This window comes from Rhinolophus hipposideros, assembly GCF_964194185.1.
Source record: "Rhinolophus hipposideros genome assembly, chromosome: 26".
NCBI lineage: Eukaryota > Metazoa > Chordata > Mammalia > Chiroptera > Rhinolophidae > Rhinolophus > Rhinolophus hipposideros.
In genome coordinates this window covers 62,778-124,915 of record NC_138072.1, presented here as the reverse complement: position 1 = coordinate 124,915, position 62,138 = coordinate 62,778, and the positions used below count along the sequence as shown (strand labels likewise).

Below are 62,138 nucleotides of genomic sequence, written 5' to 3'. Positions count from 1 at the left end.
ATCACACACACACGCTCCACATCACACACATATGCTCCACATCACACATACACGCTCCACATCACACACACATGCTCCACATCACACACACAGTCCACATCACACACACGTGCTCCACATCACACACACACCCTACATCACACACACATGCTCCACATCACACACACATAGACACACACGCTCCACGTCACACACACACTCTACCCCCTCACAGACATACCGCACACACCCTACATCACACACATGCACCCTACATCACACACACATGCTCCACGTCACACACACAGCTCCACGTCACACACACATAGACACACACGTGTGCATGTGCATCGTCTGGAGTGTCACTGGCGTTTCTCCCACAGCCTCCCTCTCCTTTTCCACACCCTCATCAAAGCTCACAGTCCAAGCTTCTATGCCTTTGCCTCTGTGACATTGCCTCTTTAGGTGGCTCAGGGCTGAGGTGACAGTGCGTCTGTCCAGGCCCTGGGCCTCATCTCTCCCACACAGGCCAGGGGCCAGGCAGAGGGCTTCACCACTTACAGCTGCAAATGGGGAGATGGCACTCAGCTTCGTGCTTGGTACCTAGTCAGCTATTATTATTAGAGTGACGGTCACCATCCCTGAAAGCATCGGTTCTCAGGAGGACGTTCTACCCAGCCTTGAGGGTGGGCACAGGCTCCATAGCTTTTCAATAGTGACCCCCCCATCCCTGCCACCCCAAGCCAGCATCTAGAGTCCTTGAGGAGGTCTCAGTACCTCCCCTGCCCCACTCATTGTCAGCCAAGCCCCTGGCATCTCACGATTTCAGCTCTGTCTGCTAAGAGTTATAAATAATCCCTGGCATCTGTTCTGCGAACCCCCAGTATGAAACCAAGTGCAGATGCTTCCTGGATCCCTGTCTCCATCGTTCCCCATCTACTGCTTCTGGCAGGACCTTCTTTTCTCTGCTGTAGATTTAAAGCTCTTCTGTTTTATGCCACCTCCCCAGTTCCAAGCCCGTGTGTGTGAGTCTCCATCTTGCTGCAAATCCCTGGGAGGAAGCAATCTTGGAAGGAAGTGCCCATTTACAGAAAATGCACAGAAGCAGTGCGCTCCCTCAACCTGGGCCACAGGCCCAGCAGCTGCAAGGCAAATGGAATGTACGCAGAACACCTGGGAGGACCGTGGGGCAGGTGCCCCCCACAGAAAGGGGCTCAGAAGCCGTGGATTGCTGAGTCCCCAGAGCCAAGGAAGCACTCAGCCTTGTTGGGGGAATGGGCTGCGAACGCTTAGGACCTGTCTTCACTCTCACTCCCACTGCCCCAAAATACATATTCCTTGTAAGTACACCTGAAGATGATAATTAGCTAATATGAGTGGCTGAGTGTGGTACTCACGTATCCCCCTTCCATGTGTCAAAGCCTTTACCCCTACTGTGATGGTTTTTGGAGAAGGACCTTCAGGAGGTGATGAGGGTTAGATGAGGTCATGAAGGTGGGGCCCTCATGGTGGGAATCTGTGCCCTTGTGAGAAGAGACCCAGAGAGCTGGCTCTGCGTGCATGGACCAAGGAAGGGCAATGTGCACTGAGCAAGAAGCAAGAGCGTCCCCACCGGGAGGTGACCGTGCCGGGAACTTGGTCTTGGACATGCAGCCTCCAGACTGAGAGAATAAATGTCTGGGGTTTAGGCCCCCAACCCCCCAGTGGTGTTTTATCATGGCAGCCCGTTTTATCACTATACTGTGCTGTATAATCAGGCGGCTGGGACCTTCCTTCTTCTCAGCAACAGCACTGCAGCAGGGCTCCCTGGAGGCGATGTCAGCGAGTGGTCTGCTCCTTAGTGTAACCGAGTATGGACACAGCCATGCATTTTCCATCATGTCAGAAGTCCTATGTATGCGATACACGCAGTTAAATGTTGTATCACATTTTACTAAATAGAAAGTACTATTTGTAAATTATAGGATAAAAATAACATTGCAACGAACACTCATATTCCTGCATTTCACTAATTTGCGTTCTGGGGGGTGGAGTGCTCTTTATACTGGTGTCGTTAGCTGGGCTTCTCGACTGGTGGACTATTAGCAGTGATCTGTCCTTCAGTCTTGAGACACTTGCAGCCGTTAACTCTCCAAATAGTGCTTCTGCCCCTTCTTTCTCTCCTGTCTGCTAGGATGCCAATGTAATCTTCCTATCATCCTTCCCACCTTTTTGTCTCTGAACTGCATTCTGGACAATTTCTTCAGGTCTGTCTTCTATTACAGTGATTCTCACTGCAGCTTTCTGTAATCTGCTGTTAAAACTGTCCATTTCATTTCTGAAATATTATTTAAATTGGGAAAATATAACACAATTCAGTAAAGTGCAAAAATATAAAAGTACACCTGAATATTTAATTATCAAATGAACACCAAGTAATCACCCTAGAAATAGAATATCACCCATGGTCCAGAACCCCCTTGAGAGTTCTTCCTGACCCCCAACCCCTCTTCCGCTAGTGGGAACCACTACCTTGACGATAATGTAGTCACTCTTTGCTTCTCTTTATAGTTTTACCAGCTATGTCCATTTTTGTTTGTTTTCTTTTTATATAACAATCTATACATACTTTGGGTCTTGCTTCTTTCATTCAACATAATGTTTAAAAATTAACCCAGGTTTGTCCCTGTGGTTCATTTACTCTCATTGCTGTAGGCAGTCTGTTGCATGAATATATTATAATTTCTCATTCTGTTTTTAATGTATAGTTGGGTTAGTTCTTTCCGTCTTTTGTAGACCACTCTTCAATAACAGGGCTGTGGACATTGCTGCGTGTGTATATTCGAGCACACATGTATGCATTTCTCTTGGCTGTATACCACGAATGGAATTGTTGGGCCACAGATTATATACAGCTTCAATTTTACCAGATAATTTCACAGTATGTTCCAAAATGTTTGTTACACTGAATTTTTTATTTCAATTGCTTTACTTAGTTCATTTTTAGAAATTTTATTTGGTCTTCAAATTTGCTTGATAGTATATATTCCCTTGCTCTTTACTCATATTTAAAATTTCTTATTTTTTGAAGTTTATACTTATTATACATGTTTTTCAGGTTGATTCTGCATCTCAGGCTCCTCAGCCTTTGCAATATTGACATCTCAGGCCAGGCAGCTCTTTGTTGTGGGGGCCTGTCCCAGGCACTGAAGGATGTTTGGCATCACCCCGGGCCTCTACCCACGAATACCAGTAGCACACACCTCCCCTCACAGTTGTGACAACCAAAACTGTCCCCTGGAGGGCAAAATGGCCCTTGGTTGTGAACCACTATGCTCTCTAAGGTCTGTTGTCAGACCTTACTTATGGTGTCTTGTTTCCTTGTGTTTTATGAAAAAAAATTTTTTTATTGTGAGATCATGTTTCCTAGAAGTATATCTGGGAATTATCTGATTCTAGGTCAAAAGTGTTTTCCTCCAGGACTGTTTTTCATTTGCTACTGCCATGCATCTGAGGGCATTGTCGGTTTAGGATCATACACACAGAATAAATTCTTGGCTTTAAATAATTTAAACCATCAAGACTGAATGTGAGCAGCCAGTCTGCACAGTGCTAGCTGTGAGTTATTAATTCTCCAGAGAGATGTTCTTCTACCTTCTGTCTGGTGCCAGGTCCAAGACAGGTAGGCAGGGCATGATTTATTTTGAATTAACCCTTATGATGAATTGTAGCTTTTGGGTCCCAGGTTTATGGGTTTATGCTATACGTGTGGTTTCCTGTTAGATGCCTCCCTTTGATAAGCCCCCAGGCCTTGCAAGGTTTGTGAAGATTTAAGCTCAATGTGAATGCCGACATGTGAGTGAGGTTAGCTGTCTGGGCTCCTGCTTTTCAAGGTTTTAGGCTTTCAAATCTACCTTTTATTCCTATCCAGTCTATTGATGCATTTAAACAAAGATTTCATGATTTTGTCCAGAATTTTTAGTTGTCTTTAGTGAGCGGATCAATCAGTAAACTATTCTGCTAAACCTTAGAAACGGAAATCCGTAACTTTTAAAAATCAGTAACAATGCTGAAACTAGCTGAACAAATTTATGAACTTTTAATGGCAACAGAAAAGCAGTAGAAATTGGATTAGCGTCATTTATAGAAAAGTGCACTCCAATAGGCCTATGCTGGATGTGGGTCAATTTCAGAGTATCCATGGGGCCCCAGGGCAGGACAGTGTTAACAAACGGAGCTGGCTGGACACAGGCCAGCACAGGCTCCTGGTGGGCATCAGTGGCAATGGCTCCTAGCATTGGCCAGCGTTGGCCTCCCAGTGTTTCATGAGAAACAGGACACAGACACACCAGCACTCTCTCTCTTTTTTTTTAATTAAATTTATTGGGGTGACAATTGTTAGTAAATATACATAGATTTCAGGTGTACAATTCTGTATTACATCGTCTATAAATCCCATTGTGTGTTCACCACCCAGAGTCAGTTCTCCTTCCATCACCATATATTTGATCCCCCTTACCCTCATCTCCCACCCCCCACCCCCTTACCCTCTGGTAACCACTAAACTATTGTCTGTGTCTATGAGTTTTTCTTTCTCATTTGTTTGTCTTGTTCTTTTGTTGTTTTTGGTTTATATATCACATATCAGTGAAATCATAGGGTTCTCTGCTTTTTCTGTCTGACTTATTTCACTTAGCATTATATTCTCAAGATCGATCCATGTTGTCACAAATGTTCCTATATCATCTTTCCTTAATGTCGAATAGTATTACATTGTGTATATATACCACAACTTCTTTATCCATTCATCTATCGAAGGACATTTTGGTAGTTTCCATGTCTTGGCCACTGTAAACAAAGCTGCAATGAACATTGGAGTACACGTGTCTCTATAGAGCAATGCTTTCAGATTTTTTGACACCAGCACTCTCTTAACGCTCTTGGAAAGTTGCATTTTCTCAGTGAGCATAATTCACTTTCCCCATAATCTGTTCCCTGGGAATGAAGCCCCTGACAGGGCTGCTGCTCAGTGACTCAGATCCTTCCTGCATTTACAGCGCTGGCAGCACTGATGTCCGTCTACCGGGCTGGAGCCCAGGCTCCCACTTAAACGCCTGTCTTCTCCACACTGTGTCTCCATCGTGGTGTGACATTAATACCAGAAAGTACCCCACAGGCATGACGTGAGGCTCACGAGACACCCCTGGACCAGTGCCTGCCCACGAGCTCGCAGTGGATGTCAGCTCCAAAAAGAAGAGTACAGAAACCAGAAGCAAGACTTACACTCATCAAAATCAGAATTTGTCCTAGAACGTGGCTGATTTTGTTGTGCTCAGAGCGGGTTCCAGCATCCGGCTACTCAGTCGCGTGTGTCGTGTGTCCAGCCTGAGCCTGACACGAGCGTGCTGCCCACCCACTACACCCACCGTGTGTCACGTTCCAGGTGAGAGTGTTCGTGGTTCTTGTCACAAGGGTCAGACGCGAGGCCTGAGATGGTCCTTCAGAGCCTTTCCCATAGTGGGGAACACTTCAGCAGATCTTCCCGACGCGTGTCCACATCGTCACGTCCGACAACATGGCATAGACAACGTCTCCCGGCTCCACTTCGTCTTCTCCGCAAATTTCAGTAAACTGACAGTAGTTGAAGCCCAAGAACAAAGGAAATCCACAACTTCGATGACTTCCTCCGTGGTACCAGGCAAAGAGCACAGGCCCCACTCTCCAGACAGATGATGGCTGCCAACCCCCTTTGATGGGAATGAACTGCCAGGCCCCTGGCATCTCTCTTTCTCTCCGCGGGAGCCCAGATACCGCGGTGAGCTCAGGGTTTGCATGCTGACAGCCACACTTTCTTCTAAGCACCCTCTTCTTGGGAGGTTCGGGTCTAGTTTTGTCAAAAGTCTCTGGCTGGCCACCTTTCAGGGCCAGGCGGGCCACACGTTCCTCCCTGGTCTCATGGAGAGAGGCGACCTGATAGGTGTGAATCTTGTTTTAAGTACCTTCACATTTTCCTCGTTTGCTTTGTTTCAGTTATCATTGATCAGGTACTTACTACATGCCAGGAAATATTCCAGGTGCTTTCTGTGTGGATTTCTTGAATTAATCCCTCTGTCCCTACCCCATTAATCGTTCAGTGTGGGGTGTTGCTCTTTCTCATCAGAACCCGAACAAGGACCTCTACGTCGTGCTTCTTCTCTTCACTTGGCCCTGCTCCCACCCACTGTCCTCACTGCCTTCAGGGTTGTCTCTAAAGCATAGACTGGAGTGTGCGACTGCCCCATCAAGCTTCTTTTTGCCCTCGGATAAATTCAGGGCCCCATCTCTTGCCTCTGTCCCTCCTGAACCCTATACTGAATGGTAGTGTGTGTGTTTAGGCCCCAGGGCCTTTGCACATGCGCCTTCTGCCAAGGCTACCCACTTTTCCTCTGCCTGACATCTCCGCCCATCCTTTGAAAGCCAGCTCAAATGTCCCTCGCTTGTGAAGTCGTCTGGGACTCCACATCCTCTGCCTTCAAAGGACGAGACGTCCCCCTTGATTGGCTATTGCCTGCTCTCATGTCTAAGCCTTTACCTCTTCTTGCCCACTGGACCCTGAGTCCCTGGAAATCCTGACATGGGTGTCCCTGACTTCTTGGTGGGCTTAACAAATAGCAGAGGGAAGAGGGACAGAGAGAGGTGCACATCTGTGTACAGTGAATCTTTTCATCCCGGGCGGCGTGGGAGGAGAGCCTGAGGTAACACTATGGCTGATGTGGCCCTGAAGCCGGCCCAGGCCTCAAAGCACAGCTTTCCCTCCAGTCTCTTCTCATCGCTCCCTCTCTTTTGCTTTTATTCATTTTCCTTTTCTGCCCTTTTCTTGGTTGTTTGACTTGCACAATCATAGCACAAAACAGTGTAATAACAGCACAACAGTGGAGGTGCCCACAATTCTGCAACTGCAACAAAGCTGATCGTTCTCATCTGTTTGTCTTCCCGTCCCATCTTGCGTGGCACATCGCTGCGCATGGTTGTCATCATAATGTAGTGTTAGTTTTGTAGTCTACTCTTTACCTTAATATCAGAAGCGTTTCATGCTCCCACAGTGTTCCTAATTACCATTTTAATGGCTGCATAATATTCCATTGAATGGACATGCCAAGTCTTACTTAACTGTTTCCTTCCCGCTGGACAGTCCAGTGTCCCGTGTTGGAGATAGAGCAACGTGGGAGTACACGTGCAACACGTGTCTGCTTTTCTTTCTTACTCTGTCCTCTTCATTTCTCTTTCATCTCTACCTTCTTCACTCTCTTTTCCATCTCTTTCTACCTGCTTGGCCACAGCTCTCTTTCTGAGAGCACTAATTTGTCCCTAAGTGGATATAAAAATCATCTTATTGGGACTCAGGATTTTGAAAAAACAATTACTAAAAATTTTAGTAAAATGCTCCTGAGGACACTTGTGTACGTGATAAGTCTCCTGTTCACGGGGTAGGAACATAGAGCAGGCAGGACCAGGTTGGAAGAGGCTTATGCCTCACAGGGATGCAGCGTCTGTAATGGGAGAAAACGAGAGGCAGCCGGCACGTCTGTCAGCAGGGTGGTGGCTGAGGGAAGCACGACGTGTTGGTGCCAGGAATGCTGTGGAGATTTGGGGAGACGGCTGTAGACCCATTCGTACTGATTTACACAGATGAGACTTTTTTTAATGAATCTAATTGCAGGATAGTTGTAGGTTACAATTTATGTGAAAAATAACAGCAAAACCTAGACACTCATGATAGTACCATGTATTTTCTATGTAAATTTTGTGCAAATATGTAGGAAAACAGGTGATAATGGTCACCTCTGTGTTTAGGGGAAAGGGCCTAGATTTGGGCGACTGGTCAGAGGGTTTGGGGCAGCACTGCAATGGTTTCAATCTGATTTTGAAGAAAGTGTGCTCGTTTATTGCTTGTGTAAAGAAAATTAATTGAGAAGGTGTCGTCGCTCTTGTATTTGTGTTGGATACATGAAATGCAGTGAGAGAATGCCATTCATGTGCGAATGCCCTTGTGGGAAGAGTGGGCTTTTGCTTTTCTCAAGCTGGAATGCACGTTTTGCCAGCCGTGCTGCTGGCCTGGACGGGAAGGTCAGGCTGCTCTGCCAAGAGCCCAACCCAGTCCCTCCACCAGGCCTCCCACCCCCGTCCTGGCAGGTGGAGGTTGGGGGTGCTGGAGTTTAGTCTGTGGCACTGAGTGCTGGATGGAGGACAACAGATGGGGCCACACAGCACCACTGCTCAGAGCGAGGGGAACAGGTGGAGGCTCTGGGGCCAGAGTGTGAATGCTGGCAATTCATAAGTGGTGTCGGCAGGCGGAGTGCCCACTCAGAGCCCGTGACAGCTGGGCAGCACGTGGGTGGGGAGGCAGCAGGGGCATGGGGGTGGGGTGGGCGGGTTCAGCCGTGGGGGAGGAGACACGAGAGGGCAGAAGACAAGGAAGGGAAAGAGGGGAGCTCCTCCTGCCCCCCCCCCCCCGCACCCCAAGGCTGGGCAGGCGTGCGGTCAGAGGCCGCAGCTGACCTGGCAGGCTTAGGAAGTTGCAGGGTGAGGGGTCATAATGAGAGAGATGTACCCCAGCTGCCCCTTCACCCCCCCCCACCAGCTGTCCTGTGTGTAACCCTGAACCCAAGGCATTTAGGCCATTCCAGCAGCTGTGCCAGGCCTTTAGCTGGGTCAGAGCCCAGGCAGGGGAGAGTAGCAGCTGCCACCCCTCCCCTTGCAGGCAGGGGTAGAAGCACAAGGAGGTGACAGGACTGGAAATGTCGGAAGCACATGACAGACATTCCACACTTTCTGTCCAGAACCCCTATCTGCCCACTGTCCCCTCACCCCATGCTCTGGACTTGCGGTGACAGAGTGCGAAAGGGCAAAGAGCTGTGAAAACAGTGACATTCGTCACACTGACGGGGCCAGTGCTGCCGGTTTCACGGCACATCACAGAGCCCCCCAACAGCCCACTAGGAAAGCCCCCTTTACTGTGAGGAAGCTGAGGCTTCATCAGACGCCAGAGACGGGACAGAAGGGAGACTTGATGAGGAATTTGTTTGACACTAGAGAGCAAATTCATAACCTGCGAGGAGGACTCAACTAACAGAACGCCAGCTGAGGGCCAGTGGACCAGTTTCCAGGAGAAACAGGAGCGTTAGGGTAGAGAGCAGCCGGAGAGACCGGTGGAGTGTCAAGGAAGCTGGAAATCCTTTGCTCTGGGGATTTCTCCCAACGGGAGCCAGCCGTCCCTCTGGGCTGGTTAGGACGAGTGGGCACAAAGCCCCTTGGGGCCCAGGCCACCACAGCCTCGCCCTGTGTCTGCCCTGCTGGCCGCCGTGGTCCTCAGCGCCGAGGGGGGGGGGGGGGGGGCCGAGCGCCTGGGGGCGGGCCGAGCGCCTGGGGGCGGGCCGAGCGCCTGGGGGCGGGGCCGAGCGCCTGGGGGCGGGACGAGCACCTGGGGGCGGGACGAGCACCTGGGGGCGGGGGCCGAGCGCCTGGGGGCGGGCCGAGCACCTGGGGGCGGGCCGAGCACCTGGGGGCGGGGCCGAGCACCTGGGGGCGGGACGAGCACCTGGGGGCGGGACGAGCACCTGGGGGCGGGGCCGAGCACCTCGGGGCGGGACGAGCACCTGCCGTTGGCCCCGCCCCGGCCGTCGGGCCCGCCGTCACCCCCGTCCGCCAGCAGGGGGCCCCCGAGCCCCGGGGCCGAGCCGCTCGGGTCCCAGGGCCGCGGACGCCGCCTCTGCGCGGGAAGACGACGAGGGCCTCCCGGCGATGGCGATGGCGCGCGAGCCCGCGAGCTCCGGCGCGCTGTGCCGGGCGGTGCCGGGCCGCGGGGCCGCACGTGGTCCCGCGCTCCGCAGGCCTGGCTGCGGCGCAGACTTCCAGCCCTGCGGACTCCGCGCCGGGCCTGGGCCGCGGTGGGAAGGGACGCCCAGTGCTTCCCTGCGACGGCCCCTCTGCGTCCCTCGCCTCCTGACCAGCCAGCTGCGCAGGTGGCCCTCAGCTCCGCCCGTCCCTCGTCCCTCGGGTCTGGCACTTGGGGCGTGCGGTGGGCCGTCCAGCGGCCGGGAGCCAGGCGTCGCCGCCTCTGCGCCCGAAGCGCGGGAAATGTGTGCAGACCTCCGCACACCCCGTGCCGTCTGGTGACCGGGCCTTGGGTCCCGACCAGGGCAGCAGCGCCAGGGGACACCGGAGCTGAGAGAGGGGGCTGCAGCCAGAACTGGGGCCAGGCCTGTGTTTTCCACAGGTTTCCTGCCTGTCCCATCCCAGGAACGTTGAGCAGGTCCGATTCCTTCATGTGACGGAGGGATTCCTGACTGGCATCACACCGTCACTGTCAACATGTCAACACCGCTGTGCTGGGCTCTCTGACGGGCTCTCAGGGTCCCCGCGGGCCACAGGGCTCACCCCGCCCATCAGTGTGCTGCCTGCTCCTCCCCAAAGGCGTCTGGCTTCAGTCTAAGCCCTCGCCCCAGGACACAGCCCACGAAGCACCAGATTAAAAGTCCCGAGTGCGAAGGTGATGGCTGCTTTCCCAATCCCATCTGTCTTGTTCCCCGGGCTGGACTGCAGACTCAGAGAGGGCGCCTTGTGACATATTGCAAAGAACCCTGGACGGGAGTCGGCGGCCTGAGCTCAGGTTCCAGTTCTAGCTTTTCGTGGCTCCAGGCCCTGCTCTGAGCCTTGGTGTTTGAATCTGTTAAAGGAGGTCATAGTAGCTTCCCACCCCTGCAGCATGAGGACACAGGAGATACATGTGAGAAAGGGACAGACATGTGGTTCTACCTTTCCTTCTGTCTCTACCCACCGAAGACAAATGAAAATATATGTTCCCACAAAACTCGTGCATGAATGTTCACAGCCGCATTATTCATAAAAGTGGGAGCAAACCAACGTCCATTATAAATGTGCAAACACAAATGGAATATCACTCAGTCACAAAAGCGGTGGCAAAACAGGTGAACCTTAAAAACGTTCTGCTAAGTGAAAGAAGCTCGATACAAAGACCACGTGTTATGTGGTTCCATTTATATGAGCTGTCCAGAATAGACAAATCCAGAGAGAAAGGAGATTAGCAATTGCCAGGGTCTGCGTGGGTGTGGGGAGGGGTTGGGAAGTGAGTGTTAGCAGGTGCAAGGTTTTTTTGGGGGGTGATGAAAACGTTCTAAAATTAAATAATGGTGATAGTTGCATAATTCTGTAAATATACTAAAAGCCATGTACACTTTAAATGGGTGATCTTTATGATATGTAAATCATATCTCAGTGAAGCTGTTAAAAAACTTGTAACTGGGTGTCGTGGATTTAATGTGGCATTTCTGTTTCTGTCCTTCCTGCCTCCTTCCCCCAGTCCTCATGCTCTCCTCCTCTCTCTCAGAATGTACAGAAGGAAGTGGGTATATTTCTTTCTCTTGAGGGGCAAGGCACTGCTTGACGGGTGAGAAGGAATACGGGCGGCATTAGGAGTCACACATTCTCCCTGCCTCGATTTCCCCTTCTGCCCCCTGAAGGTCCTTGCCCTGCACCCTCGGAGGTGGTGTTGGGGTGACCAGGATGGTGTACTGGCCGGGCCGGGGAGGGCTGTGCCGGGGGTGGGGCTGAGCTCTAATGGCTCCATGATGTGGTGGGGCCGACCCCAGGTCTTCCAGGCAGTGGCAGGGTGGTAGGCGGATGGCTGCAATCAGGGCCAAAGAAGCCAAGAACTGCATGGCTGGCACCTATGGGCTGGAGTCAGGGGTGGGGGCCCAGCCATGGGCCGCCAGATGAAGAGTTGCTGGTGCCGGGACAGGGCTGACTCTAAATGATGAGCAGCATGGTGGGGCAAACTGCCAGCCATGCGCCAGGTGGGGTGGGGGTGGGGCCGGAGGGCTCGGAGATGGCAGGGAACTGTGCTCCCAGGTCTGCCAGCATCCAGAGCTCTGTGCCCAGCGAGCTGTCATTAACCACTTAGGACCTTGATGAGCGGGGTCTGCTCTCAGCCTCTCTTCCTTCTGATTCATCTCTTCCTTGTACTGCTCTCCTCCCTCAGGTTCTGAGCATGCTCAGATCGCACGGTCTAAAACCAACCTCTTTTTGACCCCTGTCTCCTGCAGCTGACAGTCCATCTTCTGTTCTCTTCCCTGCCAAGCTCTTCAAAGCCTGTCTGCACCCATGGCCCCACCTCTCCCTCCCTGCTCCGGCGTGAACCTGGGAGGTGGTGCGTCTGCCCCATGCCCCCCCTTCAGGTCACCAAATCCTACCACTGCCCCTCAGCTCGCTTGCGGCTGCTTTCCAGCCCTGAACCCCTCAGCACCCTGCTGCTCAGATGCCCACTTCCCTTGGGTGGGCACAGCCCTGCTTCTTGCCAACTTCACTTCCGCGTCCTCTTCCTGAGTGATCTCATCTCACCCAGAGTTTTGATGCCAACTCGATTGAAATGACTGCTGGAGCTCTGACTATCCCTTGGCCATTTCCACAAGCCTGCTAGACCCTGAGCCTGGATGTCCCCAAGGGCAGATCCCACCCACTCAGGCCGTTTAGGAGTGAAGTTCTTAACCTTCCCCCAAGTGCCCTTCGTATGTGCCTCACAGCCAGCGGCATTTCTCCAGGAGCCTGAGCCTGAAATCCAAGAGCTACCTTCACCTCTCCGTTCTCCGTGGCTGCTCTGCTGGGCTGGCCAAGCAGCTCGCGTGACAGACGTCTTTCCTGTCCATCTTCTCTGTTCCCATTGTTCCTCTTCGGGTTGCCTTTGAGTCTCCTTTAGCCAAGATGGCTGTTGCCTCTGACGTGTCTCCTGCTTCATGTGCCCTGTCCCTCCTCCAGGCCACTCTGCACAGGTCAGAGGGTCTTTCTGGAGCATCTTAGAGATCCTTCTGACTCCCGCTCAACACTCTCAGAAGTTTCCCATCACCAACGGAGCAGACCATGATATTTGTCTACTGACTTCCAACCTGGAAAGCACTTTCAAATAAATAATTACGGGATTTGATTAGGGGAACTGAGGTTGAGAGACTTGGTGAGTTGTCAGGTGCCCCCCGTGCCGAGGAGTGGAGCTGGGATGGGGCTGAGGCCTCGTGGCTTTAATCGGGTCACCGCCCACTCGTCTCATCAGCCTCCTCGGGAGGCCTCCAGCAGCGCTGCCCTAGCTGTCACCCCGCTGCCCAGCCCACCATCTGGCCCAGGCTGTTGTTCTTTTGTCGGTGTGCCCACAGAGCCCTCCTCAGGACTCCAGCCCTTACCCGCAGACGGCCTCCTGCCCCGCCCGTCAGTGCAGCGCAGGCTCTGCTTGTCTACAGCACCTGGAGCTCCAGTGCATTCTGAGCAGACTCCACACCAGCCCTGCCCTCCAGCCCCCACACTCTGAGCGCTCGGAGGGCACGTTAGGACAGTGCCATCTCATAGTAGGTCCTTAATAAGACCAATCGAACAAGTCGAACAAGTACACAAAAGGGGGGCTGCTGGAGAGTCTCCTCCTCCAGGAATCCCTTTCAGATCAATTGGACCCTCTTCTAATCACCCCCAACCCCGCAGACACACCTGCTCCAGTAAAACACAGCACCCCTGGGTGGGTCTCAGCTCTGCCACCCAGCTTCCTATTATTGCTCTTGGCCTCTGTTTCCTCACCTAATTAGGGAGTAGGGACACCTGCTTTGCTCCCTCCCATGTGTGTGAGATGTAAAGTATGTTGAACATGGAACTGTATCTGTGAGGGGCCTTTCTTATTGTAGGACGGTGTGCACGTGCTGGTCGTCTCTGGGTGTGTCAGTAGCCCACTCACCGTCGGAGGGGAGGGTGTAAAGCCAGGACCCCCACTTCCACAAGGTCTGAGTTTAAAGGGCTGGTGCTTAAGGGCGTCCTGAGCACAGCTCACCTCCGGACGTCAGGACATTCTCCCTGCCCCCCCCCCCCGCCCCCGCGCCAGGCCCTTGCCCCCAACTGTTGGGTGGGTGCTAACAAGAGTTTCCTCTCAGTTTCCTTATCTGTGCAGTGGACAGATTGGCTGAGTAGGGTAGGGGCGGTTCTCTGAGTCCCCAAGATCTGGGCTCCTTCCCAGCCATGGGGTCCCCAGGGTGCTGCGATCCTTCTTGCAGGGGCATCAGTGCTCCCCTTGGCCCCCTGCAGTTCAGCTACAGGAAGCATTCCTCAGTGGGATAGGAGGGCTATCCTGACCCTCACAGGAGGGGCTGTGGGTCGGGGTCCCCGCCTGATTGGGAGCTCTTTCTGGAGACGGTGGCCAGTGCTCAGCTTACTGTCTGAATCAAAAAGGGTTCAATGCCTATTTGTTGGATAGAGTGAATGAATGAATGAATGAACAAACGGTGAGGTTAAGAAAGAAATGAAAGCGGCATCCTCACTTCAGGATTTAGGCGCCTTTCTGCCATCTGGAGACTTGGTCTAACTGGCCCACCCCATCACCCCAACACACAGATACAGGGGAGCACTCAGCCTGTGGTCGCCCCTCCCCATAGACCCAGACAGGAGTCTGTCATGTGAGAGAAGGGACAGAGACAGGCAGAGACCCAGATTTCACGTCTGAAGAGGGAGGGGGCCTCGAGGAAGTCACTGCAGGGCCGGCTTGGCTTGGGGGCTTCTGGGGGAGAGGCCAGCAGCTTCCTGGCCATCAGGAACCTTTTGCTTTCAATCTCTGCCATGGCCAGTCTTGCTCCTCTTCCTGCACATGCTGCCCAGAACAAGGCTGAGAAGCAACACAGGGGCCCGATGGGAGGAGAACCCTAAGCCCCAGCCAAGCTGTGATATCCCCCCTGCTGGAGTCCCAGGGCTGCACATGGAGAGCAGGCCCCTTCCAGTCTGGAGAAGGGGGGAAGGAGGAGGTGCCAGGCTGTCCCTCAGGGGTGCTTCCACCTTAGCCCTCCCTCTTCCCCACTCCCCCCTGCCCACAGCCCAGAGACTAGTGAGGGGCCAGTGCAGAAAGCAGCACAGGGGCTTTGGACAAAAGAAGCAGGATCGAGAAGTAAGGGGAGGATGGGTAAGACCAGACCCTGGTGTTTAGACTCACGCTGACTTTGTCTTGCCCCCGGAGCCACATGCCAAATGGAAGCTTTTCACTGGGTACTTTTAAGGTCACCCGGACCTTTTACCTGTGGGCCTGGGTGCCAGCTCCACCGTGATTGACTGGTTGCACCGAGCAGATTCCAGACCTGGGCCCTCGCCCCCCTTTCTAGCTACTATTCCACCTGCCTGGTGTGGCCTGCTTGTCCTGTTAGTAAGATGTCATGTGCACACTCCATGGGTCAGCCCTCATCACCACACCACACCACACCAGGCGGTGCTCCAAGTATGGGCAGTTCTCTGAGTCCAGGGGGGTCCTGGAGTGGGGTGGGCACCTAGCCAGGGTGTCCTGGACACATGTGGAAGCCAGAGAGTTTTTGGCTCAGTGTAAATTCCAGAATTTTGGTTCCACCTGTTCTGCCTACATCTCCCCACATTGTCCTCTCTCCACGATAGATGTCTGACCCCCGCTCACTTCCCCCACCGCCAATGTTCCTCTTCTCAGCCCTGGAACTTGTTTCAGGTGGGGGACTTGGAAGGTTTCTAGGTAGAAAGGACTTGCTGGCTGTCAGAGCACGACAGGACCATAGATGTAAATCCTCTGTTGACTGATGGGTAAATTGAGGCAAAGTTGACTTGCTTGGGGCCACACAGCCAGGGAGTGGCAGAGCAGAGCCTAGAAGCCAGCGGCCAGCTCTTCTGACTTAGTATCACATAGTCTTGCTGCCCCTCTGTGCTAAGCACTGACCCCCACCCCTCCCTCAGGAAGACTGAGATCTTGGGTGGACCCTGCCTGGGCCAGTTTGGAATCTCCCAGGAGGCCTAGTGTGGGAACACACAGGGGGCAGTGAGGGAGGGGGAAGAGAAGGAAAGAGGGTTTGGGTTATTTTACCCAGAACTGAGGAACAAACCACTTACCTACAGGTATTATGCAAATATATCCATCCCTAGTCACTTGGCGGTGGGAGGGCATGCGGGGGTCAAGTGCCCTCCAAGAGCTGCAGATGTGGCTGAAGGTTGCATGACCCAGTGCCCCCAAACCCCCTGCCCCAGTCTAGGCCTACCTTGGTCTTTTCAGGGTTTCCTGACAGTGAAAATCAAGAGAAAGTCTTGGTCACAGAACGTCTTGGGGCCAAGGAAAGGGCTGAGAGGTGGGGCGGATGCCACAGCCTGTGGGGCCAGGGGAGTGAGTGGGAGTGAGGGGAGGGCGGGGGCAGGGGAAGGGCTGGCCCTGCCTGGTTTCTCCAACCAGACTATAGGGATCATTGCAGTTTTGCTGTGTGAGGCACAGGTTCCTTGCTCTCCTGAAGGCAGGAACAGAAGTTATCTGTCCCCACACTGGGCTTCCTCCTCCCCCAGGAAGGTTCACCCCCCCTCACTCCCTCCTGCCAGCGGCTCAGGCCCCAGCGTCACCCCTGACCCCTGTGATCAGTGCAGAACCCCGCAGAAGCTGTGTGCTCACCCTCCCCTGGGCATCTGACATCCAGCAGTGTCCCCGGGGCCCAGCGTGGCTGGGAGGCTTGGGGTGCCCAGCCGGTCTCTGCCCTCCCAGGGCCCTTTCCCAGTATGCACGAACAAGGATCTCCTGGGGTGGGGTGTCTGCAAGGCACCTGTTTTGAGTGAGGGTCTGCGCCTGGTCGGTACCAGCAGGCCACCTAAGCTGGAACTAGCAGGAGGCAGCGTGAGGGGTGGGCCCGGTGGGGACAGCGCAGCACAGAGGCCTGCACACCGGCTGCGCCCCCGGCTGGTCCTTCGTCCGTAAGCGCCGTCCCGCGCGGGGATTGCATTGGATGCCTGCGCGGAGACGGAGCGGCGGCGGCCGAGGCGCAGAGCGCGGACTCTGCGGCGCCCATGTCGGGAGCAAGGCCGCGTCTGGGCCTGGGCGCCGCGCTCTGCGAAGCAGAAACTGCTGCCGGGCTGAAGGCGGCTGTGAAGGACGCGGGAGGGAGGAAAGCGGCTCGGGAGGGCCCGCCCGCGGGGACGCGGGGCCTGTGCGGGGCGCGGGGCGGCTTTCCCGGGACAGCAGCGCTGCGGGGGCCGGGAGGAGGGCGGTCTGGAGCCCCGGGGGCGGCGGTGGACGCGGGAGGCCGCAGCCGCACGGCCGACCCCACGGAAGCTCCCATTTCCCAGCTTTTCTCACCCAGAATCGCTCCCTTTGTTCAGCGGAGCGGGGAGGGCCCGCGGTGCCGCCCCCGCCCTCCGGGTGCCGAGCCCCGTGTCTGCACCCCGGCCGCGCGGCCCCGGTTCTCCCGCCGGCCCCGACCTGGCGGCTGCTGGGGCGTCGGGCCGGGAGGGCGCTCGGTGGCAGCGCTCGGGTGGCTGGGGCTCCGCGGGTAGGTCTGTGCGCGCGTCCGCCCCCGGGACCCCGGCGGGGAAGGCGGGGAGCACGGCCCGGTCGGGTCGGCACGGGCGCAGCGGCGGAGCTGGAGCGGGGCCGGGGCCCTGGGGAAGCGGGTGCCCCGCGGGGCGGGCGGTGCGGGCCGGCGCGGGCGGGGGCGCGGCCTCTTTAACGGCCCCGGGGGCCGAGCCTCCGCCGCACCATGTGACGGCTGCAAGGCCGGCTGCCGGCTGCGGCCACGCGGACTGCGAGCTGCCGCGCTGCGCGGAGCTGCGGGCGGCACCGGGGGCCCGTGGGGTGCGCGCGCGCGCTGGGGGCGGCCTCACACCTGATAAAAGGAGCCGGCGGGGGAGTGAGCACTTCTATTTTAGGTTGCCGACTGGGACCTCTGCGGACGGTAAGGGGAGGGGACGCGGGCTGGGCGGGGAGGGGACGCGGGCTGGGCGGGGACGGGGACACGGGCTGGGCGGGGACGGGGCCAGCTCCCCTCGCCGGCCGGAGCCGGCAGGGCAGCGGGCGTGCCAAGCGGGGTGCGCCCGAGGGCCGGAGTCCGGGGCTGCCGGGCGGGCCCCCCACCCAGGCTTCTGTGCCCACAGGTGCCCGCCGGCCGATGCGCCCGCGCGCGACATGCCGCCGTCCATCTCGGCCTTCCAGGCCGCCTACATCAGCATCGAGCTGCTCATCGCGCTGGTCTCGGTGCCCGGGAACGTGCTGGTGATCTGGGCGGTGAAGGTGAACCAGGCGCTTCGGGATGCCACCTTCTGCTTCATCGTGTCGCTGGCCGTGGCGGATGTGGCAGTGGGCGCCCTGGTCATCCCACTCGCCATCCTCATCAACGTGGGGCCTCAGACCTACTTCCACACCTGCCTCATGGTCGCCTGCCCCGTCCTCATCCTCACCCAGAGCTCCATCCTGGCCCTGCTGGCCATCGCGGTGGACCGCTACCTCCGCGTCAAGACCCCACTCCGGTGAGTGCAGAGCCGCTGAGCCCGCGCTGTGGCTTGAGGGCCATCTAGAGAGGACAGCAGGTAGGATAAGCCCTAGGTGCACCAGACACCCTCGGCCGGCCTGCCGCTGTGCCGCAGCCCTGCTTCTGCCCTCCTGCCCCTGCTCTGCAGAGCTACGGGGAGCTGTGCTTGGAGCAGCCAGGGGTCCTGGCAGTGCCCAGGAGCCCAGAGCTGAAGTGCTGCTGGGACACAGCCAGCAGCCGGCCTTGGGGCAGGGGTCGGGGGGATTGCAGCGGCCACCAAGAAGGTCACGGGTGCTGGGTGGGGGGGAGCTGATCCCCACCAGTCTCAGGGAAGGCGGGGCAGCACATTGCTAGGGCCCATGAGGCTGTGCTGAGGGTGTCCCGCCAGGGGCGGGGTGCTGCTCTCTGACCAGACTGGGCAGCTTTCCTGCATCTCGTCCCTCTCATTGTCCCGTCTCTGCGCCAGCGGCTCCCTCCCACCCCACTCACCAGAGCTATCCTGTGGAACTTAAGCAGCCTCATTGCCTCTGCACAGCTCCCACTTCTGGGATCTCTGCTGTAAGCAGCAGGAGGGAGAAATGCGGCACCTTCTCTTAACATCCCCATTCTGTAGCAAAACCCTCACGTGTCTTTGCCAGTCACCCCTGGGGGACCCATGCAGTGTCAGGCAGCACCACGATGGGTGGCCTGGTGGGGGCCGTCCTCACAGGGCTGTTTAGTCCACACTGGGGCTTCTCGCCCAGGACTTCCAGGCCACAAGCTCGTCACCAGGCAGTGCCTGGGCCACCAGGAGCCAGTGCTTGGGCACAGGGCCAGGGCCAGCCCCTCTGGGAAGATCTTATGAGGCGTTGTGTCCCCTCTTTCAGTGTTGTCGCCGGGGCGTTCTGGCCATCTCTGGCACCTGCCACCCAGGAGTAGCTTCCATATCTGGGATGCAGTACCTCTGGCCTCACTTGGCAACTTGCCCAGGCAGGCCTAGACACCCACATTTCTCCCATTTGCATTATATTTGTGCAACTTTTGGAGGCATTTTTTCAATGCACCATTTTTTCCATGACCCTGTAAGGAAAGTGTAGTGGGAGCTGTGAGGGGAAAAGTAAGACCCAGAGGGTCTCCTGATGATCCCACTGCCTGCCTTCCTGACCCCCCAACCCCCCACCTCACCGAGTCTCTGCTCTGTCTTCCTCCCTCACAGAGTCCTGGTTTCCCAGGGGATGTGGGGTGCAGACGGTTGTTCAGGGGAGAGACGAGGCAGGGAAGGCAGTCCATTAGTGGCGGGAGCTGAGCCCGACCACGTACATGTTGCCACATTAGGAAACTCACAGATGTGCGGATGTAGAAAGGCTACTCAAGAAATTCTGTCTGCTGAGTGGGTGCCAGCGTGAGCCAAAGGCCTGGTCCTGATGTGACAGAGGTTATGGGCTGTGGAATGCGCCCTGCATGCCCTGTGACAATGGCGGTGGCCGAGCTGGCAGGAAGCGCAGGCCCATCCCCAGGAGGCAGCTTCTGGGCCTGGCTCTGTGCAACCTCGGAGAAGGTGTTCTACCTCTCTGAGCCATTTCCACCCTCGTCTGCTAAATGGAGTGCTGGATCCAAGGTCTCCGTTGTTCCTTTCAGCAGCATCTGTGGCCCTTCCTTGTTTCCCCCTTGCCAGTTCTTTGTGGAGGCCCTGGGTAGGTTGTACTGTGCTTTCAGCTCCCAGTGATGCGAGCGGGGCACAGTGCTGCTTTTCATATGTGCTGTCTCATTGGTTGCCCATGGACTCTCGTGAGTAGAGGTTATCATTCTCCCTATTCTGTAGATGCTTCTGTAGGTAAACTGAGGGCTGAGGCTCAGGGAGCTTCTGTAACTTGCCCAGACAAACACCCTGTCAGGAGCAGAGAGGGGGTGTGGGTCCAGCCTGTCCACCGGATGTCTTTAGCCAGCGGGCCATGTGCAGCTTGAGTCAGCCCCAAGAAGCTGTAGGATTCGTGGAGGAGTCCCCCAGGCGATAGGTGGGGTGATTTCCCTCTGCATGTTTCTTGGCCACACTTACATCTCCCTTCTCTCCTCACCTCTGCTCCAGTGGCACTTGAGCCCCTGGCAGCCTGGCCTCTGTCCACAGCTGGTGGCCTGCCCAGCTGGGCTGCTGATGGGAGTGGGGGGCCGGCATATGGATCAGGAGGGGAATCTGGTCGATTAGGGTGTGTTTGCTGTTAGGCGTCAATTCATTCCTCCCCACCCTGACTGACCTGGGCTTTGCTTCACAACTGAAGGTGCCTCCTTTGCTTGTCCCCCAGCAGGCCACCGTCTGTGGCCTCAGGGTCCCAGACCGATGGCTCTGTAGTGCTGACATCTGCCTCCAGCCCCTCTGTGTGAGCGTGGGTTAGTCAGGGGCCTGGAGTGTGAGAACAGGAGAGGCAAGACAGAGGCCCAGGGCTCTTTCCCTAGCCTCTCACCCAAAAGGCCAGGGCAGGAGGGGCTGTTAGCCGTCACCTCCCTCAAGGCACGGAACAGAGAAGTCAGCAGTTAGTGTGTTTTCCAGGGGGAGTGTCATGGGTGGATGTTGCCTCCTGACCAAAATGGGAATTCCTTGGTTTGAAGTAGGGGCAGCGTCAGGGGTGCCACCAAAGACTGGGCTGGGCAAGGTGACCGGACTTTAGTTGAGAGCTATCGGGATTAGTCCAAGAGTGAAGGCTTCCCTCAGCTGGCGTTGCAGTGGCTGCCAGGACACAACCAGGTGTGAGCTGCTTGAAATCAGGGAATGGCCAAGGTGCCTTCTGGAGAGGCCTCTACCCCAGGGTCATGGGGTGGAGCCCCTCAGGATGCGGCCTGGCACTTATCTTTATTTCTGAGCATAAGGTCATCCACATGTAGTGTTAAAAATTTGAGAAATATGGGAGAGAATAAAGGTGATAAAAATCACCAGTAATTCTACCACCTACAGATAACTGGTATTAACATTTGGTGTTCCAGAAAATTATCCCACACGTCTATCATCTATCTTATCATTTATCATCTCTCAGTTTTTATATGGTTGAGAGTATCTATACACCTATATTCCATTTTATTCACTTAATGTTATTTTATAAGCACTTCCCCATGTCAGTAACAATTATTTGGTAAGGATTTATTTCCCCCCTTCTTCCGCCTCCCTGCCCCCACTCCCGTTCAAACCGTTGTTTCTCAGTCTAGTTGTGTAGGACACAGCTCCCTGGCCCATGCTGGTTTTAGGAGCCTTGCGCTCCTAAACCGGGGTCGCCGGTTGTCGGTTGGCTCGCTGCTCACGGCAGCTCACGGCAGCTCACGGCAGCTCTCCCCAGCTGCCGGCCACTCACACTGGCTGCCAGCTACTCACGCTGGCCGCCAGCCGCTCATGGTAGCCCATGGCAGCACACAGCTGTGCTTCCTCTATAAGGGTTTCCTTCTGCATTGAGTGTTTCCCAAGTCCCTTTACTCTGAGTCGAGCGCTCCTCCGCCCAGTTTCTCTGCGACTGCAAATCCCCAGAGGAGTATCTGGCATCCCTCTGCCCGTGAGCTCTGGTGCTGGGTGCGCAGGACAGTCTGGGCCCTGAGTCCTGCCCTCGTTGCCTGGCCTCTGCTTCTTGGACAGGAGAGCAGCCCCCACGTAGAGGGCTCAGCACGGTGCCTCATGCTGCCTGTTTGGCAGGGTGGGCACAGAGCAGAAAGGAACCAGGACACGGGGCTCCATGGGCCGCTGAGTCACCCCTGCAGCGAGTGTCCTTAGCTCAGGCAGCTGGCTCAGTACCTTTCACATAGGGACAGAGCTACATGACCACCCCCCAGGCAATATTCAGAACATTTTGCAACCCAGAAGGCTCTGCTGGAAGGGTGGCCGATGATGCTGACATCCTGCCTGTTCTTGATGTTCTGTAAAGGGCATTGAGTAGTAGGTACTCTTCCGTGTCTGGTTTCTGAAGCTTAGGCGTGAGTCTGAGGTTCATGCCTGTTGTTGAGTGAAATAGGTTCTGTCTGTTCTTTTCCTCACAGCTGTTAGAGTTCCACTGTATTCAGTTAAACAATGATTTGTGTAAATTCTGGATGTATTTTGAAGAAAGAGCCAAAGGATGTGCCTATGGATTGGATGTGGGAATGTGAGAGTAAGAAGAGTCAAATATGAGTGAAACCAGAAGCCAACCGAGTCCCGGGCTCGTGCTGCCTGCGCCGCTCAGCCAATAGACCAACATAGGAGCTGGGTCACAGAAGAAGCGTTTATTATCAGAGCACCGGTGGTCTGAGAAGGCAGCGGGTTAACACCTCCCCAAAGTGCCTTCACATTCTCAGTCCAGCCTGGGATATTTAAGGGGAAATCCGGGCATTCTTCCAGAGGCTTAAAAAAATCCGGGGGTCTGCACAGAGCCTTCCCTCTGGCAATGTTGTTCTCCAGTGTGGTCACCAACCAGGAGCAGTGATGACAGTAACGTGGAAGGAATGCTGGGCCATAGAGATTGTGATCAGTAAGTACAGGGGTATTAATCATGAGTTTCAGGGTAATTTTCTAAAACAGGGAACTAGGATAGGACATTTTGAGCTCAAGCTGCAGGAGGATAATCTATTATGAAGCCTTAGGTCAAGGAAAGTTGAGGCTGAGAAACAGCCTCTACCACGGGGGTCCCAAGCGGGCCCTGCTTCATGAGCAAACTTTCAGGTCTCGGCTACTGGCAGGAGGAAGGGCCGCGTGTGCTGCCGGTTTGGGGAGCAATCAAAGGGGTTCAGATTTGGACACGATGAGTGTGGAGTGTCTGCCAGGTGCCTAAGTGGGGTGCTGCGCGGGCAGCGGGAGGTTCCAGGTGGAGCTGAGGTCCGGGCTGATGAGACCCGAGCTGAAGAAGTCGGGACACTGGGGAGTAGGCATTGGGAGCTTTGGGACAAGATGAGGCACCAGCACCAAGGCTGAAGGGGAACCGAACACACAGCCTCGGAGCCTGGGGTGTGGTGTCCTGAAGCCGGGTGTGGAGGGTGCACCACAGATGGAGAAGCGAGAGGCTGGCCTTTGGGCCACAGGAGAACAGGCCTGGGAGTGAGCACGGGGGCAACGGCAGCCCAGGTGGGAGCAGGATCCTGCGTGGGGAGGTGCAGAGGGAGGAGGGCGGCACTGGGGAACTTGTTGCAAAGAGAGCGAAGTAATGGGGTGCTAGCTGTCAGGAGAAGGGATCAAGGCATTGTGTTTTGTGTTGTTTTCTAACAGGACGGAGGTTTGTGCACTGACCGACATGGCCCAGTGGACACTGTAGAACATGATGGGCCCAGGGACAGGCATTGTGGAGAGATGTCCTCGTCCAGGGTTGGGACCTAGGGACACACAGGGTTGGCCTGGATGGGTGTGGCCTCATCCACCGGGCAGGAGGCAGAGCTGTGTTTTCCTAGTGATGCGGGAAGCAGGGTCACCCACTAAGAGGGCGCTCGCGGGAGGAGGTGGTGCCGAGAGCCGCACGTGTGACGTAGTTCTCTGTGAAGTGGGAAGTCTTGTACAAGTTGGGCGGCAGTAAGGGCCCACGTGACGCTCAGGGTGATGAATTTGCTGCGAGACTTGGCAGCATAGCTGTGTGCTCAGCTGAACGGGCACTGAGGAGGGAGCGTTCATTCCTTCACGCTCGTGCCAGGCACGGTTCCCGTCCCTGCCCTTATGGAACTTAGGGACTAGTCGGGGGTGAGCCAGTGCACAGGGTAGCAAGCAGAGAGCTCGAGTCACAACTTGGAAAGAGTTCCAGGAAGGAGGCCATGCTGGCATCTCCCTGGCAGCTCCCTTTGGCTTCTCCAAACTCCATGCCAGGGTCCAGACACCCACAGGGCCGAGGACTAAGGCAGGGCCATGTGGGCTGTGGTTCACGGTGAAGAATTTGGATTTTCATCTGAGTGCAGTGTGAAGCCTCTGAGTGCTTGAAACAGGAATGACATAATCCAAATTACGTATTTAAAAAGTCAAAAGTCTTTAATAAAATATTAGTGATGAAATCCAGTGAGGTATCAAAGGGGTAATATATCACAACCAAAGAGGGTTTATTCCATGTGCGCAGGGGTGGTTTCACACCTGCAAAAAAATTCAATCCGTGTTCTCAGCACATGAACATGAGAAGGTCACCGTGCTTGTCTAGTGGAGGTTGGAGACTGAGAAGGGTGGCCTGGGCGGGGTGGGGCCGGCAGGGAGCTGGCGGGCGGAGATGGAGAGAACTGGGGAGGCGCAGAAGCCAGCAGGCACTCGGGCAAAGCGGATGTGATGGCAGCCCCAGCGAAGGCCCCTCTTTCACGGCTGCCAGCTCCCATCCCTCTGTCCCTCCACCCCTCCGTGTGGTCCCTGAGGTCTGGGAGGTGGAGGGGTGCCCGTCTCTCCCCCACCGGCTTCCCAGGCCCCTCCCGCTGCTCCACCTTGTGTCCCCAGCCCACTTCCCAGGAGACTATTGGCTTCCTCGGCGGGCACACAGCACTCAGGCCATGTGGCTTTGGGCTCCCTGAAGCTTCCAGAAGGATACAGCAGAGCTGGGGTCTTCCTTCCTGCCATGCTCCATTCAGGACGAGACACGGTGGCTTCTGGGGTAGCTGAGCCCCCCCGTCTCTGCGTGCCCTCAGCCACCCTAGGGCAGGTCCTGTCCCTGGACACTGCGTGCCTGCACAGACTCATCCCCCCTGCAAACCCCCACTGGTGACCTGGCGCTGCGGGTGGTCCCTCCACAGCAGGCTCCTCCCCAGCTGCTCTAGGGCCCGAGGGGCCCAGGGTCAGCTAATGTGGCTGACAGGATAGGATAGTCACTCAACAAACAGCAGGCAGTTATCCAGCACGAGCTCCAGCCCAGCCCTGATGGGGCCTCCTGGCTGGCAGGGCGTCCGTGGCCCAGCCCGCTCAGCGGAGCCATCAGCTCCCCACGCCGAAACGCATTCCTTTGCCTCGTGCAGCAGAGAAGGTTTTTGCAGTGCCGTTATTGTCAGATTTTCCAAAGCTTATTTTCCATTTCACGTGACGTTTTGTGGCCCCTGTCGTCCCTTTGGGGTCAAGTCCATCCGTCCCATCAGCATAGGCTGCAGGCGCTGTGAGGGCAGGTGTGGCTGTGTCCCTGTCTGCTCGTGTGCTCCAGTGCCTGACACCCGCTGGCTGGCTCTTAGTATGTGGCTGAGTAAGTCTGTGGGGGCAGGAAGGGGAGAATGCTCAAAGGGAGGACGAACCCTTACAGGGGTGGGGAGACTGGGCAGAAGGCCGGGAGGTCAGGCGGCTAGTTCGTCCTCTCCCACAGAGCACCAGGGCTCGTTTCACTAGAGCTTTCCCCGATCAGACGGGGAAGCTGGGGCATGGAGGGATGCAGGGGCTCAGCCAAGCTTACGTGGCAAGTTTGGGGGGCACGTATACTGGTCTCCGGACACCCAGCTCTTGTTCCTATGAGGGGAGCGAGTGAGTAGCCCCTCACGAGCCCTCGCAATCCTCTGGGGGCCTCACCCTGTGCAGCTCCTGGGAACCTGCATCTCAGGCAGCTGCAGTGAGGGCTCCCCTGGGGGCCGGCAGCCCCACAAGTCGCCTCTGGGGAGGGAAGCACTTAATGTGTTTGGGAACTCGCTGTGCCCGGATGGCATGCCTGCCACAGGGCCTGTCTTCTGCACAGTAAACACGACACCCTGCCCCACGTTATGGGCTCCCAGGGTCACTGATGACAATGCCCAGCAAGGGCCGGGAGAAGTACAGACACCACTCAGAGCCCCCGAGGCTGACAGTCTGGGAGTGAGCAAGCGAGTCCCAAGGGGCACCTTTAGTTGTGACAGGAGGCCAGGGTGGCTTCAGGCTCTTAGTGGTGGGTATGTGTGTGGAAGGACTTGTAGCTTTTTGTTTTTACAAGTCAAAAAAAATCTATCCTGGGCTTCCAGACCTTCCATCCAACCCTGCGTTCTCACCCTGCCCCCTCCCACCCGCCCTCCCTCTCCAAGGCCCAGACAAGAGGCCCAACCAAGCTCGCCTCTGTTCTGTTTGTCGCCCACGCCTCACCATTAATCTTCCTAGACGCAGGAACACAGTTCACACGTGCAAGTCAACAAGTGTTTTGTGATGACACAAGTCCTGTTCTCAAGGGCACAGACCCACAGTCTGGTGGGCAGCGCTGATAATTCACCAGCTGCTGCACGGCAGGGGGCCCGAGCGGGCTTGGCACACACCCAGACCCATGGCCCAGGTCACTGCCCCAACCTGTGAAGCTCAGCTGCATGCCTCCTGCTCTCTGTGCTCAAAACTCACTTCTCTGCCTTCCGGCCCGCTCTTCCGAGCCTGTCCAGACCTTGGAGTCGAGGAGAAGGACAAAAGGGCATTTGATGTCTAAGATCACGTCTTACGCACACACACACACACACACACACACACACACACCCTGAAAGCGGCTCCCTTCTCTTGTCTATTTAACTCCTACTCCTTCCATAATACTCAGCTCAGATGACCCCTTCTCCAGGAAGCCTTCCTTGTTCTGCCTTTACATAGGGACGGCCCCACGCGCCCCTGTAGCACAGCCCTTGTGAAGCTGCACGGAGGTAACTGCCTCGCTGGCCTGTGGGGTCCTAGCCTGTTCATCTCCGGGGATCCCCACAGTGCCCAGCGTGCTTCCTGCCCACGTTGGTTCCCAGTGACTGACCAGTGACTCCCTGAATGAATGGTGATTGTAGCAGGTGACAGGAGCTCCTCGTGTTTGCCAAGCCTGTGCTCTATACTTCATATGGAGTGTCGGACTTAAATTCTTGCACAGGTTATGAAGAGGCACTAATGGTTTTAAATCAGTAGTATAACACGTGCCCATTGTTCACATTTCCTGAGAAAGCTGAGGCTCGGAGGGCACACAGCTTGCAAACAGCCACGTAGCTGCTAAGGGTAACCAGGACTGTCGCATGAGTAATTGAGTAGATGAGTGGAAAGGCCTGTATTTGAGTCTTGACCCCAACGCAGACTGCTGGGGCATCTTGGTGACATCACCTACCTGTTTGGATCTCAGTTTCCACATCTATAAAGCGGGCATTATTCCAACCCCTAGTACAAAGGTGTGTCTGCTAGGTGGCGCTCTCGGAACCAGAGGGGAGGCATCTTTGTTCAGGTTATGGGGCCCCCAGACTCCCGTCTGGTCTTGGCTCCCAGTTCAGAGCGCTGCCCAAGGGCTGCCTGGTGTTGAGGTGACAGGGAGCTGCATGCCGCGCATGAGAGTACAGCATAGACCCAAGAGACAGGAGCCGCTGCTGGGGGAGAGGACAGCTAGGGGACGGGCACTGCCCCACGCCTGGAGCTGCCGTATCCCCTGTCTGCCTCCCGCCTGCTGGGGCTGTGGTTGTGGTGTGGGCAGTGGGCAGCCAGCAGAACGGTGGCTCCACCCAACACCAGATGGGTCACACGCGGACGTGGAGGAGACAGAGCAGCAGAGATGGAACGGCTGCCGGTACTGGTTCAGACTAGTTGTGACAGGGCCACTCTAGGGCCTCGTGGGTTTGCATAGGAGTGTCAGCAAGGAGAAGACATTCTCCAGGCCTCACTTGTCCTGTCAGAAGGTGGCCTGGGTCTGAACTCAGTCTGTAGTCAAGGCTGGAGGAAAAACGTTCAAGGGAACACCTGGGAGGAGAGTCAAGGAGGGGAACCCCCTCCCAATTTAGGGGAGGCTGGGAGGAGAGATCCCCTCATCGGCCCAGCACAGAGGGAGACTCAGGGCTGGGAAGCAGGAGGCCACAGCTCAGGGCCTGGTCTGCCACTGTGTCCGCCTGGACAGCCGTCTCACCCTTCTGACCTGCATGTTCACAGCCAAGGGGACTTGCGGCCCCAGGCCGACTCCTTCTGGTGGCTTTGGGGACCCGGGAGCCATGTGAGTGCTGAGGTTGCTGGAAGGGGTCCCAAGTGCCTGGCCACACGCCTCCCTGCAGCTCTGCAGGCACTCCTTGTCCTGTGACCTTGGCCAACCTTTCTGAGCGTCAGTTGCTACCTCTGCAAAATGGAAATGGAGCCTCTACCTCATGGGACTATGGAGGCCCCTACGTGAGAACACGGTCTCTCTAGCATATGGGCTCCTTCCCCTTTCCTGCTGTTGGTGGGGGAAGAGGACGGATGGACGATGTGTGCGTGTCTGTCTGTGTGTGTGTGTCGTGGTTGGTGTGGACAGCAAACGCTCACCCACCAGTGTGGCTTGAGGGTTCCTTCACACGACAATCGGCCAGCCTGCCCATGGGGAAGTGACTGTGGCAGGGCTGAGAGCCACCTGCAGCCCTGTGCACAGGTAAGGGAGCGCCCTTCACTGTTCTGGGCACAGTGCCCGGGGCCCCTCCCCTTCTGCTTCCAGTCCCTCTGTGTGTGAGCCCGGGGTCTGCTTGGCCGGAGGGGGCCCGGGGGAGGCGACATGCAGTCTGGTGTGTGTGGGGGGCACCTGCATGCTGACGTTGTCAGGGTCAGGAGCAGATCCGTGCCTTCGCTGGCAGCATGTTCAATTGTACTTAGTCCAGCAAGGCCGGTATCAACAACATTCTACAAATAAAGATCCTGAGAATCAGGGAAGTAAAGGAACTTGAAAATTGTTACCCAGCTCACAGGTAGCAAAAATGGGATTGGAGCACCTGCCTGCCGGATGCCTCTGTGCATGCTGTTTGTGATACAGCCGCTCCCTGGGCTGCCGTCCTCCGGAGCTTCCAGGCTGAGACGCACAGGGAGGGAAGGCTGAGCTGAGCGGGTGGGACAGTCCTGGCTGAGGTGGGCACAGCTCAGCCTGGCCTGGCCTGCATCCTCTCTGGTCCCAGTGCCTGCTTGTGGTTGTTTTCACGGTGCCAGGAAGCTAAGTCACGAGGTGCCGTGGGCCTCCTGGCAGCGGAAATAATCCTGCGAGGCCCACGGAGGTGAGTGCAGATGGGCTCCACAAGGCCCCTTCTGCCACCACAGGCGGAGCATATGCTGCCGGCAGCTCTGGCCCAGCCCAAGGAGCATGGGCTCTGTCTCAGCCCACACTCACCAGCTGTGGCCCTAGGCACTCACTGACCTTCCTGAGGCTCAGTTTTCCCAGTGACAACAGCATCTCCTCTTGTCACTGCGCAAGGCCACGTGTGCCACCAGTAGGAAGCGCTCCATGCTGCTGAGGGGGGAGCCTCTCGCCCTCCTCCTGATCCTGACCCCCTGCTGTCCACGTGTGCTGGGCGTGGCCATGCACGAGGACAAACAGGTCACACCGGGTTTGCCGTGGCCCTGGCAGGGACTTGTGTCCTGTGTCCTGCACAGTCCCAGATAATGCCTTTCCTTTCCTGGGCTCCTCCCCAATGAGGGTGGGCGGAGCTGCTTCCACGCCACATGCTGAGTGCCAGGGGGCACCCAGGATCCGGGTGTGAGGCTGTGCTCTCCTCAGATTCCTCACGGCCTCATGGGAACTCAGGGCCGGAAACACGAGGCTTTGGGGGCTGCCGACCTGTGGTGCAGCGCCCACTGCGGCCAGCAGCTGTGTGACCGTGGGTCAGTCACCCGGCGTCCTCCTCCACGCAGATGCTGCCTTCCTGCCGGGAAGCTGGGTGCCGGGGTGACTGGACACACTGGCAGTTAGCGGCACATGTGGCGGGTTTCACAGACGCCGTACGTGTTGCTGAGAGCAGCTTGAGTGGGGGTCACAGCCAGGCTCTGTGACCCTGTGACACCTGCCAGGGTTTGTTCCCGGCCAAGTGGTGTCATTCTGTGGGAGACAGTGGGCACCAGCTCCGGAGGTCAAGGGAGGGAGAGCGGGGTGGCCAGGACTTCATAGGACTTGAAGGGGCCGCGAGTGGGTGGAGAAGCCTCTTTGGTGCCCCCCGCCCCCGCCCTGGCTGCAGTGCGTGTCCTGCCTGGGTTCTGCCTGGCTGAGTCCCTAAGGACCATTACTGCCAGCCGTCTGCATTTTCTTTTCCAGCTCTGAGCACTGCGCCTTGAAGTTTTCGTGAGTGGAAGATGGAAAAAAAGAAAGCTTTGATTTAATATGCTCCCCCTTCATAATTGAGACCCCCCCCCATGCAGGGCCGTGGCAGATGTGAGTGATTGAAAAGGCTTTGCTGAAGTGGGAGAAGTGCCTGAAAATGGCTTTATTGCTCAGGCCCTGCCAGGGCTCCCTCCGTCCTGGGGTGAGGCCAGCTCACCGCCCCCATCGGGGCCCACAGTGACGAGAAGAGCTGGCCTCACCCCGGGAGAACCTGTGGCTGGGTTCCTGCCGGAACCCCCTAATTGAGTGGCCTTGTGTATTGGGCTGGGTGTCTGGGGCAGGACCTGGGAATGGAAATCCTGAGGATTCTGCAGAAGGTCCCTTATCTGCATGTGGGGCGCACAGACTCTTCTGCCCACAGGAGGGACATGGGGGAGAGGAGCAGGAAGCCTCCACATTCCTCACCTGACTCATTTAACGTGGCTGTCGATGTTGCTGAATTAATCTCTCCCATGTCTGTAACTGTTTCCGGTTCTTCGGATTTGTTCTCTGTTTCTTCCCCAGCCCCCTCTTTTTCTGCATTCTGCGCTTGAGGGTGCATTGTATGAGTCTGCTTTCCTTCCCCAGATCGCGTTGGGTGCCCACTGTGTGCCAGGGACTGTGGCAGCTGCCAGGACTCGACATGGAACCAGACTGCAGTTATGCTCAGGGAGGAAAGCAGTTTTCCTGGTTGTCCCACAAGGGGGGAGGAGAGCAGCAGCAGCCCCCTGTAACTTGGGCCCTGCCACCCTGCCTGCACTGGCCTGGGCAGGCCTGGCGCCTCCCCGCCGCCCACTGCCTCAGGGCCCCTCCTGCCCCCAGCCCGCCTCCAGTGCGAATGCAGGGGGGCTAAGGGCAGGCTGGAGTGCAGCCAGGCTCATCTGTGCACAGCTGACCAAGTCTGGCTGGTTCCTGCCGTGGGCCTGGCCTGCAATTTCACGTCAATGCCCCACGGGCTGCGGGGCCCTGGGGCTCTGTGAGTAGGGTACAGTGGGACGTAAGGCAAAGAAAGCTCCGGGAGATTTCGAGAGATGTAGCTTTTTCCCGCTGTTACTTGGGTTCCAAACGCCGAAGGCCAGGATGTGAGGGTGGACAGGGCCAGGCCCTGGGACACTAGGACCGGGTTCCTCCTGGGTCCTCAGAGTAGAGCCCCTGGGGTTGGGATGCCGCAGGAGCAGCTGGCGTTAGACCCTCGGGAGGACTTTCTGATGTATTCTGTTCCTTTGGAAAGATGTGCAAGGTGGGGAAGTGTCCTGTCCTCTCTGTCCTTCTCCGCATTCTGCCACTCATCACACCTTTTCCTGCACAGGAGGCTGGATACCCTGAACTGTAGGGAGCCCTGAGGGCCCAGGTGGAGGAAATGGAGAGGAACCCAGGCCCCTGTGAGCAGGCTTCCCCTTGGGGCAAGCATCCCTGTGACTCCCACTCCTGGTGGCTGTGGGCTGTCCACGCAGGGTCACAGTTCTCTGATGGAAGCAACCCTCCAGGCAGGCGCTGAGTCGCCTATGGTTCCAGACAGGCCAGGAGGTGCTCACAGGGCGTGGGGGTCTGTAGTGTCTACACTGACCACTTACCCCAGAGCTTTCCTGTGCTCAGGGCGGGGCCCAGGGCTGCTGCTGGGGGGTGTGTAGGCTCCCACCCCAGACCCAGATACCAGTCAGACCAGAGAACACAGAGTGACTCTGCACCTTGGCTGTGAGGTGGCAGAGCTGGCACTCAGGCCATGTGACCGACCTTCCCAAGTGAACAAGTAACTGTGTATCTCTGTCCCTGCGGCTGCTTTGTATCTCTCTTCAGGCTGCTGACTGTTTCCCAGAAGAATCAGGGATGTCCTTCCGTGGCGATAACACGGGGCTTCACCTAGTGAGGGACTAGAGAAATCAGTCACTAGCCAACCAAGTCTCATCCCATTGTGTAAACAAGGCCTTGTCACTTGCTGAAGGCCATGAGCTGTTCACTTGTGGCCTTGAACTCAGGTCTGACTTTCCAGTGCTCCACTCACTGAAATATCATGTCTGTCTCCATTCCATGCTGCCCCCTGCCCTCCGTGGGGCACATGGCTGGAGCGGGACGTCCTCAGAGCGGGGACGCCCTTCTAGGGGCCAACTGTGCCCCTGGGTGCCTCCGTCCTCTGGTGGCCGGGTGGTCTCTGTGTCGGATGACGGACAGGCACATTGCAGGAGAGGGGGCATCTCATTCGGTCCCACATGGCCCATGGGGACAGGTCTCACCAGGGACAACTCGCGCCCTCCCACCCTCCCTGCAGGGCCTGGACAGCCCCTGCGTCTCCTGCCGCCTCCACAAAGAGGTGTTCCAAGGCAGACGCCCTCTTTGGGGCCCTGACATTGCTGCTTTACTCGAGGGGCAGAGCTCCATCCAGGCACAAGGGGATGACGACGGGAGCATTTCCAGCTCTTCTCCCTGGTGGACATGGCCACCAGGCTGTAGGATTCTCTGCCACCTTGTGTAGGTGACCACGGTCCGCAAAGGCCAGAGAGGCCGATGGGAATGGTCCAGTCAGCTCCCTTTCCCCAAGATAGCAGGTCTTTCCACTTCACTGGGAAAGGAATTTTACCCTTTTAACACTGCGGACGCCCAGGAAGGCCTCCCTGAGCCAGCCACTCACAGGTCATTAAACCCGTTTGCAGACAGGGTGGTTTTTTCCATCTCACCTGATGCATCAGAATGTCACCCACAGCAGGGGGGGCCACGTGGTCTTTTCGCCAGCGTGTCCTTACCCTAGAGATGGGAGTGCAGTCTCAGAGCGGGAGACGGCCAGGCCTGCTGAGATCCGGGCAGAGTTTCCTGAGTTTGCTGTTCAGGTCAGACTTCCTCCTCCTCTTGGACCACAGGCCCCTGGGAGGCGGTCTGCACCTTGGGAGTCAGAGCGCTGGACCCCCAGGGGTGGAATCATTTCAAAGCTCAGTGCCTGGACCTCCTGTCACCTGTGTGGGCTTAGCATGCAGGGTGGGGTTTGTAGGCAAGTATACTTTGAAAATGTGCCTCCTCCACATCTGAGAACCCCCCTCCTGACACTCCAGCCCCTGCAGACTCCTCTGGCTCAGAACCTCGAGCCAATGGAGCAAATGGACACCCCTCTTTGGAAGAGTGGGGGGACACAGCAGGGAGGAGGCACATGGGCGTGCGCCTCTGGGTCTGGGATTTGGCTTCCCTTTGCTCAGGACTGTGCCTCCCCATCAGGCTCAGATGCAGCCCTCGGGGTATTTCTTCTGCTCGTGCCCAGTTAGAGGCAGGAAGGGACCTGAGTCTGAAGCTGGGCGGGGAGGGGACACAGTGACTCCATCGTCTTACCCACCGCCTGTGCAGTTATTTGTCCTCAGCAAGTGACCAGGCGTTTTCTCCCAGGCCCATTACACTAATAACCTCATCCAAGTATTTAGCTCTTTTCTTTCAAGGAGCTCCAAGTAGCTCTCCCTCCCCCGCAGCTCTGCAGGCTGGCCCTGGAGCTTCAGATGGTCCCCTTTTGGGGAAGAGTGACACTGAGATTCGCAGATGGTGGGTGATGCGTCAGGGCCTGAAGCAGCCAGATTCAAACCGGGATCAGTGGCACCCAGACGTCCCCCACCCAGACCTCTCTGGGCAGTAAATATGTGGCTCCCGGAGCCTGCAGATCGTATCTGGTTTCCTTCTCTCCTTTGGGAGGAAGCATTTCTCTGCAGGAAGTAGTTCAATAGTCTGAGAGCCCCACTTCCCTGGTCTTCAGATCCGAGTTTGCAGTTATAAGTGGCTGAGATCCTTGATAAGAAGGCAGGAGGGAGAGGACCAGAGCCAAGGAGAGGGAGGAGGTGCAGGCAGGGCTGCCCAGGGCCCTGACCCCTTCTGGCCCCCCACCCAGCCCTCAGCCCGTGCCTGGGCAGGAGCAGGTGACAGGTACACAGGGACGGCCAGACCTGGTCCCAGCAGCTGAGGACGCTGCCTCACCCTGGCTTCAAACAACCGTGTTCGGTTTTCCAAGCTCACCGTGAGGGCTTGCTCTGTCTTCTGAGGGCACGTGTTTTCTCTCTTCCCTCTAGCAGGGACATTGTGAGCACTGTACTCCATTCTTTCTGCTCCAGTGTCCTTCCTGAACATGGGATCTAACCAGGAACACCAAAATCATTCAGGAGTCTATCGCTGAAGGCCTTTGATGGCAGGAATTGGTCACTCAGGTGATGAAGCATCTGAGAGGCGAGATGGGGTGGTGAGGGAGCCCAGAGACTAGCAACGTTGGGAAGCAGCCCCCAGGCCAGGCTGTAGGACACAGGAGGGGAGGGGAGGGGGACGGGCAGGCTGGCCAAAGCCGGGACCTGGGCCTGTCTGCTGGGAGGCGGAGCCAAGGAGGAGACTAACTGCTGTGTGACACCCATCTGCCCAGAGGGGGAGGAGATGTCCTGGCTTCTCTCCCCTCCTTCTGGCACTCCTATGCCTCCCTTGCACCCAGCTGACCCAGGTGCTTGGGAAATGCCACCTGCAGGGCTCAGTGCCCCATGACACAGAGCAGCAGGGCAGGGTGAGCAGGGAAAGCCCAGGGTGGGCAGCATAGAGCCCCCATCTGTCAGGAGAGTGCTTTTGGTTCTCCATGACCCTCCCCGCTTTCTATGTCAGATGCTCTTTCCTGTCCAGGTCCCATGGTCTGCTTGTCACCTGATGTTCTAAGGAGGCTTACTGTTTGTGTTCTCAGATTCAGCTGAAATATCCATCCCAGTGGTGTCTGGGAAGAGCCCTCCCGGGTAGGCAGGGAGCAGCCAGCCCTCTGCAGTCCGGCCTCCCACTGGCACTGATCTCACCGTGAAAGGGGCCTATTCACGAGGCAAAGGGTCAGTGGGGATCTCGGGCATGCTCATGGCTGCTGCTCGGGTTTAGCTTGAGATGGAGACGTGGCTTCTCTGGGCTGCAGGCTGGAAGACTCCAGGGAGGCTGGGTCTGGCCCGGGGGCCGCTGTCTCACGTTGCAGGGGCAGTATGGCGCTCGGGCTGCCGTGGACATGCTGGAAGCTGGCCTTCCAGAAGAGTCCCTCATCCAAGCAGCCTTATGTCGCAGAGCGTAAGCAGGTTCCCCACAGCCCCCAGGGTGCCGTCAAGGCTTGCAGCGCTAAACCTAGGACCTTCTCCCATTGAGCACCTACCTCTCATCTTTGTCTTGGGTTCCCTGAGAGGCACTCCCTGGTGGGTCTGCCAAGGAAATGCTCCGCCCTCGCCCTCGAGAGCTGATGCTCCTGGGTGGGAACAAGGTGTGTGTGCCTCCGGAGAGAGTCAGGAAGTGATGGGCCGTGTCAGGGGCCGGCAGGGGGGCTTTCACGGACGGTCAGGGTTCTTCTCTGCGGAGGTGGCCTCTGAAGGGCAGGAGAGCCTTCCCAGATGGGGGGGAGAGGAGCAGGAAGTACAAGGGCTCCACAGAGGGTGGGTCTCCTGTTACCTGGTGGTGACTGCCCATTCCTGAGGCAGCCCCTCACTGGCTGAGTCCCAGCACAGTGGGGGGGGGGGGGGGTTGGCGTTTGGGGAGGCCTTGCACCGGCTTTGGGAGGGGCATCCCTGAGTGCTGGAGGCACATTCAACACCCCCATCCATGTGCCTCAGCTTCTCTCTCCCACATGTCAGGAGAGGTGAGTTCCTCCTGGCCCTGCCTGTGAGAGCCTGCCCCACCTCAGCCAAGGTCCCGGGAGCAGCCCTTTCCCACCGTGGAGAAAATAGCAAGAAAAACAGATGAGAACTGATACCCTGAGCTGCAGGGTCCCCTGGGACCCGACCCTGGAGTAGCCCCAGGAAAGGTGTGACCCCGGGCCTCCAGGCAGTTGGGAAGGGCTGGGGGGGCACCTCTCTAGCTAGAAGTTGCCTCCCCCTTCTCTCCCACCTGGGTCAGTATCCATCTCTCTTGGTGGGTCATCAATGCCCACTGTGGGTCCTGGGCTAGACCCCCCCAGGTCCCCCCATGCTGGACAGTAGACCCAGAGATCACCTTGTCCCCCCACATCTCTGGGTGGTACCCTCTTTGAACAGGTAAGAGGCTGCCATTTGAAAGTTCACAGGAAGGAAACGTTCCTGCATCCGGCTGACCCACAGTGAGCCTGTCGCCTCAAGGACAGGGGCTGCTGGAGGCAGGACACCTGGGCCTGGAATGTATAACCTGTGGAAGGGGGATTCCGTCTGTGCTGCACTCCCCTCACAGGAGGGTTATGGGGGTTCCCGGAGACATGAATGTGACGGGGCTTTGTAGGCAATGACTGATGGGCGGTGTGGCCCCCACCCTTCCTTCTGCAGCTGCACCCCACAGTCCGGCTGAGTCTGGCCCTGGAGACATGTGTCCCTCAGTTTTCTTCTCTCTTGACACAACGATCTATGCTCCTTTGGTCTTGCCCAGTGACTCCCATCCAGACCTTGTGTCACTTTGAGACCATGAGCAGCAAGCCCTGAGCCAGATGTTTGCACAGCTGTTGGCTGGGACACCAGAGGTTTTCCAGGTGCGAATGTTTCCAGGGGCTTGGATGTGTGGGAGCCCAGGCACAGGAATATTGGGGTGTTTACAGAGCCTTCCACACTCGCGTCTTCTGGTCCTTACACTCGGAACTGGGTCCCACTCTCTCATTTTAGAGAGGAAGACCTGACCTAGTTGGTTGTAGACCTAGGGCCCAAATTCGGACCTCTGACTCCAGGATATGCCCAGGAGGCCACCCTGCTGGGGACCCACAAGGAGGGGACGGGCTTCGGTCACAGCCGGAGAGCAAGGACTAGAGCGGAGAGAACCTCTGGGCAGCTTTGCAGGCCCTTGGTGCTTTGGGGATACAAGGACGCTCTGATCACAGAGTAGGGGAGGGGGCATGGCACCAACGGTGCTGGAGTCCTGTAGGTTCCTCGCCATCCCTACTGGACACGTAAGGAAGTTGGAAATGACGTTCCCATGGAGGTGTTCACGTTCTAGATGGGGCCGGGAAGCGTCTGACTTCTCCTCCCACTCCCGAACCACTTTCCTTCCGTTCCTATAAAACTTTCACGGTGCGGTGGGCTTGATGGGATGGAAAGGCGTCCAGGATGAGAGAGGCCGGAAGTATCCCTGTGAGGGAGAAAGCTGTGGGACGAAGGAACAGTTGGAGGGAGGCCTTGCCCTTCTCACCAGTGGGTCCAGTAGCTGTTGTCACACCCAGGAGGTCCCTCCATGCATCTCGGGAGCTGCCTTGGAAAATAACAACTGGGCAAGTGCTGCGCTGAGCCAGCTCCTGGGCACAGAGCCGGGCGGCCAGCCTTTGGCAATGGCTCCAAGGCTGGTGTGTGGGCAGAGGACACCCTGGCTGCTGGCTGCATTGGTTTAGAGAGAAGTGGGGACACTGAAACCCTCAGCCCCAGTGGGGGGTGGGCAGCCTCGTCAGCTTTTGTGTCACGTGTTTTCATCCTCTGTGTGGGTCACGACATGGGAAAGCTTGGTGCCCTGTCCGTTGACATTGTCCCATGTGTTTCCTTCAAAGGACATGTCGCGAGTTGTGGTTGTCTTGTTGGCTTACTTCCTTACCTTTGTGTTACTTGCTTCTTTTGGCAAAATGCGAGGTGCGTGGTGGCGGGGGCCTGTCTGGTTCCTTCCGGAGCACTCAGAACTGCGCTGCAGGCAGGGGGCGTCTGTGCCCACGCCGTGCGGTCCTTCCGCGGAGTAAGTGCCCAGCGCCCTCTCCTCTCCTGAGGCTAATTCCCACTCAGCCTGGCTGTGCTCAGCCCTGAGCTCAGCCCCTCAGGAGACAAGCCCTGTGCAGTGGCTGGAGGGGGAGGCACAGGGACAGGGCCTGTGCCAGGCTGGCACAGGGCCTGCAGGAGGGGTGGGGTGGGCTTTTCTGACAGTTGTGCCAGCAGGCCCTGGGTGGAGAGTGTCCGTTTGGTCAGTGTGGACATGTGTTAGGAGGCTCAGGACAGCACTGCCAGCTTCTGTGTGGCCTTGGGCAGATCGCGGGACTGCTGTGAACCTCTGTCCCTTCATCTGCCCATGCTTTCCTGCCCCACGAGGGCCGTCGTGAAGCAGTGGCGACACTGCCAACAGGCATATGCCAAGCACACGCGAGCGATTTCCACTTTGCTGATTTTATTAAAACTCCTAAACAGCGTCCTTTGCTTTCTGTCATGATTTTTGTCATTCACCAGGACCCCACCATGTACGAGTGGCCAGCTCTGGCCTAAATCTCAGGTCCGGTCAGCCCAAGACAGCACCGCCCCAGCGCCGGCCGGCGCGGGGCTGGGCCTCACCTCTGCCCTCCTCTCCCCAGGTACAAGGCGGTGGTGACGCCGCGCAGGGCTGCGGTGGCCATCGCCGGCTGCTGGACCCTGTCCTTCCTGGTGGGCCTGACACCCATGTTTGGCTGGAACAACCTGAGTGAGGTGCGCCGGGCGTGGGCGGCCAACGGCAGCGTGGGCGAGCCCGTGATCAAGTGCGAGTTCGAGAAGGTCATCAGCATGGAGTACATGGTGTACTTCAACTTCTTCGTGTGGGTGCTGCCCCCGCTGCTGCTCATGGTGCTGATATACCTGGAGGTCTTCCACCTGATTCGCAAGCAGCTGGCCAAGAAGGTGTCGGCCTCCGCGGGCGACCCGCAGAAGTACTACGGGAGGGAGCTGAGGATCGCCAAGTCGCTGGCCCTCGTCCTCGTCCTCTTCGCGCTCAGCTGGCTGCCCCTGCACGTCCTCAACTGCATCACCCTCTTCTGCCCGTCCTGCCACAAGCCCAGCGTGCTCATCTATGTCGCCATCTTCCTCACGCACGGCAACTCGGCCATGAACCCCATCGTCTACGCCTTCCGCATCCAGAAGTTCCGCGTCACCTTCCTTAAGATTTGGAACGACCACTTCCGCTGCCAGCCGGCACCCCCCACTGGCGAGGATGCCGCAGCAGAGAGGCCCGCTGACTAGACGTGGCGTTCGGCTCCCCCCTGCCGCGCCCAGAGCACCACCCCGCTGTCCCTCGGGGCTCCGTGAGCCTTCCCTGGCGGTGCCCTGCACCCCTGGCTCCTGGACGACGGGGGGCAGCCCACGGGGAAGGGACCAGGTGGCCTGAGGGGAGGAGGGAAGTGGCTCGAGCCTCCCCTCCTGCCTGACCATCCCGAGGGCAGCCCCGGCTGCTGGCTGGGTGGGGCCTGGGACTCTGGGACTGAGAAGGGCCCGTGGGCACGGAGGGAGCTGCTTGTCTTAGGCGTTGCTGGTACAGCCCAGGGACCAGGCTTAACGACAGGAGGGGATGGAGTGAAGAAGAGAGAGCAGGCATCTTGGCCTTTTTCTCTCTCCTGTTCTGTCAGAGATGGTGGCCAGCGCCACTGAGGGCAGCAGTGAAGGAGCCTCAGTCCCCACCTGCCAGGATCCCGTGTCCCCAGCCATGCTGGCTGCCAAGGTGCCTGCTCTCCTTGTCCTGAGGAGCCCAGGATCAGACTTGGGGGAGGCAAAAAGAGCTTTTATTCTGCACCAGCCTTTGCCCCCCGCAGATGTGGAGGTGTGGCCTCATGCAGCCATCAGGTGGCAGCACGGAGTATCCCGAAGGGGAGCCTGGCGTGTAACCGCCTGTCATCTGGGCCACGAACGCTACCAGCGCCAGCAGCATCTGCGGCTGGCCTGGGCTCTCCTAGGTGACACCCATCTCTTCCGCTTCTGGGCCTGATGGAGATATACCAGTTCTTGGGAGCATTCTGCCTGCCCAGGAGGAAGTGGACCGAGAATGTGGGCTGGCTGTGGGCACTCCTGGGATGAGGGGTGACAGGCTGCAGCAGGACAGAGGCCGTCCCCCTGAGACTGTGGGCAGGAAGGTCTTGCTGGCAGTTGCCCTCAGTACCCCTGGCATGCAACCTGGTTTTCAGGGGCTTTGGGGCACCTGGGGAAGTGTCGCCCCCGCCGAGCCCGGAGCCCTTTGTGCAGAAGGGAGAGGGCCGTGGTTCTGAGTGTGAGTAGCTACTCCAGGCCTTGATTCCAGGCCCTTTCCTCTCTCAGAGGTGCATTGTCCCCGGCTCCCAGGGAAGGCCACCTGGCTAATAAACGACAGTGAACCCACGTGGCGAGCACACCACTGCCTCCCCACCTCCACGTCCAGAGGACGACAGACAACCTCAGGCCAGAGGAAGCAGTGGTGGGGACGGGTGAGAAGTGGGGCAGGGGCATGTGGAGGCCTTCGGAGCACTGAGGCTTCCAGGGAAGGGTGTGTCACTGTCATCGTGGGGTAGCAAGCTCTGACCGTGAAAACGAGAGCCTGAAAAAGCTCGTGTCTGGAAAAACCCCATGACTCCTTGGGTCCCCTCCTACTCGTGCCTCTGCAACATCCCACTTGGAGACGCCGTCACCATGACGCTCCCTGTCACTGCACACCTTTATTTGACTGCCTCTCACCAGCACGCAACCCTTTGCAGAGGCTCTCACTCCAGTGTCTGCGCCTTCCGGGCCCCTTCTGCCCGGGAAGCCTGGGCTGGTCTGCCAGGCCCACTCCTGGCTTCAGGGCTCCAGTCACGGCTCGGCTGGTGCCCTGGAGCAGAGCCAACCGCCGTCAGTGTGGAAATGGGGGTCTGGGCATCCATGGAGCTGGTCCTGGGCTTGGCGGGCCTGGTGCGCCTGACCTCTCAGGCCCTCGGCAGCTGGCAGATCACACACTTCATGAGCCCCTAGTGTGGGCAGAGCCGGGCTGAAGAGGGGTTGGGGCGGGGAGCAGCCCTCCCTCCCTTGGGGCCCAGTTCCTGGGTCTGAGCTCTGCCCACTTCCTCACTGTCCGGAGCCTAGAACCACCGGCTCAGGGGAGGCAGGCACAGGTTGTCGGCCCCCCTTTTCTGATGGGAAGACGGGTCTAAGAGGACGCCCAGAGCCAGGCCCAGGTCGCCCTCTAGGTCACTGCCGTCCTGGCCTCACTGGCAATGCCTGCCTGCTCCGCTGCCCTCATCTCTGAGATGCGCTGGGACTGCGTGAGCGACTGCCCCTTCCCTCCTCACCCCTCCCCTGCTCCCAGCCTCTGCCCCAGGTAGTGGGGGGCGGGGGGGGGGGGGGGAGCCATTTACCTTCCTCTGTGTCACAGCCTCCTCCACCTGCTCTTCAGTGAGTGGCTGAGGCTGGAAGAAACCCCACAGGTCAGAGCCGGGGCTGGGGGGGCTCTGCGGAGAACCCAAGTGGGGAAGGAAGGGCAGGGAGGCTCGGGTACACCCTGCTGCTTTGCCCGCCGTGGGCCATCCTCCCTCGTGGCGAGTCCTGCCAGCCTGGCCTCTGTCTGCTGCCCTTGGACTTGTCTTGGTTCTCAGCGCTCAGCCTCCTCTAGTCCAGGGAAGAGGTAGCTTCTGCCTCCCATCCGTGGAGAGGCCCTCCTCAACCCTCACCTTTGACCTCCAGCCGGCAGTCAACAGACGCCTCCCCCAGCGCATTGGTGGCTTTGCAGGTGTAAACACCGGAATCAAAGGGACTGGGTTTCCGGATCTCCAGGGTGCAGACGCCTTGCTCAGAGAGGGCGCGGTACTTGGGGTTGCCCTCGATGGCCACTTTGTTTTTCATCCAGATGATCTTGGGCTGCGGGAGCAAGGTCACAGGAGGGCTGAGGGCTGGGCGCGGCCTTCCAAGGCCATCTCCAGGCCCAGGGGGACACGCTGGTGGCATCCCTCGGCCCACTGCCCCCACTGCCCCCTCACCTTGGGTGACGCCCGGACACTGCAGAAGAGCTGAGTGCTGTAGCCAGGGGTGGAGGCGTGATCAGCCAGCGGCTGGGTGAACGAGGGGGCTTCTAGGAAGTCTCTCTCCACAAACCCTTTAGGTTTGTCAATAATTTCTGGGTTCGGGGAGAAACTGGGGTGAACATGCAGTTGCAGAAGGAGACCTCTGAGGTCTCCTTTTCCTGAGGTGAGCACTGAAGCTTCCACCCAGCGATGTCACCCAGTCTGCACAGCACCCCTCTGCAAGGGCAACTGTTGTCCCCATGTGGCAGATGGGAAGTACGGCCCTGGGAGGATGAGTGCCTTCAAGGTGGAAGAGCACATGATGACTCTGTCTCTCTGGGTAGAGAGACGATGGTCGGGAGGGAGGTCTCGGCATCAGCAGGACGGGAGACAGCCCATTTCATCCTGACCCCTCGTCTGTGGTTCCGGGGCAGAGCCGTTAGGAAGGCAGGCATGGCCAGTGTGTGGAGCTCAGATGCAGAATGTTTCAAAGGGACAAAGTGCCTGGGTGGCAGGGAGGCCAGAGAGGTGACGGATCTCGGCTGACTGTGGAGACCAGCGTTTCATTTCTGTTTGTCTCTGTAGACAGGACTGGCTCTCCTTTTTAAACAAAAACGTCCTCCTAACTCTGTGCAGCTCAGGCTGGTGTTAGAAAGAGTGTGCCTTCTGGATACTCCCAGACTCTGTGTGGGGGAGGGCCTTGGAGCACGCAGGGTGACAGGGAGAAAGGGCTTGGAATTTCACATGTGACGCAGGGGCCATGCCCTGTGTGGAGACAGTAAATACTCGTATCTCTCTTGTCTATCTATGTGGCGTCATATTAGGGTTGGGAGGGCTGTGCTTTCAGCAGACTTGCCAGAATTCACTATCCACGCTCATTGCCCGTCAGACTGGTTCCTTTGGGACATGCATGTGAGACCCAGCGACCTTTATGATGCTAGCAGCCACTCAGCATCTTTAGAATACACAGCCACCCGCGCGGTGCTTCTTGTTGGAGTGGGTCTGCTCTGATGTGCTTGTTAAATCAGTCCTCACGTCCATGTCTTTGTTGTTCCAGTACGTGGGTGTTCCTAGTTGTGCGTGGGTGTGCCTGTGTGTGTGTGTGCCTGTGTGTGGGGGTATGTATATCTGTGTGGCTGTGCCTGTATGTGTGTGGTGTGCATTGGTGTGTATATTTCTGTGCCTGGGTGTGTGTAACTGGGTGTGAGTGAGCGTAGCTGTGCGTGGGTGTGAACAGGGAAGCACCTGTGAGAGGCCCACAGGAAAAGGCAGAGATGAGAGGGGGGGAACCAGCATCGCTGGTCCTGGCCCAGACCCACCTGCCTTCTGGATGTGGGCAAGCTCCTTGGTGACAGCGGCAGAGGCAGAGAGTCCACACAGGTTTTCCGAAAAGACCCGGAAGGAGTACGAGTTGCCCACAATGAGGTCGGAGATGGTGCAGGTTGTTGGATGGTAGCGCTCCAGCACCGTGAACCATTGCTGTAGGGAGCCAGCCTGTCATCTCACCTCTCACCCTGCCCCCCACCCCTCGCTGCCCCGTCCTCAGAGGGCTCGTTCTGTGCCCAGTCCCTGTGGGGTTGAACCTTCTAGCCTTGGGCTTGAGGGACTTTGAATTGGGAGAAGGAGCTCTTGGGTCACTTGGGTGACCTCTCTGGGTTTCTCAGAGAATTCTGGAGCCTTGCACTCAAAGTGTGGCCTGAGTGCCTGCAAACTGAGACCGCCTGGGAGCTTCTCAGAAGTGCAGGATCTCAGCCCCACCCTGAACATATTGAATGAGAATCTGCATTTTAGCAGGATTCCCAGGTGATCCCTATGCCCATGACATTTCCACCTAGTGTCTGAGGTGCCTCAGAGAGCCACCCTGGCAGTCTTCAGGGGTAAACTGAGGCCCAGAGAGGAAACAGATCTTGTCAAAAAGCCACACAAAGAGCCAGGCTAGCAGTAGGAGGACTAGAACTCAGTCCCTGGATTCCTGGACTCCAGGAAGTCCACCCTGTCTGCTCCAGGAGGCCTCACCCCCGTCTTCCTGTCTGCCTTCTGCACCGTGTAGCCCAGAAGCTCCGTGTTGCCTGTGTCCTGGGGCGGTGTCCACTGGAGGGCAGCATTGCAGCCCCAGACGTCCAGCAGCTTGATGCTGCTCGGGGGCTCAGGTCTCTCTGCAGGACCAGAGTGTGACAGGGAGTGGGCTGGGGGCCACCACAGAGCCCCGCACCCAAGGTCTTGCTCCTCTCACACGCCCCTGGCCGGACCCCACGAGGTCAGCTCTACAGTAGGGGGTGGGGGTGGGGGCTGTCTGGGGCCCTGGCGGGCAGCCTCCCGGCACATACCGGTCACCAGGATGTGGATGGTGGCCTTGGCCTCCTGGTCTTCCAGCTTCACGGTGAGCTCATAGCAGCCTGAGTCTGAGCGCTGGGCCGAGCGGATGAAGAGGATGGAATCCTGCTGCCCGGTGCGCACACTCACCCGCTGGCTGTCCACGGCGTGGCCGTTGTGGGTCCACGAGGCCTGAGGCTTGGGGTTCCCCTGGGAGAGAGGAGCCCTGATGTGCAGAAGGAGCCAGCCGCCCACCCCCGAACTCCGGGTCTCTGGGGTTGTGTCCTGGGAGCCGCCCAACAGCCCTGGGCACGAGGGGCAGCAGGGGGGCTGGAACCACAGGTGCCGCTCGGACCCCCCCCTCCAGGTGCCCAGCCAGCCTGGGGTGGGCTGTCCTGTCCACAGGCTGGAGAATGTGCACGACAGGGTGGGCGGGGCCCTCTCTATGGCCGCCCCCCGCAGGGGTCCTCACATGCCCTGGGCTCCGCTGACCTGCTCAGGTGGGGCCCTGATGTCCACCTGTGCTCAAACGCAGCGGGAGACACACACCTGGAAGGGGATCTGCAGGTTGACCGTCTCTCCCACCTGGCGGATGTGTGTCTGACGCAGGTGACGGGGGACGCGAATCTTGGGGGGCTCTGCATCAAAGCAAGAGTCTGGGCTCAGCACAGCAGTGGGGTGCTGATGGGTGGGGGCTCCTGGCTGCGTCCCGGGGCCACCTCCTTGTGGGAAGGGCGGAGCTCGCCCCTGAGGCCCAGGGGCCCAACCCCGAGGCACCTGGGAACCTGGGAGCCAGGAGGTCCCTGTGGTGTGAGTGCTGGGTGCCTGGACCCTGCCCGGCAGGGGTTTCTTGCACCTGTGGCCTGCGTGCCCAGAACGGGGGCGATGCCTCTCCCCCCAACTCAGCACGCTGCCGCCGAGGGGCCCAGTGTCCAGGTCACGGGAGAGTCAGGATCTGTCCCTTCTTAAAGGACACCACAGCAGACATACCCCCCCGCCCCCCGTCTTCTTCTGTCACCCCTCCCACCACCTTCAAGTCCTTTCCGAAATCAGACCACCTTCCTGGCTGTCACCTAACCAGGTGCAGCCCCTACAGCCATGGGGTATTCCGAGGGAAGTTGCGGCAGCCCTGGCCACTGTCTCTCCGCCGGCTGGTCTGGGGTGGTGGTGACTGAGGCATCTGAGCAGCAAACAGGTGGCAGCAGTTGGTACGCAGGACGGAGGGGAGCAGACGGGGAAGGGACACTGTGTCTCTGAGGATTAGCTGTGTGGCACTTGGCTCTAGAAGCAGCAGGCACAGAAGGCTTGGCAGCTGCAGGTGGCCGAGGACGCTGGGCAGGCCCCCACCCTGCTCTGCCTGTGAGGACGGCCTGTGTGCCCTGTGTGCTCACAGCGTCCTCCACCTCTTCTCTCCAGGAAAGCCCCCTCTCTCCTGCCAGAGGAATTTCAGTGGAGTGGTGGGTGCCGAGTCTGGCTGCCAACGTCGGGCTTCGGGGTGAGGCCCGGGCTGTTGCAGCCTCTCAGTCTCAGCTCCCCGGCGGCCCCTGGCGAAGGTCCAGGACCCTCAGTGGTTTTGAAAACCGCTGAGCAGACCCCCTGCCACCTGGCGGGACATGACTGGTGCTGTGTGGAAAGCAGGTTCTGGGAGGGTGGCCACCATAGGCTTGGTCACCTCCAGAGAGGTGTGACAGTCCATAGTTCTAAGCTCCCTATGAGTCCCATATCTCTCAGGCCCTAGAGTTGAGAAGCATTTCCGTGAATCCAAACTTGACCCCTTCTGTGGCCATGAATCCCCTTTCTGGAGGTCAGGACTGTGGGGGTGGGGAGAGGGAGTAAGGGGAAGGTGGAGAGGCCTCAGACCACCTGCTGGCCTGTGTCTCTCTTCACCTGGGACCCTGGGCTGGCCCCAGAGACCTTGGATTAGACCAAATGACTCACTGCCGTTAACAGTCTGAAACCCGACCAGCTCTGGGAGGGAAGCAAGGGTAGGCTTGCGGCGAATGAATGCACCCTGCAAATGGAAGTCTCGGCAACAGACAGCAGAAGGCCTCCCAGGCCCCCAGTGCGACGCTGCCCTCTGGGGATGGAGAAGCCTTCGTGGCTCTTGGCTTGCTCCCGCCAGGGACACGGTGGGACCAGATGGAAGTAGACTTCACTCTGGTCCCAACCTGGGGGAGATGGAACCCAGGCCGTAGGAAATGATAGAAGATGGGCAGAAATGGCTTCCACGGCTGCTGGAGGGATTGTGCTTAGAAAGGAGGAAGAGTGGGATAACGGGCACAGGACCTGAGGCCGGGACCTGGGGAGCTTGAGCGGCCGTTTCTGGGGTCGGGAAGCCCTTCCCCTAATGCTTGGGGACTCGGCCACTCAGGGAAATGGCCTCTTGGACCTCCAGAGGCCCCTGATGCTGAAGAACCTGGGGCTTTCTTAAGGCAAGATGGTGACAGCATGTGGCTTCTGCTCGCGTGTGTGGGAACGGCACATGACCGCCTGTCCACTCTGCCCACTGGCCTCTGTTTCTCCATCTATCAGATAAAGTGCCCGGGAGAGCTGGGGGCAGCAGATGAGAGGATGGGCTTTACCAGTGGTCTCTCGGATGTGGACAGGCTGGTCCAGGACAGCTGGTGGGCCGGCCCCTGCCAGGCTCACGGCAGCCACACGCAGGAAGAACTTCTCTCCCAGAGCCAGGTTCCGCACGGTCTGCTGGGTCACCATGATGGGCCGGGCGTTCACAGGCACCCACTCCAAGGCTGCGGAGAGGAGAGGGCACAGGGCCCTGGCTGTGTGGCCATGGGCACTCTTCTCCCTGGTGACCTAGGGAAGCCACTTCCCTCTATGGGCCCATTTTCTCCGGGCTCCCCTTCCCTGACTTCTCATTCTCAAATGGCATCAGACACCTGAGGTTAGAGCCCTGGAGTGGTGGCCATAGGGGGGGGGGTGGCTGAAGCTCAGAGAGGGTGGACACCTTGCCAGGTCATACAGCACGGTCAGGGCAGAGGCAGAGGGCAGGCTGAGCGTGGCTGCCGTGGACAGCAGACAGCGGGAATGTCGCCAGACCCCCGTCCCCTATTTCTCACTGTCTCTGAGTCTAACTGCCGTCCACCCCCCAGCTTCTCAGCCCTCTGCCCCCCGCCCCCAGCAGAGTCCGCTGAGATGTAGCGTGGCCCTCACCTCTCATCAGAGCACTGCCTTGTGTCCCCTCCTTCTGTGCTGTTGTTACTCAGGGGCTCCCTGGAGCTGGAGGATAAGGTCCTCCTGAGGTCATGTGGGCTCCCCCTGCTGTGTTCCCTGACTGGCCAAAGGCAGGGTCTGGGGGCTTGTCCCTGCTGTGCCCCATGCCCACCCCCCCGGGTGCGTGCAGGGCTTAGCTCACCTCCCTCCCTGAGCAGCTCCAGCACGTAGCCCTGGAACCCCAGCCTCCCTGGCCTCTCCGGAGGTTCCCAGCTCACGGTCATCGAGCTGTCACTCACATCCTCCACGGTCAGCAGCAGCGGGGCACTGGGCACGTCTGAGGGCGGGGGAGAGGATGAAGGATGCTGCGAGCTCCCGCTGCGTCCCTCTCCCACCTGCCCCACCTCTTGTCACCTTCACTTGGGGGTGCAGGTTTGGTGGCCGTGGGGACAGGGGCCTGAGGGCTCGCCACGGGAGCCTGCTCTTCCCCGGGACTCCCTGATGCTGCCACTTCCTCCAAGGGCTCAGGGGGCCCCTTGGCCAACTCAGAGGCCTTCTCTGGGCCATCGGCAGGGGCCTCCGCGGTGACTTCTCCTGTCATTGCTGGGCTGGTTGGGGGGTCAGGCTGCAGTGTGCAGAAGTCCGCAGTGGAGGGTCTGGCCTCCCCGGTGCCTGGGACACCTAGGTCTAGGCTTATATAGCAGGGGCGGCCCCACCCCCAGTGAACCGATTCCCAGCTGTGGGGTCAGGTCAGGGCGGGGGTGGGGGGGCTGGGGGCGGGGATCTCCTAGGCCAGGAATAGCTCTGGGGGAGGGACCTTTCTCCAGGGTGCCTTGTGGAGCGCACTGCCCCATCTGTCACTCACCGTCACTGTGATTGGACCCCAGCAGCCAGGTGCTGGTGCCCTTATGGGAGGAAAGCACAGACTGAGGAGACGGGACGTTGGCAGGAGCCTGTGCCAGGGGTCAGGGCCGTGGGAATGACAGCTTCTATCTGGAGAATGAACCCGCCTCAGTATGTGTTGGCCTCTGTGGTCACCTGTGCCCAGGGCTCCTCAGCCGGGGGCTGGGTCCCAGAAGCCTGAAATAGCCTCCCTGGGGAGCACTCCCAGCTCTGCCCCTGGGGTCCCACATTTGCCCGTCCTCACATCCCCTGGGGTCTGAGGCTGAAGGCCCTGGAGAAGGAGGAAGTGGGAGGCCACGGTGGGACTGAGCAAGGTGTTCCAGCAACGGGACCCCAGGAGGGGATGTGAGGCCCCTGGTGCCGCCTCTCTGAGCCTCCCCTTCCCTGCCTGTTCCCGACAGCACGATGATGACGGACCCCTGGCCCTTGGGGTCGCAATGCAGATATGAAGGAGGTCCTGGCGGGTGGCCGCACTCTGAACCTCTTCAAGGTGGGGCATGGCTCAGGCGTTTGCAGTGGAGGAAATGAGGCAGGTACCAATTTCTAGTTATTGATTCATTCACCCAAGAAAACGCTAATAAGCCGGAAACACCCATGCGGGGGAGGGGGCAGGCAATGAGCGCTCCGGTGCTGCTGGCAGCGTAGATGGGAGCCTCCTTTTGGGAAGCCAGATGGTGTCTAGAAGAACTGAAAGCACGCGACCCACACGTGTGCCGCAGGGGACATGCCTGAAACACCCTCTGCAGTGTTCTGCTTCATGCCCCAAACCTGGGGACAGTCGCAGTCCTTCAGCAGAAGGCACCTGTCACTGTGGAGTGTGTTCGCACCTAGTGTGGAGGTGGTGTCACCCCCCAGGGGAACTCGGCAGACTACCGCAGGCTGCCTTCTGCTGGGGCATCTCCAGGGGCCGCGAGCACAGGGCAGCAGATGGTGGTGGCCTCTGCGTGGAGTTTCAGGAGACTAACGAGGTCTCGTTTCCTGTCCTGGGTGGTGGTTGGTTACACAAGTGTTCATTATATAATAATTCTTCAAATTTAAAAAATAAATTTTACGCACACTTTAGCACGTGCGATATTTGGGAATCAGTTCACATAAAGTTTACGTAGGGCCCCCAGCCACAGGCAGTGTCCCTCCCAGGACACTGTTGGGGGTGGCAGGAGCGACCCTGTTGGGGGTGGCAGTGCAGGGCCTGTGGGCCTCTGCCAGGTGACTCAGTGTGCTGTGCGCAGGGGGGCGGGGGGGCCTGGAGACCAGGTTTCCATCCCTGGACTCTGAGTCTACAGCTATAAGTGAACGTGACTAACTGGTCAAGACCCTGAGTCAGCTCTGCAGAGCCTGTCCCAGGCTGGGGGAGGGTGGGGGTGCAGGGGGAAGGGTGGAGACTTGAAACCTGAAGAGCTCACAGCCCCTGGGTGTCAAAGACCCTCATTTGGTGAGATGGGCGCTGGGCGGGGCTGGGGGAATGCTCGGTCCTCTGGCCAGGAGTGTACCCCTGAGGCTCTGGCCCAGTTCCCACTCTCTCCGCCTTTAGCCAGGCTGTGACCTTGGGACCAGTTGTGTCTGCCCAGCTCCAACTGGTCCAGATTTCAGGGAGGCTAATAGGCATTTCCTTCGCTACACCTCCGACTGGTGTCTCAAACCCCTAGGCTAAGTCACGGATGGTCCAAACTCAGGGGACCCATGAATGAATTCCCTGGTTTGGGTGTTCATCGGACTCTCCTTGGACACAAGGCACGTCTCCTCCCCACCCACGTGTCCCACACCAGCCTGAGCGGAGCAGCCTTGATCTCTGCTGGTCTGAGGGCCGAGTGTGTCCCCAGCGGAGAAAAGAGTAGGACAGAGGGCTGATGCAGCAATGGGAAGGGGAGGAGAGAGGAGGCTGGACGCCGGCTCCCAAGGCCTGCGGACTCCAGCCCTGGGCTGAAGGGAAGGTGCGTGAGGTAACACTGGTGTCCCCTTTCCAGCCTGCGTCTGGGGTCAGGGCTCTCCACGCTGGCCCTGGGCTGGCTCCCACACCTCCCTCGTCAGAGGACATGGAGGGTTGGGAGTGAAGGGCTTGCCTCCTTCTCCTCTGTGCCAGCCTTGGGAGCAGAAAAGGCTGCTCTCATCAAGAGCTGCACCGAGACGGCTGGACGGCTTTGCCCTCTTGGGCAAAGTTCAGGGCAGATGGATTTGAGGATGCTGGCTCCCTTCGGGACTCCCTGGGTTCCGGCTGAGGCCAGGGTGGCCTCCCCCTCCACAAGCCCATGCGCCCCAAGCCTGGGAGAAGAGAAACCATAGGAAATGGGCAAGGTGAGCTTGGTGAGTCAGGGGCCACTGCAAAGATGTCCTGAAGCGAGTATCAATGCTGTGAAGCTCTGGCACTTTATTGACCAGCTGGCGGGTGGGCGGGGCCCAGCTGTGCTCCTGGGGGGTCCAGTGGGGCTCTGCAGAGGTGGCGTTAGGCTCCTTGGTGGTGGAGGTTGCCAAATGGTGTCCTACGAGACAGAGGCCTGGGGAAGGGAGCTGGAGGAAATCCCCTTGTGCTGGGCTTGGGGCCACCGGGCATTACATTCAACAACAGTGTGTGCTGCCTCCAGGCCCTCTGCTACCAGCCCTGCACCAGCGCGAAGCTCAGGCCTCAAAGCTGTGGCCCTCTGCAAGGGGGGGGGTCCCAGGGAGCGTGACAGGTTCAATGGGGTGTGCAGCCCGGCTCCCTGGCAGGAGGACAGAGGCTAAGCTGCAGTGAGTGCGTCCTTGATGGCACTCGTGAGAGGGAAGGGCAGGTTCTGACCACAGAAGATGCCCCGGAAGTCATCCAAGTCCAGGGCCCACACCATGGCACCTGCCAGCTGCCGGTTCCGCAGGTACTGCACCTAGAGGGGAGGCCAGATGTTGGGGCCTGAAACTCTGGTACCACCGCAGGGAACACACATGTGGCGGCTGCTCAGAGCAGGCTGTCCCTCTCCCTCTTTTTCCTGGGCATGGCCTTGGGAACCTACCTTGGTTTTGACGCTCTCCGGGTCACTGTACCCCACCCACTGGTTGCCCTTGGTGGCATAGGGAACCTGCTGGTCAAGGAGTCTGTGGACCGTGGCTCCACGAAGGAAGGTACAGATCTGAGCAGAGAGCAAGGCAGGGTTCAGGGAGCTTTGCTGAGACCATAGGGTGTAGCTTCCAGAGTCTCTTTCAGCCCCTGCTTCTTCCTCCTGGCTGCTAGGCCCCCAGTGACTGTTGGCGTCCTGCAAGCTTGTGTAAAACAGATGCAAATGTCCCCGAGTTGTGTGGTTGACACTAAGGACTGGCCCCAGGCTCACAGAGCGGTAGGCTGGCCAGCATCAGAAGCCCCTGCCTCTTGGTAAGGCTCCTTCCTGGGTCAGAAGGACGGCCCTGACCTGTGGCCAGAGGGGTAAGGAAGCTTGTGCTGCAGGCTGGGTGTGCCTGGCCACCCCGCCCCCAGTCCACTGGGACATTGCTCTCATCCCCGAAAGAGCAGAGCGGGGTGCAGTGGGAGGCCGACCTTTGCCCCAAGTCATACCTCATAATAGGCCAGGATCCCTTCCTCCTTGGTGAATTGGCCTGCTATTCCCGGCCCTGAGGTGGGGGCTCCCACACCCGTCTCGGAAGAGGCGAGGGTAAAGGTCCTCCCAAAGGTGGGTATCCCCATAACCAGCTTCTTGGCCGGAGCTCCCAGCCGCAGCATGTAGCCCACGGCGTAGTCCTGGGCGGGGAGGGGGACGGGGGTTAGCCAGGAAGGCCGGGTGCATCTCCACAGGCCCCAGGACACCCCTTTCCCCCGGGAACCATGTCAGGCTAAGATAACATTGTGCAGTTTCATTCTCCAAAGCTCCTCACGAGGACACAAAGCGATTGTTCCTATGTGAAAGGTGCTGAAATTGGGTGACTGGCTCACGTCTAGACCAGACTCCTGCCTCCTCAGCCCCTGCCTGCCCTCTGCCTCCACTGGTCCCCTGCGGCCTGGTCAGGAGAGGCCCTGCTCCTTTACAATGGTGTGGTGTCCTGTGTTCCTAGACCCTGGAGGACACACAGACCTGGAGCCTCGGTTTCCTCATCTGTGAAGTAGGACCATAGCCCCTCCCTGGCAGGGGACTGAGGAGTTGGGGGTGGCATGTGGGCACTGGCCAGCTCCCCTCCTCCCGGGCACTCACCACGTTGTTGAACCTGTAAGCACGTGCCTCCCGCTGGCCTCGGAACAGGGGGCTGTGATGGCCCGTGGTTTGGTGCCAGGCTCCGTGGAAGTCGTATGTCATGAGGTTGATGAAGTCCAGGTGCCTGGGAGGGGGGTGGGGGCCGAGGTGGGGGCCCAGCAGGGTGTGAGCAGGGCAGACGGGCAGCCACTGACCCAAACCCAGTAGTGACCAGCGACCACCCCGGGGGGCTCAGGGCCCCACACGTGCACTTAAGGCAGGAATGGAGCCCTTCCATTCTGCCGCAGCACACGTTTGGGGGTGCCATGTCGCGTTCTCCCCCCAAGTTCATCTTGGTGAGTGCAGCTCTAAAGTGGCATCAACAGACAGCTGTGCGAAAAGAGCAGGACCAAGGGGTGGCCCGGCCCTGCGAGCCACACAGGTGAGGGGCTGTGTGAACACGAGCTCAGGTGTTTGGGGCAAACGGCTGGGGCCACCCCATTGCCACCCTGTACGTGGTCCCCTGAGTGCCGAGCCTGCAGCTCCCTGAGATCATTGGAAAGCCAATTCTGAAGTGACAGTGCCGCTTCCCTCTCAAGGGGGGCAGGTGAGGAGGACAGCCCCCGCCCGCTGTGCTCCCAGAAGGCTCCCTGGCAGTCCGGAAATGACAGTGTCAGTACTGCCAGCGCGTCTGCTGGGAGCCGCTCTGCTCAGCTCCACACGCAGGTGGTGCCTGCTCTGTAGCTTCTCCTCTTGCCTGTTCCTCACAGATGCCCACAGCAACTCTTAGCTGGTCAGCACTGTACCCCAAACGAGAAAGGAAGGGCAGGGCTCATTACGCCCCGTTGGCAGATGGGGACACAGAGGCACAGAGAGGGGAAGTGACTTGCTCAAACTCACACAGCAAGGTTCTCATGGCTGGTGGGGAGGTGGACGGGGACTCACCGGGCCAGCTGGGCGACGTCATAGCCGCTGTCAAGGACGACCTTCCCAGCAGACACAGCTGCGCTGAGCAGGAGCCGCTCCGTCCCCTTCTGGGCTTCCTTTGCAAACTCAGCCTTCATCTCCTGGTTGCGGGAGGGGCTGGCTAGTGGGGGGGCCGTGCAGGGAGACTGGGCAGCCTGACTCGGGCGCACCCATGCTTTTCCTAACAACCTGTTGAGCCCAGTCTCGTCTCACAAGCCCAGGGCACACCCATCCGCACACAGTTACTCCTGTCCTGGAGGGACAGTGACGTCCCTCGTATGATGGGACCTACGATGTTGAAAGAAATTTGCCTTTTGGTGCCTGTTTGAGCTAGCACATGAGACCACAGTTTTCAGATGCCTTATGTTGGTGCTGTGGACAAGTTTTCTAGACAAGCACTACTCTGGGGTAACTGGACATGCGTGGCCTGTCCCCGGATGTGGCTCAGTGTCCCTGACGCAGTGACACTCCACTGAGCGGCAGTGACGAGTGAGTGTTTTGCCTCTGAGGACCCCGCCTCGCCCCTGCCTGGCCACAGGCGGCTTCCTGCTCTGTGAGCTCTCGAAACCCAGACCCTCGGGCTTTCCCGGCCCAGCTCCCAGGACCTGAAGCATGGACGCATCAGCCCCTCTTCGCCTGCCCTCAGCAGGCTGTCAGGTGGAGACAACGTTGCCCAGCTCACTCCCTGGTGTCCACCCACCTCCCTGCCACTTTCCTGCCCCAAACAATACCTTGACGAGATTGGTGAGATGCTGCTTGTCCCTCCTTCCGGGGTACAGCCAGGCAAGGTCCAGCCCGTCAAAGCCATGGGCCCGTAGAAAGGGCGGCACTGACTTGACGAAAGTCCTGCGACTCTGGGCATTGGCAGCTATTTTTGAAAATCTAGGACCAAAACCAGCCCAGAAGAGTGCTCAGCACTGAAACGCTGGACGATTCAGCCCTCTGGAGGGGTTTCTGAGCCACGAGGAAGAGGGGCCCTGAGCCCACAGCTCCAGGAGGCCACGGCCACCACAGGAGCCTCTTCCAGGCGTGTGCTTTGGAGCCCGACATCCCTGGGTTCCAAGCCCGGCTCTGAACAGGCTCTCACCTGAGTCTCAGAGACCTCGTCTGGAAAACGGGGATATATGTAATATCTCTGTGCCATTGTGACGATAACATGTGGCAATGGCTGGAAAGGTGTCTGACACTGAGACGTCACTCAGGAAGTGGGAGCTGTTACCATGCCCCATCCCCTTTTCCAGCCCAGCTCCAACTGTCGCCATTCCAGGAAGTCCTCCCAGGGTCCCCTCTGCCCCGCTTCCCCACCCTCCCCCTCTGTGTCCTTCCAGCCCTTAGGACGGTATCCCCCAGAAGTCCTTCGTTGTCAGGCCTGAGTTGTAACGAGCTGGCAAGGAAGCACAACATCCACTGTCAACTTGCTGTGTGATTCTTGGCGAGTCCCCCTCCACCTGGGGGCTCTGATTGCTTGGTGGCACACGAGACGGGCCCCTGACAATGATTTAGGCTCCTGCACGTAGCCCGTCTGGGGTGCTGGGACCCCCATGCCGCCTCCTCACCCGTATCCATCACCCTCTAGCAGTGGGTCGTACCTGTGAGAACCGAAGTTCCATCCCCCGACAGACAGGAGGGTCTTCAGATTGGGGTTCCTGTGGGCACAGAGAAGGGGCGCAGGGAAGAGCAAAGTTGTTGTGACACAGCCTCCTGTAGGCCTCGGAGGCCCTTCCAGCTCTCAGCCCTGATCTTCTAAGACACCATAGACCACTTCGGACCCCACAGCAGCGACGCCAGGACGTGGCGACACAGAGGGAACCGCGTCCAGGCTCCCTGGAGAGGTACCCTTGGCAGATGGGGGCCGTTCCCAGAGAAGCTCGGCACTGGCTTCTCCAGGTGCATCGACCAGCAGCCCTGCCAAGGCGTCACGTGTCCCCCCAGCCTCTCCCATGGCCCGACCTGCTCTTCAGGACGTTCAGGGTGCCATACAGCGTCTCGTCATTCCACTCCCAGGTGTCAATCTCGTTGTCGCTTATGTTGGCAAAGCTGTAGATGATGTGGGTGCACAGCAAGGGGTCCAGGGTGTCTGGGAAGCAGCTCCCGTCGCCCTCCCGGTACTGGGACCAGCTGGTGTAGTAGCAGACCAGCTTGTATGCTGCACCTGAGGCAGAGTTCGGGGGAGGGGACTGTGCTGAGCCCTGAACTCAGCTTCAGGGCGTGGGGGAGGGGGTGTGAGCACCCTGAATGCTAGTGAAAGCGCGGCTGTCTGGCGGAAATCGGGCCTGATCTGAAGATGTTTGGAGAAGAGCCTGCCGTGCGAGCGTCCTGCAGACTAAGAACAGGATGAAACGGGGCCTGCTGCAAGCAAACAAGGCTTCCCAGAGGCCCCAAAGAGCAGGGGACCCAGCCCAACACAGCCCACGTCACAGACCCCGCCTCCAGGGTGGGGCTTTGCAGGGCCCTTGGCTGACAGGCTCTGGTCCACCTGTTCTCTGCCCTGACCTGTGACCCACCCAGAGCAGCTCCCCTCAGCCCACCCCCAAGCTGGGGCACAATGTCAAGGGACCGGGCAGTCCTTCCTCTGCTCTCATTCGAATCCCTCCTGCTGCAAAGGGAGCCTGTCTGCCCACAGGTGATGGGGGAGGAGTGGAGGCTGGCGCCATCCTCTCAGTGGTTCCCAACAGGCCTTCATGGAGCCTTAGCCTTTGAAAGATTTTTATTTTGAAACATTTCTAATATACAGAAAAGTAGAAATAGTATAACAGACATCTAAATACTTATCACCTCCATTCCACCAGTGTTAATAATTCTGAGCCCTGTGAATCACAGAAGAAGCTGGAAAAGTGCTCCCCTCTTCCAGTACCGCCTGTGGACGCCCTCCCCACAGCCCCACCTCCCAGGACCTAAGGGAGGTTACTCACAGCTCTGGAGCAGCGCCAGGACTGCCAAACCTGAGGAGAAAGCCAGGGTCAGAGCCTTGCTGCGTGCACCTGCCCTCCCCCAGCAGGTAGGAGAGCACGTCCCTTGGCCAGTGGCTCTGAGCACCCCCAGCCCAGAGACCTGTGCGAGCCACCCCCAGACCCATGGTGGCTGCAGCAGAGAGGGGGCAGCTGTGGCCTCTTCCTGTGTCTGCCGCCCAGCTGCCTGCGCCTCACACTTTCTTTATACCTATCCCACTGCACTCCCCCGGCCTCCAACCATCCCATTTATGGAAACAGAGCTGGTTGGTGAAGGAACCACCAGTCTGGGACTTTGTGGGAGGGGCACTGGGACAATTGAGAAACCCGCAGGGTTTTGAAATCTTGGGCCCTTCTTCATGAGGCTCCTTCCAGCAAAAGAGCCACCAAGTGACTGCCAGGGACTCCCAGGGTGACTCAGCCTCCCTTCCAAAGACCTCCTTCCCACATCTGTAGCTTTTCTAGCCAACACTTTCCGGGCATTTCTGGCAGCCTGTGTACCTTTGCCCTTGGCTAGGTTGAAACTGTAACCCACTGTGTCCCAAACCAGGCTGTTGCTGATTTTCTCCCCTTGTCCAGCACCCAACTGGCCCACGCTCCCCCTCAAGCTCTCTGTGAGCTGTTTCCCACAGCCTGACTTGAGAGAAGAGGCCTTTCAGCAACCGTGTGCTGACTGTTTACAGGAAAAGTCGGGGAGAACTGGGAAGCTGCAGAGAACACTCTAGAGCTGGTGCTTCCTGTTGGAAAGGCCACTTAGGACGAGCAGAAAGGGTCTGCTGCAAGCCTGGGGCTGCGGCAAAGTGCCGGGGACACGGGGACTCCTGATAATCTCAGGTTGATCATTTCCACAACCTGCTCCTCTCTCTGTGTTGCTTCTGAAACCCACCCCTCCCTCACGAGTCCTCATCAGTCTTAGGGGAAGAGCAGAACTCCCTAACAGGGCTGTGCAGGCTGGAGCTCGGCTTGTGGATACACTTTCTGGCCAGTGATCCAGGATAACTCCATTCTCTGCAGGCTGTAAATTAATTAACAGGCAGTGAGTGAAAAGTTGAGGACACCAAGAGCCAGACTGGGTCAGAGGTCTTCTCAACAAAGTCCCTTTATTTCTACAGTGACATTAAGTAACCTTTTGATGTTAGATCTGGGTGAGTGAGCTCTCTCCCTCATTCCCTGTCTCCCTCTCATCGCCTTTTCTCTCCCAGTAAAACTGGAATGAGTCCTTCTTTTTATTGTAAGGAGTGGACAAAAAGCAGTGTGTCCAGAGTCGTACTCTGTGAATACTAAAGGGTCAGTGCTTCTCTTTTTAAGGCAATTGACTCCTTTTGTGCCTAGATGATCTGCAGCAGTGAGAGTCGGTGATAACTTTTCTCCTTCGTTTGGGACACTGAGACGTGAACTTCCTCTAATTTTGAACTGAGGTGTTACAAAGCAGCGTTCATGCAAAAATTTTCATAACAGAGTGCAGGATGTTAAGAAAACACCTCCTATTTTCACTCTCTTCCTTTGTTAAAAATTATTTCTGAGTCTCGGACTGGCCCAAGACTAGTTGTTCTGTGCTCCCCCAAACTCAGTTTATTAATTTCACGTGTTCTTCATGAAAGTGGCTTCACGACAAGTGGCCCTGGGCCTGCCTCAGTGGGGCTGGTCGAGGTGCCAAGGCGGAGCAGCCCAGGTCACCCATGCCCCTTCACTCCCTACACCCCACCCACCATGCCTTCTCCAAGTCTGAGCATTTGCTCTGCTGTCTCCCACCACGGAGCCTTTGCATACGCTGTCTACATGCCTGTCACTCGCTATGAAGGCTTTACGCCACTTGCAAGCTAATGAGACAGCCAGTGTCATGGATTGTGGCCCGAGACACGAGACCCTAGAAGAGACAGAGGACTTGCTCATGACACAGCAAGCAGCATGACCGTCACGTTTGCGTCACTTCCTGTGAGGCTGCCTGGGCATCTCAGTGTGACAGCCCTGCTGACCCAACTTGGGGTCCTGGCATGAGCTCCTGCTTTACTGTTCCTGGGACACCTTTTACAATAACCACTTGCAGTCGAGCCCATGAAAGTTGGTGACTTCTGCCCCAGTCACCTCATAAGCAATAGGTGCCGGCTCCCCATCTGCTGCTCGCTTGTGACTGGGGACAGGGCACAGCCCTGCTTCTGGCTCATTGCAGGCCCTGGGTGTATTGAAATTGCTTTCAACCAGAATGGCCCTGGGGTGTTCACTTCCCCAAAGTGGAAGCTTGGATGCTGAGAGCTACTTGCCGACCAGGGGTGGGTGGCTTGTCCCTCCTGTCAGCAACTCCTAATCTGCAGAGTCTTAATGGCACCAGCTCGTCCTCCAATACACTTCCCTTGGCCCCAAGTTCCCGGAGGTGATGTTGGAGCATGCAACGCAGCAGGGGAGCTGAGTTTAAGGAACACAGCCTTTTCTAATGGGCAGGAAGCCCCCTCTCCTTGGACCTGGAGGGAGATGTTATCTTAATTATACTGGACAGTAAACAAACCTGCGTTTTGTTCCAGAGGAAAACACTATGTACATTTGCAAGGCTGTTGGGTACACAAACATCATTGGAAAGGTAGTCTGGGAGGACACAGCTCCTAAGATATGCAGAAATGCGAGACCCACAGGAGAGCTGCCCCCCACCAGGCCCACCTTTGGCCAGTTACTCCTCTTTCTTCTTCCCGTTGCAGCTCCGCAGGCACTCCGGTGAGGGAACCTCCAGCTGGGGCTGTCAGAGTCCTTCTGACCTCTCTTCCTATCACCTGACTCACTTATCACTACATTCCGCGTGTAGAGGTAGAGGTAGGTGTCTTGTTAATGTCCGTCTCCCGGGCCAGGCTATAAATGCAGTGAAGGCAGGGACTGAGGCTATTTTCTTCACCTTTGTGTCCACCCCCAGTGCTTGACACAGAGTAGATACTTAGTAAAGTACTTATCGAGTGAGCATAGTACATAACTCCAAACTCTTGTATTCTGAGTTTGGAGCCTGATGTCCTCTAAGTTCCATCTCTTTCAATAGCTCTTGTCCCTCTGTGAGTAACTGACTTGGGAGCCACTGTAAAACCAGAACACAAACGTCCTGACTTAATTTCCCTGACCCAGTGTCTCTACGCCCCCCCTGCTACAATGGTCCTTCATCTACTCATTCAACAATGCTTACTGAGCACTCTGGGCACGCACAGTTGTCTCACACCCAGGGAGAAAGGTGAGTGAAAACAGTCAGTCTCTGTCTTCATAAAGTACATGGTCTGGCAAAGAAGATGGACGATCAACTAAGAATCACATACACAAGTTGTTTATTACGACTGTGAAAAGCGCAACAAGGCAATTCCGAGGGTTAGGAGAATTTATAATGGGCACAGATGGTCAGAAAAGCCTTCCTTAGGAAATGACGTGTAAGTGGCGGAGGGAAGGAAGGGGAGTACCAGCCTGGAAAAAGCGGTGTGGGAAGAGCCTGCCATGTTCCAGGAACTGGGAGAGTTTGACCTTTGTTAGCATTGCTTTATAGGCTAGGACAATCGGTACCTGTCATTATAATCCACAAAATCGTTCTTTTTGAAGTATCCTGATGACATGCTAGTCCATGGTCTATGCTAAGTTCTCATGAAATTTTTTTCTTGAAATTTGAAAGTTCAGTTGTGACAAAATGACATTTAAAGAGTGATTCAATGGGCTGTAAGTATAAAAATCAACACTGGAGTTGAAGACAGAATAGAAAAGTGTGAAATAGCTCATTAATATTGTTTAGATTTATTACATGTTGAAATGTTAATATTGCGGCTGTATGAGTTAGGTTAAATAAAATGTATGATTAAAATTTTTTTAAAAGAGTGCTTCATTCCAGCTTGTGTAAGTGTAATCTGTTATGTTGATTTTCACACTTTTTATCTTTCTTAAAAAAATATTTATGTACATGAACATAACCCAACGGAATCTACACAGCTCTCAAACTGTTACTGCAGCCACACTACATTGTACTAAATAACGTGGATATATTTTATGTTGTTCAAGCTTCCAAAAATTGTTTATTATCAACTCAAGTTTACTATTTTAAGGTCATAAAGTTAACTAAGGATCTATAAATTACAATTTCAATTGACACATCAATTCTGTATGATCTTTTAGCATTATACAAAATATTCTCTTTTTATAAATATATTATTATCATTAATGTAGCTGAACTCTTTGTTTTGCAATTTTATAATCTTAAATAAATTGACGTTATTTTATATGACCAGAAAGAAAAGTGGAGGAAATTTAAGCCATTCAAAATAATTGGGCTTTTCACAACAAAATAAACCCAAGAGTTGTACAAACTAGACTCTTGTGTTCACATTGTTTTTGTAATGGTGGTAAAATCACGGATAAGGTATAAAGCATTTTAGACCAAAATTATTAAACCAGTTTAATTTTTCCAAAGAATCCTCTTGATTAGAATGTTATACAAAATTTTCTTCGTATACAATTATAGATTAGATATTACAACTTTTAAATTGTTTAACAGTAATGATTTTACATCTTATTTTGTAACCTAGCAACAAGATCGTTAATTAACTGTGAAAACCTTTTTTTTCTTCTTTCCCCTCCTGAATTACAGTTTTAGCCAGAAAAAAAATTCTGAGCCAACAGATTTCAAGCATGAAAGTAGAAAGATGTTTCAGAAATCTTTGGATTCTTCACATTTATGTAAGTGCTTGATATGGTAATATTGCTTTAAAAAAGAGATGTTTGGACCAGGAGCTTACTCCATTCAATTGTAAAAGATCTTACAATCTGATTTATTAGCTCCTTTAAGAAATAGATAAAAGATATCAATTTGCTTGCTCAAAATTTTTTCAAATTTTAAAATAGATAATTTTACCAACTCTTATACAAGTTGGAGGAACTAGTAGAATCTAAGGTGGAAACAGGCACTACCAGCCTATTTTAAGAGCATTGATCACCTCACCTAGGTAGTTAATGAAGCACCATCAGGTCTTTTGAGAGGAAGCATCATTGTTGGAAATCTGATAAATTTGGGGATTTTCTTCTAAATTTAGCAGTACACACCCCTTTCTTTTAATGTCCACACTCCTTTCACTAATAATAATCTTCTTAACCTTATATACAAATCTCTAAAAAGGCTACCAGGAAATCAGATTCCAGAAACCGCACTGCTGGCCTCTGACAGAAATCTCTTAATTGTCAGGCCACATCCCACTCCAGTGTGGGCGCAATTGGCTGTGCTCTGTCAGGACCAGAAGCCAGCGTGGCCAAGAATCAGATCTGGCTTCTTCACATCGCACGAGATTCCCCAGAGGAGCCAGGGTCCAAAGGGTCCAGGGCTGGACAAGGGGCACTCTCAGCCCGCGTGGAACCTCTGGGAGAAGCTCTCAGCGGGGGACCAGAGCCCCTGTGTTCACAAAAGGGAAGTAAATGTTCACTTGTGAAAACTGAGAGTGAGCTGGCCTTCAAAGACAGGCAGGCTAAATACAAAGCGCATGTGTTTAAAGGGGAAATGACAAACGAGCAAGCCGACCATGTTTACAGTCGTCTCTTCATGGGGGAAAACAGCAAGTGTGTCACAATCGTCACACTCACACACTATGCTCAGATTTCAGCACAGGGAAACTCAGGGGCCAAATGTTTCCACTGGGGAGTCCAAGTTTGTAAGAAGAATTCAAAGTTTATTATTTGGGGGACAGAAGCAATTGGGACAAGCCTGTTGGTTTGTTCTTTTCCCGACTGTGGTTTAGTCATGTTGGCAACAGGGCACAGTGTGAACTTCTTTTTCTGCTCAACACACATTTGTTAAAATAAGTGAAATAAAGCTGATGAGCCCTAATGGGCCCCTGGACACCCTGGTCTCTGAGGATAATAGCCAAGAGGTTGCACAAGGGACTCTTGGCCGCACTGAAGTGCGTTTCTCGCTA

The 62,138-nt window shown here is 57.1% G+C and overlaps 3 protein-coding genes across 7 annotated transcripts; 1 reads left to right on the top strand and 2 right to left on the bottom strand.

Annotated features, from left to right (window-relative positions):
• The first annotated feature begins 16,714 nt into the window (after positions 1–16,714).
• Positions 16,715–42,600, top strand: ADORA1 (adenosine A1 receptor). Of its 4 annotated transcripts, none has more exons than XM_081038830.1 (3): positions 16,715–17,288; positions 17,890–18,261; positions 38,403–42,600. In XM_081038830.1, exons 1-3 carry the CDS (start codon positions 16,807–16,809, stop codon positions 39,040–39,042), a joined length of 1,494 nt encoding a protein of 497 aa, XP_080894956.1. In that variant the 5' UTR covers positions 16,715–16,806; the 3' UTR covers positions 39,043–42,600. The 4 variants fall into 4 exon arrangements, with proteins under 4 accessions (XP_080894956.1, XP_080894957.1, XP_080894958.1 ...); XM_081038831.1 differs by lacking the exon at positions 16,715–17,288 and adding an exon at positions 17,488–17,690; XM_081038832.1 differs by lacking the exon at positions 16,715–17,288 and adding an exon at positions 17,548–17,690 and having other exon boundaries at positions 17,890–18,321; positions 38,403–40,179.
• On the bottom strand, positions 40,468–49,240 carry MYBPH (myosin binding protein H). 2 transcript variants are annotated; one of them, XM_081038834.1, is made up of 11 exons: positions 47,697–49,240; positions 47,485–47,619; positions 46,694–46,861; positions 44,661–44,749; positions 44,126–44,321; positions 43,815–43,954; positions 43,118–43,277; positions 41,775–41,911; positions 41,469–41,655; positions 41,157–41,207; positions 40,468–40,769 (listed from the first exon to the last, which is right to left on the bottom strand). In XM_081038834.1, the coding sequence occupies exons 1-10, from the start codon at positions 47,881–47,883 to the stop codon at positions 41,191–41,193; spliced, it is 1,416 nt and encodes a 471-aa protein (XP_080894960.1). In that variant the 5' UTR covers positions 47,884–49,240; the 3' UTR covers positions 40,468–40,769; positions 41,157–41,190. The 2 variants fall into 2 exon arrangements, with proteins under 2 accessions (XP_080894960.1, XP_080894961.1); XM_081038835.1 differs by having other exon boundaries at positions 40,468–40,742.
• A 1,239-nt stretch (positions 49,241–50,479) lies between these two features.
• CHI3L1 (chitinase 3 like 1) lies at positions 50,480–56,477 on the bottom strand. Its single transcript, XM_081038836.1, has 10 exons — positions 56,330–56,477; positions 56,191–56,220; positions 55,229–55,430; positions 54,868–54,924; positions 54,010–54,160; positions 53,258–53,379; positions 52,334–52,457; positions 51,703–51,885; positions 51,167–51,283; positions 50,480–51,040 (listed from the first exon to the last, which is right to left on the bottom strand). Exons 1-10 carry the CDS (start codon positions 56,352–56,354, stop codon positions 50,900–50,902), a joined length of 1,152 nt encoding a protein of 383 aa, XP_080894962.1. The 5' UTR covers positions 56,355–56,477; the 3' UTR covers positions 50,480–50,899.
• Positions 56,478–62,138: the final 5,661 nt, after the last annotated feature.

Excerpts from the sequence above, each read along its gene's own strand:
- ADORA1 (XM_081038830.1), top strand. The coding sequence starts at position 16,807 with ATGTCGGGAGCAAGGCCGCGTCTGGGCCTGGGCGCCGCGCTCTGCGAA. Across the intron at positions 17,289-17,889 it reads GGGTGGCTGGGGCTCCGCGG|GTGCCCGCCGGCCGATGCGC; the intron begins GTAGGTCTGTGC and ends CTGTGCCCACAG. Across the intron at positions 18,262-38,402 it reads CGCGTCAAGACCCCACTCCG|GTACAAGGCGGTGGTGACGC; the intron begins GTGAGTGCAGAG and ends TCCTCTCCCCAG.
- MYBPH (XM_081038834.1), bottom strand. The coding sequence starts at position 47,883 with ATGACAGGAGAAGTCACCGCGGAGGCCCCTGCCGATGGCCCAGAGAAG. Across the intron at positions 47,620-47,696 it reads ACCTGCACCCCCAAGTGAAG|ACGTGCCCAGTGCCCCGCTG; the intron begins GTGACAAGAGGT and ends CCCCGCCCTCAG. Across the intron at positions 46,862-47,484 it reads GGAGCTGCTCAGGGAGGGAG|CCTTGGAGTGGGTGCCTGTG; the intron begins GTGAGCTAAGCC and ends TCCTCTCCGCAG.
- CHI3L1 (XM_081038836.1), bottom strand. The coding sequence starts at position 56,354 with ATGGGTCTGGGGGTGGCTCGCACAG. Across the intron at positions 56,221-56,329 it reads TCTGGGGGTGGCTCGCACAG|GTTTGGCAGTCCTGGCGCTG; the intron begins GTCTCTGGGCTG and ends CTTTCTCCTCAG. Across the intron at positions 51,886-52,333 it reads CTTACAGGTTCAACAACGTG|GACTACGCCGTGGGCTACAT; the intron begins GTGAGTGCCCGG and ends CTCCCCGCCCAG.